The sequence below is a fragment of the Myodes glareolus genome, chromosome 21, assembly GCF_982192425.1.
Source record: "Myodes glareolus chromosome 21, mMyoGla1.1, whole genome shotgun sequence".
NCBI lineage: Eukaryota > Metazoa > Chordata > Mammalia > Rodentia > Cricetidae > Myodes > Myodes glareolus.
In genome coordinates, this window is record NC_142046.1 from 22,865,514 (window position 1) to 22,937,602 (window position 72,089).

General features: G+C 37.3%; 1 long non-coding RNA gene and 1 pseudogene across 1 annotated transcript; one reads left to right on the top strand and one right to left on the bottom strand.

The window, feature by feature from the left end:
- Window positions 1-5,583: 5,583 nt before the first annotated feature.
- LOC146890456 (uncharacterized) lies at window positions 5,584-53,266 on the bottom strand. The gene is made up of 2 exons (XR_014998755.2): window positions 53,129-53,266; window positions 5,584-6,917 (listed from the first exon to the last, which is right to left on the bottom strand). It is a non-coding gene; the product is annotated as an uncharacterized LOC146890456 (long non-coding RNA).
- On the top strand, window positions 34,962-35,386 carry LOC148118699 (5-hydroxymethyl-dUMP N-hydrolase-like; annotated as a pseudogene).
- Window positions 53,267-72,089: the final 18,823 nt, after the last annotated feature.

Below are 72,089 nucleotides of genomic sequence, written 5' to 3' on the forward strand. Positions count from 1 at the left end.
AGGTGTATGCTACCACACCTTGAACTCAGAGATCTGTCTGTCTCTGCCTCCCAGGCATTGGGTTTAAAGATGTGTGCTACCACACTTTAAAGTCACAGAGGTCAATCTACCACTGCCCCTTGAAGTCACAGAGGTCAACATACCTCTGTCTCCCAGGCATTGGGATAAAAGGTGTATACCACCACACCCTATTTCTCCCTTTCTTTCTTTTTTATTTTTAATGACATTAACATTTAGCCTGAATATATTTTTAACACACTGTAAACCATTTAGAGGTTTTCTTCCTCTTTGAATCTCTCTTTACTGTATATCTCTCTTTTTCTGATCACACAAGTCTTCAATGGGTAGGACTAAAGCTGTAGCTTTGACAATTAGATCCAGCCCATTCCTTAGCTTTTCAGCCTCATGACTGAGATACCAGCCAGAGCTGTGTTCACTGCAACAACTCTATGGTGTTTCAAGGTCCTTGCCAACAAGCAAGCTGCAGCATTCTGCTCACAGACCGCACTCAGTCGAACTGCCTGCCTGAAAGAGAGTTTGCCCTGGCAGGACGGCCGGCATTTTAAAACTGCAGCTTTTTTCCTGCTATGGCTGAAAACCGAAAAGCATGCATTCAGCTTTTCACCAACATCGTTTAAGTGTTTCATGGCAGGACCTCTTAAAAGAGCTGCAGGATTTTGCAGCTAAAGCTGAGTCAGGAAGCCTCTCTTAGATGAGAGCGCTTGCTTGCCTCTAGCAAACAGAGCAGACCCGAGAAATTGCTGGTACAAAGAAACCATGTATAATGCTGTTATTTTGTTCTAGAATTACTTTCCAAGCTGTCTCAGGCTTTATGTGGATGCAGTTTTCCACACGTTGGCACCATATGTAGCATGAGGACCGGCTAGTTGGGGTATCTATCCCACCCAGTACCCCACAGCCAGCAAGTCCCCAAGAAAAAAATCAATCATACAGAGATTTCTATAAGTTATAAAGCTGATTGGCCCATTAGGTCAGGTTTCTTATTAGTCCTTGTAACTTATATTAATTCATTATCAATATCTATATGTAACATGAGGGACGGCTTGTTGTAGTATCTGTTCCCGCCCCCGCCTGGTACCCCACAACTGGCAAGTTCCAGAGAAAATCAATCACACAGAGATCTCTATAAGTTACAAAGCTGATTGGCCCATTAGGTCAGGCTACTTATTAGCTCTTATAACTTATGTTACCCCATTATCCTTATCTATGTTAGCCACACGGCTCAGTACCTTTCTCAGCTGGGCAGGTTACATTCTGTCTCTTCGGTGGTCTACACAGGAATGGCGGAGGGAGCTTCTTGCTTTCCAGAATACTCCCAGTCTCTTTGCTCCACCCCTACTTCCTGTCTGGCTTTCCTGCCCATACTGCCTGCCTGGCCAATCAGCATTTTATTAAAATATGATTGACAGAATACAGATAATTCTCCCACACCATATTCCAATAAGGATGTTTGTGCTTAGTTTAAATCAGTATATTTACTATTTATTCTATCCTAAAGAAATGATTGATTTTCACTGAAATCCAAAGATCTTCTATAAGTATTTCAACTATAAGTATATCTTCTATAAGTATAACAACTAGATCTTACATACTGTTGATCGTAGAAGAGGGTATTTAGCATTCTACATCAGTCTTAACATAACTATATCAGTATTTCTCTACAAATTTGTCTTATATTGTAAAGTTTCAAAACCATATAAAGATTCTGAAAATTACCTCAAATCGCATTCCTTAAAATAATTGAGACACATTAACTGCAGTATTTCAAAGAAAATCTTTCTTCTTTTGAAATAAACTTACAAGATAATTAATTGTTAAATTATGATTTCTTTTGAGGGTATTTTAGAACAAGCTTCAAAATACAGCATACTGTTCTGCAATAGAATTAGTAGCTAATGGAATCTTTTTTGCTCAAAATTACTTAATCAATGTAGGATGTGACTACTGCCAGGAAATGAATGAATTCCAGAGTAGTTCTTATGTTTCTCCTTCCAAAAATTTGTGTATAATTCTAAAAACATATTGGAGATCAAAAAAGCTTTTTTTTTTTTGGTCTTAGTCAACAAGTAGCCTGAATCTTAACAAGGGTGCATAATGAAACCACTAGATGTTGAAGCAGAAATTGATTAGGCACCAAAAAATAAAGCTCTTAGAAATGCAGTTAAGTAAATATCCATAGTATATATTAATGGACAAGTAGAAAAATCTGATTTTGGGGTCCACATCATAGTCAGCCACCAGCCTGCTCCTCATTAAATAGATAAGCATGCCTCCAAGCTTAAATGTCAAAGTTTCATCAACATCCAATACTCTCAACTCAGTACCAGAATTCATTTATATTTCTAAGGGCTCATTATTTTTATAGTGATATATCTACTCATTTTCTAAGCTCTGTACGCAAAAACGTAAGCTTTCTTATCTGAAATTCCTCAAAGAAGAGGGAGGGACACTGTGTCATTCTGATGAGAAACAGTGGGTGTCTTCTTGCATTCTTACATGACAAAGAATGTGAACACATTCATCTTCTGTCACTTTATGGCTTTAGAGAATTATTCCTTTGTTTCCTGAGGCATCATTACTTATGTAAAAAGGGATGTAATTTGAGGAATTTAACATAAATATTGGCCAGGCTTTTGCTGCCGGCATTTAGTGTCCTTTTTTGTTCAGACATTCTTTTTGATGCTGTCAATATTTACAATGGAACATCACAAGCATAATTTCAGTTTTGGAAATCATTTTCATGTAAATGTCATTCCCCTGTGTCGCTTGCTGGTGCTTGAAGGCCTGAAAAGCCCCCTCCTTGCCTATTATTCTGAATTCCTCTGAAGTTTAATATCTGTGCTTTCAACCACACACACAGTCACTTGGAAAAGTGAGGAGAAGAATGATCTAGTTTTCCAATTGGTCTCAGAAAATCTCTTCTTTGAGACTGCTTTTAAATGCCAGACATTACCATATTTGTGAGATTACTAACATAGATTGAGTTTTCCACTGCTGACCTTGTAATGTCATACAAAGTTCAAGACTGTTTAAGCTTATGAGACTTTATTCTTTTACTTAATCATTTCATTCCATTCTATATATGTGGCCCAGTCCTAGCTCTTTCTACTTATTCTGAGACATGTGACTTAGGCCACTTTCTCCTCCCTTCTTTGCCTTTTTGGTTCCTCTCTGATTTAAGTTTTCTTTCTTGAAAATCACCTTTAATAATATCCATTCTTAAATAGCTAGCTCTCTGCTTTATTTTCTTCTGTATGAAACTTTTCTATAAGACTAAATAATATTGACCTCTGATACAATACATGTACATAGCTACTTTTCAATAAATATGAAATCCCAGATCCTACTATCTCTAAAGTAAAGGTTGCTTTAGAACATAAAACACTTGAATAGGGTGCCAAGTTTAAAGGAATCCTTCAAAGAATAGATAAAACAAGAAAAACAAGTAGCAAAAGGTTTTATTTAGGAGAGAAAAGAAAGAAAGAAAAAGGAAGAAAGGGAGGAAGTAAGGAAGGAAGAAAGAAAGAAAGAAAGAAAGAAAGAAAGAAAGAAAGAAAGAAAGAAAGAAAGGAAAGAAGGAAGGAAGGAAGAAGAAGAGGCTTATATCTTGCATGTGAACAGGGGTCTCAAGAAACATGACTCTTGATATGTTAGCTCTTTTTTAGTGTTTTTCATCAGTTTATATAGGAGTAGAAGTGCAGGAACTGGATAGATCTTACCCTCATTCTCGATTGCCACTGACTCTTGTTATGTAGGTTAGGATGTTTTACAAGCAGAATTTACAGGTAGGGGTGCTCATTTAGGAAGAAATACAGGACTGTATTTCCTTTCTGGCATTTCTGGCTCAGTAACCAAGACATGCTGGAAGTGCAGCTTTGGGAGTTTCTCACATGAACTGCTCAAGATTTACCTCCTGTTGTCCTCATGGGCAAGTGCTATGGGCCACTTATTAACCGCAGTTGCAATCTTGTAGCATGGGACCTCCTTGTACCTTTGTGTCAAAACTCAAAACTTTCAGATATATACTACTAAATAGAGAATTTGATCCATGTTATTAGTTCTGCATTTTTGGTGGCTCTTGCAGTTCCCCCTCCTCAAATTTGCCAGCCATCCAAATTTCGGCCTAAATGCTCAGATTTTGATCATAACTGGGCACAAACTCAGCTTGTAGAGCACAAATAAATCAGCCATCATCTAAGACCTATAAGATCTCCCTGCTTTAGTTTGGGGGTGCAACTTCATTGTCCTTCATATCTGGCACTGGAGAAACCTTATCTGCAGTATCTGTAACAAAAAAAGCTAAGTTAAACTCATAACATGAGATTGGTATGGTATTGAAATTCTGTACATAATTAATCTTAAAGGAACCATGTGAAGTGACACCACTTTGTAATATAAACAACATGTAGCTTGTCACCACCTTAGTTTTTGTCCTGCTACAGGCCACAGGAGTATACAGCAGGTGACAACTAGTGTTCAACAGGAAGACCTACCAGAGGAGAGATTCTGTGATGACGAACCCCACTTGAAATGTCTGTGAGTTCACTAGCTGGAGATAACTGTTTGTCTCCGTCTGTAATTTCTCTCATGAGTCACTTCATTTTTTCCCTAAGAATAACATTTGATGTTTTCCCACTGCTTGTGTGTTCATCTTGTAAAAATATTCCATGTACTGGGCACACATATATCTGTGGATGGTTAGGGAGATGCCTTCTCATTCATCTATACAATTTTATATAAAGAAAATATACTAGGACCTGCTTCAAAACTATTGTTCCCTGAGGACTGTAAACATTTAAAGCCTGCCTTGTTTCTTTTGCTCAGACTAAAAATAACAATTTCTTCTCAGTCTAAGATTAACTGCACACAATTAGCCCATTGTTACTTCAGGGCAAGTTCAAACCAGACTAAAGACTTTTTAGTAAATGGATCATACAAAGTTTAAAACCTTACAGATACGCACAAGGTCAGAGTAGCAGGTGCCTAACCGAGGCTGCTACACAAAACACCCTAAGAAAAGCATGCCAGTTCTTCACTTGCCATGTCTAGCTGACACAAGACCTATGTCTCAACGTTTGTCACTGGACTCTGTGCCACTGAGCACTGATCACAGTCTTACTACTAAAAACTTGAAACCTTGTGGAGCCATGATCAATGGCCTGGCTCCTTATCATCTACCCTAGGAATGTGCTTTTGACCAATAAAGGATAAGTCTTATAATTTTTTTATTGCTGCAAAGCTCCTGTAAAAGGAGAGCTTCTAGTCTGGGGGAGAAAAAGCTAGGAGGAATTAGAATGAGGACAGGAGAATTAGAATAGAAACAGAACAACAAAAAGGCATGCATTTTCCGTCAGATTAAGAGATATCCTAGGTTCCCTTTGGCTACTCTGTGACTTCTGTCTTGAACCCTGGAAGACAATCTTGTGGAGCTGTCCTCCCAAGCTGTTGATACTGTCTGCCATCAGGATGGAGGCAGCCCACATGGCTAGTAGCCATCTTTGCTAAGCCTGGAGAGGGTGAATTCCATGTGACTTCATTGTAAACCAAAGAGCCAGCAACAGGTTTCCAAAATATTTTTTAATTAGCATGAATTCTTACATAGTAATTCCTGTCCTGAAAACAAAATCATAAATATGAAAGCACAAAGCTTATGAATGATAGTATTTAAAAACAATGCTTGTTTAACATAGGGCATTTTTAAAGCTGCAGCTCCATGTATTCATGTGTGAGAACACACCTTATGCTGACATTGAAACTTGGTAATATCAAAGTTCTCAGGTGGCATTATTCTAAAAGATCATAGAGAACAGCTGAGACTGAGCACTGTCTGGCAGAGCTAGAATTCCTACATGGAGCCCAGTTTCAATGGATGATAGCCACCAGAAACCCCAGATGTAACGAAAGGGGTCTGGCAGTGCCCGAGAAGACAGGCTGTATATCCTTCTGAGGGCAGGGACATAGAGGTGACCTGAGCGACTTGGAGAAATTCAGAGGATTATGAATGAATTCCAGATATTGAGCCTTGAGTTGTTCGCACTGTTGGAATTTGATTTTTGCCTTGTTAATGGTTGTTTTCTGTTTTTTTCCTCTTGAAAAAAGGGGGGGTTACTTTATAGAGGATATTTTATTATTAATATTGCACGAGTCCACAGTTGAGAGACTTTATACTTCTTTTAAATGAAATGTTAGAAATGAGGTCTGCCAAGAATGGTTTGATCACAGATACAATAGTCACAAAAAATGGTTCCTTTTTTTCCTCATTTAGCTCACCAATTGGGGTCACTTTACCAAATGTTTTTGTATTGTTTTTATGATGGGTTGGTAATTCTCCTCTCTTCTCTGCAGTATTTTCAAGTCTTTCAGTTATATCTTTATTGAGAGTGTACTTGTGAATGCAATCGCACCATCATGTCAAGGTGTACATGTGGAGGTGAGAACACAGCACTGTGGAAATGATATACTCCGTCTACTTTTGGATGAGTTCTGCAGATTGAGCTCATATCACTGGACTTTTGCAGCAAGTGACTTTTACACATCAAGCCATCTTTCTGGCCCCTTAATGATTATATTGAAATTAACAGTAGGTTCATGATTTTCATATTTCTCAAACTGGATTTTAGGAACACTTTTACTCTAAAAAAATGTGAAGGGCTTGTACAAATATCCGTTTTCTTCCTTTCTACCTTTCTTTCTCTCATGGTTTGGATTCTGAATGTCCTATCTACTGAATCCATGTGCTTAGGGTTGGCCCAAGTTATTGAGAATTATAGGGCTGTTAAAAGATGTTTCTGTACGCTTGAAGGAATATTAATCCTTTGACACACTCCTCCTTGTCCTGAATTCCTTGACAGCAGGAAGTGAGTAGATCTCTTCTCCCACATTTCTGTGATTATACACTGTAACAATAAACACAAAACAACAACACCACATGAGCATAAACTGAAGTCTCTAAAACCAAGAACTATGCAAACTTCCTCTTAAGTTGATTATATCAAGTACTTGTTACAGATTCATAAATTTGAGCAATACATTTTCTATGAATGTGTGTTGTTTCTCTAGACTGTTACTGTATGAGAAACTAATAATAATGATAAACTAAGCATTACATCACAAAATAACAGGCTTATTTGTTATTAAAATGCCAAGATCTGAGTAACTGTACATGGTTATCTGTCACTTTTTCTTTGAAGTTGAAATGATTTTAGATAAAATAACAGTTCACAAATCAATCACATGAGTACTTTGACTTAAGGCAAACATTGTACTTTGACAGAAGCATAAAGACTGGATATGTATTCATCATATCATCACACAAAATCGTAAAATGTTTCTCTCAGGACAAGGATCTAATAAAATTAGTTGTTACTGGAAATTCTTTATGTATCTAGCATTTTTTTTATTTGCTCTTGTCTGTAGCTGTCTGTCAGTGAAAACTACTGACAATTCTTTCTCAGACTGAAACAGATTCAACCAATTTCACTTTTGTACCATCACTGCATAGTCAAGAGGATGGAGAAAGGTTAACTTCTTAGTGTTATTGAAAAAATAATTTTGAGCCGCCTTGAAAGGCAATCTAGAACCCTTGGAATTCCATGGACCAGATTTAGGTCTCAAGCTTTAAAGCCCACTTGATATCACAAATTCTTTTGTTTAAAAGTAGTGGTCTGTCATGGAACTGCAGAGATGGCTCAATGGTTAAGAGCAATGGCTGCTTCTCCAGATAAACACATTTCCCTGCAGAAGCAGGGTGTCTTACAACTGGCTGTAACTCCAATTTCAGGAGATCTGCTGCCCTCTTCTGGTCTCCAGAGGTACCACATGTACATGATACACAGACTATGATGTAGGTAAAACACACACACATAAAACTATAAGTAAATAAATCTTTAAAAAAGTCAGTGACTGCTTTCAGCTGGATATTCATGTTCTAGTGTAAATTATTTATGATATATAAATTGTTTCACACTAAGTGTTTTGAAAACTAAAAAGACAACTCTAGCTTTAGTAGCTAAGAAAAAATGTCCTTGAATCAGACGTATCCTAGAATAATTTCGATTTAGGTGGTGCCAATGTCTGTGGTCATACTTCTAAGTTTGCCTTCATACACCATGCTCTTTTCAGTTCTTATAGTAGATTCATGTAGAATCCTTGTGCATTACCTTAAGTGACAGGGATTTATTTATGCTGCAGGATGTAGTACATGTCATGGCAACCAGCATTCAAAGTGGGATGGAGAGGAACAGTAACTCTTCTGCTTAACTTGCAGGTTGGCTTCTTCACAGCACTGCATTAACCCATCTGTCATTATACCTTTCTCTAAGGATCAACTGCAAGACTGGTCTTCTTGTTCACTATTGTTTGCACTAGAGACCTATTTGCTGAGAAAATGCCTATGTTTGTATTTTACGTATCTATAGACATGATTACAAATATTCCTATTTCTCAGAGCTGTTGCCTCAGTTCCTACAGATAGGAATAAAGATGACAGGAGCTTAATCAGCTCTTACAGTAATAAAAGAGTGTGTTATGCTATCTTTCAAGCTTTCATTTCTCTGAGATTTTAAATTGGGCTTTGTCTTACTGTTTTACAGATACAAAAGAGCAGGTGGTAGCTACAGGCTGGGCTGTCTTAACTACTCTGCTCTTACAGAAAGCAGAATCCGATGCTTGTCTATACACACACCAATTTTAAGAAATCTACAAAACAACAATATTACTGAGAACCACTATCTTATCTTTCAGAAAAGAAGGAACATGTATCTTTTCCTCTAAACTCAATGATTAGTGCTTTGGTATAACATCAACCTTAGTTACTCTTTCATTATTGATTTATGTGAGACAGGCATTCTCTATTATTTCTAGAGTCCAAATGGACTTTATGCTCATTGTTTCCATTTTATGCCAATCAACAACAATCCAGTCAATCAACAAAACAAACAAACAAAATCCTCCCAAACAGCAATAAATTGTCTGAATCATGTAATGCATAATTAAGCTGATTTGTAAGCTACACATACTTTATTGCTTTCCTGATCTAGGAATTAAAATTTTATGAATTATTCTTAATTTAAGAACTGGAAATTTTTATCTAAGATGATGCCATCTAAAAATACAGTGGATTTTAGCTCAGTTGCAGAGAGCAGAGAATTATAATATATATAGTCTATTACACAATATGCAATAATGCAATATTTAACCCTTAATACACAGGCAACTAATACATTTAGTAAGGTTTTGCTTATTCAAGTCAAAACAAGTAAACCTTGATGTTATAGTGAAACTTCTGCCCCAGACTCTGAAGCAGTGTGTGTGTGTGTGTGTGTGTGTGTGTGTGTGTGTGTGTGTGTGTGTGAGATGGGGAGGGATGGACTTTTTTAGAGTGGACCAAGCAAAAGATAAATCTGCCTCCTAAGAACTCCACAATGCCATATATCTTTGTTTAAAATTAAGATATTTTGAAACAGAGGTTTTCTTTCTGGATATATACAAATTTAATTTTTAACTATTAAAGAGAGGACCTCTCCTGTTCAGTAGATCTCCATTGTCTATTGACACAAATTTTCAACTCCATTCTAAAACAAGACTGTAGACATATTTAACAAGGTGATGTAATTTAGAGTCTAGATGACTAGCCATTATATCTTAAAGACCCTAGCTTTAGACTTGCTTTGTATATATATTCACGAGTGTATCAGGGTGTGTTAAATTTATATGAAGATCTGTTCTTTCTTAGAATTTTCCAGTGCCACCTTAGAAGTTACTCTATATATCATGATTACATTCCAGTTTGCTGTTCCTGAGGTGTAATGCTACTCCCGTTTCAATTGCATGGTTTTATTTAACCTATACAGTATTTATATAAATTCTGATTTTTAAGGCTTTCCATAGATATTTTGAGTTGGTAGTTTAAAGGTATAATGCAAAAGTCTTTATTTTTATGCAAAACTAATCCTAATAAATCCGATGGAAGTGGTTCATGCACTACAATTAAAGAGATGCTCCTATTGATTGCAATTATATGAAGAGATGGCTGATGAAGAGGAGTCATTTCTACATACAAAACTGGGAGCTTTAGTCGTGAGGTGAGTTCTAGGCAAGGAATTCTTGAGCTTGGACTGAAGAAAACCAAATCATTGTTAAGAATGGCTACCATGACAAGATCACTGACATATCTGTTACAGATACTTTCTTGCCTGTTGGTTCAGATTTTATGCTCTCCTGCCCTAGTGAATGAGGTTCTGCATTTCAGAGGAGATTTACACCTTTGATGGCAACATTCAAACTACTCATTTTTTTTTTTTTTCCGAATCCCCTTGGTGGCATTAGAGTGCACCTTACCCTGGCTTTTATTAATTAAGCACACTTAGCAAGAAAGTGAGAGTGGTTCCCAGGTATTGTATCTTGGATTGAAAACATTGACAGCTTTCTTGGCAATGTGAGAAGGCTCAAGATTTGAATTTGTCACCTTCCTTACATGTGCCTCAAATTGCATATCAATTTTTATCTTGCCTTAATCTCCTCCTTTATCTATTTATTCTCTGATCTCAAACTGTAAAAGTACCTTGAGAATGAAGAAGACTTTTCAAAGTGCTTTTACATTTCTTCCAGTTTTTAAAATGAGTTGAAAAAGCTCCTCAGATGTATCTTACAAAGTAAAGAATAATTCCAAAAGTATAAAAGAAGATGTGTTTTCTCCTGTGGTATAAAGCCCAGTTTGTAACTAGTAAGATAGATCACAGAATTTAACTGGGAAATAAGAAATATGTGAAAATGTGCCTTTCTTCCCTGTCGCATAATACGTTTAGACAGAGTTCTGTTGTACAATTATTTATTGGAAGGGTTTTGAGCTTCCATTCACTTTCCATTTATTGTTTACTCTATAACTGGCCTAATTACTCCTGATGGTCATAATCATTCTTAAGGTACAGTAAGAAGTTTTTAGGTAGAAATCATTTTCTATATTGTGATTTAGCTTCTTTCCGTAAGTTGTTGGAATGTCTTTATTGTCAGTGTTGTATCAATGATAGTGATATTTTATTACAGAAATTAGCACATATATTTGTTCACTGAATATCACAGCCTATAACATTAGGAAACAACAACCCACAGTATAATCAACAATATTAGCAAAGAATATCTCCCCAGAGTTCCTTCCCTGAATCTTGGATGTGTTATGCCAAAATCCGTGGGTCCCCACAAAAGCCAACAAAGGAGACCCATATGTAAAAGCAAAGAGCCTTTATTTTAATCAAGTTTGCAAACTCGGTCTCTCTGCATGTCCAACGTATTGGAATATCCAGAGAGCCCTGAGCTCAATTAGAATAGGGTTTTTATAGTAGTAAAGGTGGGGATGAGAGGTCTCTGAGGTTCAGAACCCCTGATTGGGTGAGATTTGTCTAGAGGTATCCTAGTAAAGTGCTGGCAGGTGTTTCTATCTACAGTGTTGGAATTCCAGGAATTTCCTTTGAATGGTCTGCTCTTGGGTGGGGGTAATCTCAGCCTGCCAGGCAATGTCTCAGGGTAAAGTATTGAGACTCTATTTAAATTTATCCATGGCCAGAGTTCCAGTTGATAATGGTTGGAGGAAGTAAAGAACTTCCTTTCTGCCCAGACTTAGATTATCATGGCTGACCCTAACAGATGAATGATTTCAATACAGGCAGAATTGAGTCCCTGGGATTCAAGGAACGAGTTCCATTAGCTCCCCATTATTAACATATAATAACTGAAGATGATTTGAAAAAGGTGGAAGAAAAGAGGCACTTTTATATTTTTTCCTTTGCTAATATGAGACTTTAGTATTAATCAGAATCAAAAAAAATTTCAGTAAAAATCATGTCCTCAATGAGCCTTTCATAACTGCAAGACCTTGAATGTATGTCCTGTCTATTAGTTTGCCTTACATGTAATATTGTCCATTTAGATCTTTCCTTATTTCTATTAATACTAAGAAACGACACATTTTGTGGCTGTAAATTAAAATGTCTTTTTAGGGCGATAAAGTGAAACCACCAGTCTGAGGATGTAGTTTGATCAAATCCATAGTTTTGGCAATATCTCCAACTGCATTTCAGTTCTAGAATATCTATCCAGCATGAAAAACTCTAGAGAATTTGACATCAGTAATTGTTCCTCGAGTTGCTTCTGATAAAATAATAGGATTATGTATTAGCAGTGAAATGAGGTATCATTTACCTGCCAGGCTCACCTTACATTCAACCTAGAGTCTCATCTGAATGTAAATGAGTACACACAGGTTTTTTGATGAGTTTTTTTTCCTTGAGGTTGTTTCCAGAGAATAAAAATCTTGTTAGAATTATTCTGGACCTTGATTCAAAGTGTGAAAGGCTAAAAATATTGCCAGCATACTAATAAGTCATACAATATAAAAGCAGAAAAATAAATTACATGCATCTTATATAGATGCCCTGTGAGCAGAAAGACATTTGAAAAGCCTTTGTATCATCAGTAAAAATCCCAGGATGATAAGAACTAGGCTTATTTTCTGGAAAATAGTTAAAATTCCATTTTGTCATTACTTTTGATATTGAAAAGTAGTAGTAAATGGGAATATGCAGTTCTGGAAAATGATTGAATTGTTTGTTCCATCTCATTCACACCTCAAGACTGCAAAGGTCTTTGTCTGGATACTTCTATTCAAGTACTAAAGCTTCTACATATCCTTCTCATTTTGTCTACAAGGAAACTGAATTCTAGGACCTGGGATTTCTATCTAGGTCATTTCATTTACCTGAGACAAAGTTAAAATAGAATTGGCACCTATCAAATCTCTGTTCTGGGACTGCTAAAGACTGTGAGTTGGAATAGATTTTTCAGAGACAGAGAAATTTAAGATAAAGGTGATTGAAAGTGTGGAGGATTCAGATGTCTGCTGATCTTTTTATTGAAATTGCTGTTCTTTGTAACTTTTTCCTTCCTGACAATACGTAAGTTCCCCTTCTGTTGTGTAATGAGTAGTTTTAATTCAACTTGACACAAACTAGAACAGTCTGAGAGAAGGGAACATCAATGGGGAAATGTCTCCATAAGCTGTAGGCAAGTCTGCAGGAAATTTTCTTAATTAGTGATTCAGTCGATTTGGGTGGTGTCATTTTTTGATGGTTGTCTTGCATGCCATAAGAAAGCAGACTGAGCAATCCATTGAGAACAAGTCTGTAAGCCATCATGGCCTCTGCATTTGGTCCTGCCTCCAAGCCCCTTCCTTGTTTGAGTGCCTGCCTTAATTTTTCTCAATGGTAGATGTGGAAGATGTATGGTGAAATAAACCCTTTCCTCCTGAAGTTTCTTTTGTCATGGTATTTTATCACAGCAATAGAAACCTTCACTAAGACAGAAATTGGTACCAGGTTTAGGAGTATTGCTGTGACAAATTGGATAATGTTTTGTTGACGGACATAATTCTCTGACCTTTGGTCAGGGTGAAGTGGATCTACTCATATGGATCATCTTAATGTCCAAAGTACCAAGTAACCATACCCCAGGTCACTGTGTATAACCACAATTGTTAATAACTTTGAATAAACTAAAACTCTCTGACCTTCAGACAGGTAGGAATAGGCTCACTTTTTTAGGCCTCCAGGGTGTTGTTAATCTTTCCAAAACAATTACTGCAAGCTTTTGGACAGGATTATATTTCTGCCTGTAATTTGTCAATTTCATCATTATTAAAAGGTAATATAATTTCTGGTGGGTGTTGTAAAGGGACTACTAGTGTATTCTTGGCTACCCTCCGCTTGTTCATTTCCCAGTCACCCAGACTCCCAAAATAATCACACAGAAACTCTACTATGTAAATCACTGCTTGACCCTTAAGCTCTAGCTTCTTATTGGCTAACTCTTATATCTTAATTTAACCCATTTCTAGTAATCTGTGTGTTGCCATGAGGCTGTGACTTACTGGATAAAGTTACAGTGTCTGTGTTCGGTGGGGCTTCATGACTTCTCTCCGACTCTGCCTCATTTCTCCCAGCATTCAGCTTAGTTTTCCCCCACCTAACTAAGTTCTCCCTTGCTATAGCTCAAGCCAATTTCTTTATTCATTAACTAATAAAAGCAGCACATAGAGAGAAGAACCTCCCATACCAGGTGGGTCTATTTCTGCTAATTAACAAAGCCTCAATTATCCTTTTAGAATTAACTCAGAGACCTTTTCCACATAGGTTTTTAGTTTTTACTCGATTTATGTGGTAAAAAAAAATCTATTCCAAGATAATATCTTTCCTATGCATTAAAATTCCTATAAGGGAATGTTTGGAGGGTAATATAACCAGAATGTAGTTAAGACTCAGTCCACGCTGGGTGGTGGTGGTACATGCCTTTAGTCTCAGCACTTGGGAGGCAGAGGCAAGCAGATCTCATTGAGTTTAAGGCCAGCTTTGTCTACAAAGTGAGTTCCAGGACAGTGAGGACTGTTGCGCAGAGAAACCCTGTAATTATTATAATTCCTTGGGATTATTTAAGTCCTTGTTACCTTCTAAGGTTTTGTTTAAATTAATCCAGTCATCAGGACCTATGCCAATAGTGAGCAATAGATGGAACATATCTCCTAGCGATCTTTGGAAGTCATTAAAGCCTGCAATTGATCTCTCTTAATTTATACCTATTGTGGTCTAATTTTTCAAAACCTATTTTATAACCTAAATAATTAATAGAATCCCCTCTTTGTACTTTTTCAGGAGCAATTTGTAATCCCCAATGAAGCAAAATTTCCTTACCTCTTTAAACATACTTTTTAAAGTACCTACACTTAAATCAACTAGTAAAATGTCATCCATGTAATTGTAAACTAAACTATAGATTCAGGAAACTGCTTATGTACCTTTCCCAATGGCTGACTACAAAATTTTGGCACAGGGTGCGACTGTTTAGCATTCCCTGTGGGAGAATCTCCATTGACATCTCTTAGCAAACTGAGAATTATTATAAGTAGGCACTGTGTAAACAATTTTTTTCTTTCTTTTTCTTGTAATGGTATAGTGAAGAAACAATCTTTTAAATCAATAACTATAAAAGGCCATCTCTGGAAGTTACCTCTTCTACCCAAACATCATCATGTTCATGACATTCAATATGAATTGTATCTTAAATTCATTCCTCCAAAGGTGCTGACCTTATCTCTCATTGCCTAATTATCCTTTGGCATAGAAAACTGGCATTTTTGATATGGTACATTTGCATAATGGAGTACTACACAGCAGAAAAAAATAATGGCAGATTGAATTTTGCAGGAAAATGGATGGAACTAGAAAACATTATTTTGAGTGAGGTAACCCAGACACAGAAAGACAATTATCACATGTACTCACTCATAGTTGGTTTTTAAACATAAAGCAAAGAAAGCTAGCCTACAAACCACAATCCAAGAAAACTTAGATAACAATAAGGACACTAAGAGAGACTTACATAGATATAATCTACATTGTAAGTAGAAAGTATAAAAAGACAACATCTCCTGAGTAAATTGGGAACATGGGGACCTTGGGGCAGAATTGAAGGCAGGGAGGGAAGCAGAGGAAAATGTAGAAGTCAGTAAATATCAAGAAAGGAAAGAAAGAAAGAAAGAAAGAAAGAAAGAAAGAAAGAAAGGAAGGAAGGAAGGAAGGAAGAAAGCTGGCATTTAAGATCCAGAGTTTCAATTATTATTTGTCTGGCTTCTAAATTTGGTATCATTCTATTTATAGCTTAAGTCAGCCTTAATAAGAAATCGGTAAAGGCTTCCTTTGGGCCATGTATAACTTTAGTAAATGACCCAATTTTCTTTCCTACTTCTCCAATTCTGTCCCAAGCTTTCAAAGCTGCTGTGCAGCATAAATCCAGGGTGTGGTCATTTTGTACAGCTTGACTTTCTTTAGTAGCATAATCTCCTCCAATAATTTTATCTAAGGTGATTTCCCTACCTCTATCTTTTCTCCATTGCCCAATAATCTTAGCCTCTTCTCTGAACCGGGTATTCCATTTTAATGGTGGACCAGGCTCTAAAATATCTTTAACAAATTTTATTCAGTCTTCAGTGACTATTAAATAGTGTATTTCTATTACAAACTGACCACAAGTTTAACATTTGCTTTACTAAAGATTTACGCCATATGAGACTCTTGCTTCCTTTAATCTCCTTAAAGAGATTCAAAGGTGTTCAGTTAGCTGTAACAGAGCTCTACCTTTTGGCAATTTGTGTAAGGTTCCTGGATATATTCAGGTTGATTGTCTGAAAACCATAGACTGTTCCTCTCTGTCCTTATAATGTTGAAATTTGTTCTCCATTAAATTCCACTGTCTGTGATCTCTTTTATTAGGTTTTTTAAGGTATGTATTTTTTTAAGTACTCAGATCAGCCAACCTTTTTAGTGATAAAACAAAAGTGATAAAGCTGATAATGTTTACACTTGGCATTATGTAACCTCATCTAAATTAGATATTATCTCTTTAATCATTCCAGTTTCAAAAATATTTTTCTACAGAGACCCAAATCCCTCCATTGAAATAGATTTTCCCATTTTTTAATGTGGGAAAAAACTCTCTCTTTTAACAAATTCCTAACTTTAAGAATTCCCAATTGTCTTACCAAATCTACTGATGATGTTGATGAACATGCAAAGATTATTGTTGCTGTGAAGAACAGTAGGACCTGAATGGATTTCAAGGCAGCTACCTAGTTTGGGAACAGCCTGCAAAGGGAGTTCAGGAAGAGCTCACAACCCACGGCGGAGAGACATACAGACACACATAGACACAGACACACAGACACAAAGACACACATAGACACACATATAGAGAGAAAGGGGGAGGGAGGGAAAGAGAGAGAGAAAGAGAGAGAGAGAGAGAGAGAGAGAGAGAGAGAGAGAGAGAGAGAGAGAGAGAATTGTCTGAAAACACACGGACTTTTTTGGATAAAGCACTTGTGGCAGGGTGCTGCCTGAAGCCTGAACCAATAAGTCTAGAGTAGGTGATTCTTGTGGTGTATGGAGACTAGGTACTTCTGGAGTTTGGGTGGTACCTGAAGACTGTTTCAAAAAGACTACAACAGGAAAATCCCAAACTCATTCAGAAGCTTGGAGAAAAAAAAAAAAAAGAAAGCCTCGATGAGTGTGGCCGGAGACCCACATGCAGCTCTGGTGAGAGCTCCACAAGCAGCTCTGGTTGGAGCCTCACATGCAGCTCTGGCCTGTAATGGTGGTTAAAAAGCCACAGGCAAATGACTTTTTTATGGATTCATACAACAAATATTAGGCCCCTAAAGTTGCATGAATGAACCCAGAGACACATGTCTGGGTTCAACATGAAGATCAGAACAGTAAAGGAGCCAAGTCACTAGAGAGCTCTTACTTCTATGTAATCTTTATACTGAAAAGAGAGCAAGTTCCAGTCTCATCCTCCTTTATATTCCTCTCTAGTGCTGGGATTAATGGCACGCACCACCACCACCAATACTCTATGGCCAACTAGTGTGGCTGCTGGAATTAAAGGTCTTTGTCACCCCTGCCTGGCCTGTATGGCTGATAATGTGACTGTTTTTTTCCTAGTCTTTGAAGACCTTATTTATTAAAATACAAATGAAACAAAGCTTATTTTGCCCTACAGTCAATAAGTCAGTCCCTAAGGAGATCCGGGGTAGAAACTTAAATAGGGCAGAGCCTAGAGGCAGGAACTGATACAGAGGCCAAGAGAAATGTTTCTTACAGGTTTGCTCTCCACGGGTTGTTCAATTTGCTTTCTTATAGCACCAAAGACTACCAGTCAAAGGATGGAATAACTCATAATGGGCTTGGACCTAACATATCAAATACAAAATAAGAAAATTCCTGTAGGATTGTCTTACAGTTTATGGAGGAATTTTCTTATTTGAACTTCCTTTCTTACTAGCTTTTGTCAGGTTTCTACAAAGCTAGATAAACCAGATTGTTACTTCTTGCTCATTGCTATTTAAAAAGGATATTCCCTATGATCTGTTTCATGAGATCATATATGATTTTACTTAAGACTATAGCTTGGAATGTTTAAGGAATATGATTCCCAATTGAGTAATGTGTAAGAAGGATAGTTGTGTGCTAATTTTTTTATGTAGCAGTTAGAGAACTAATTGAAAAGTCAGGAGACTAAATGGAACAAAGATGCAAGTAAGTATAAATTGTATAGCTGAAAGAGCAGAGAGGATAAAGGGAAGTGTTCACCATAAGTAAGAGGTAGAACTGATGTAGGAGGTTCTTCTGATAATGTGTTGCTTTCATTGGTTAATGAATAAAGAAACTGCTTTGGACCTGATAGGGCAGAACTTAGGTGGAGAAGACAGAACTGGGTGCTGGGAAGAAGGGCAGAGTGATAGATGCCATGGATCTCCTGCCTGAGATGGATGCTGGTTAGAATCTTGCCAGTAAGCCACAGTCATGTGACGATACACAGATTAATAGAAATGGGTTAAATTAAGATGTAAGAGTTAGCCAATAAGAATTTAGAGCTAATGGTCAAGCAGTTTTTATGAATACAGTTTATATGTGGTTATTTCAGGTGTAAGTTAGTCAGGCGGCAGGGACAAACAAGGGGCCCCGCTCCTTGTAACATAGAACTCTTGCATTCTCTTGCTCTGTTGCTGATATTAAGCCTTCATATCTAACATTTATCCCATCATTTCTCTTTCTTCATCTTCTTCCTCTATACTTCATGAAATTTATTATTCACCATCTGCTTCAATTGACAAAGGAGACTTGACCAAAGTGTCAGACAGCATACTCTTCTTCTTCAATATAACTTTCTGCTATAACCTCAAAACTCTACCTAAGTAGTGACCTCTCTCTATCCTAATTCCAATTTCATATGTGGTCACTCTGCAATAATCATTGAAAATAAAGTTCTGATCACTGATAAGAACTTTCAATAATTTTACTTCGCCTCATATCCCCAATTGCATCAACTGATGAAACTCAAGTTTCCACATGACTCTACTGCCTACCAACAAGTTTTGTTTCTATGCCAGACCTCTTCTAGCTTCTTCCAAAGCTTTTATCTGAAATTTTCAGCAAGCTTAAAAATACATTTTTTTTTTGCTGAACATACTTTCAGTTTTCCTGTATTTACATGGCAATTCAGTTTTTGCTTCTGCAGAGAGAAAAAGATCTGCCCATCTTTCTTTGTGACTTTTGTTCTCTGATTTGTCTTTCAAAGTTCTTCTTTACCTGACCCTGCAACTGTCTGTTTCTGTTTTTATTAAAGATGCCTGTATCCCAGATGTTTACCTAACTCAGGTCCCCTGCTGAATTAAAAAGGTACCTGAGTGACACACTGTGTCTTAATGACATTTGTGTTTCCCTTTCTATCTGCTTCTACCCAGAATCTGGTGCAATTCCATAATCATAATAACAAATAAATAAATAAAATAAAGTCAGTGATGTAACAAGTGAATACTATAAATCTCTTCGAGAGAAGAAGGTGAGTATTTGTAGAAGGTGAACACTTCCTTGAGAGTTGACTTTTAAATGAAAATCATAGACAGGCTTTGGAATACACAGAATGACTTCCCATGAAGGATTGTTTCCTCTAATGGCTACATGTGTGAGCACAAGGATCACACTGCACTCCTGCTGAACACCGGCTAAGCCACTGCTCTTCTGCTTTACCTGGCTAATGTTAAGGAAGTGTTTGATCACAAAGATGTCACACTCAGTCCCATTTCCCAATTATTTCTTTTTTGAGGAAATTTTTATTTATACTGATTGTTTTCTAGTATTGTGCTCTCTAATTAGTCAATTATGCATAAGTTTATGATAAAAATATTCACAATAGCTCCAATTTATTGAATTTTGTGGACACTGATATTTTTATATCTCAGTAGATCCAGATCAAGTATTTGGCATGGATTGCCTTAATTTATCATATTGATCCTAGGACACAGGCATTGCTCTGGTTTGTGTATAGTTTGTCTCCTTTGAAACTCAACTTGAAATTTTATCCCTGTTGTGAGGGATGAAGATGTGAAGTCTGATGGAGGAGGCTGGGGCTGATCACTTATCTCCTTAAGAGTAGGTCCTCTGTAAAAGCCAGCTTGATCAGAATCTACATGCAGTTCATGACTGTACTTCAAGCGATTTTCTCATCACCACCATTTCAAAATGTGGCACCATGACACTGGACTACAACCACTAGCTAAAATAAACTTCTCTTATTAATAACTTAGACAGTTGGTGAAACTTTATTCTTAGGGACAGAAATGGACTAGGGCACAGTTATTTCCACTAAGAGGCAATGCTCAGAGATGTAAAGGATCTTGGTAACACATCTTATTGTGAACATAAGCCTATTTGAATCCTAGAGCAGCACTTGGTCCTCTCTGCTGTACAGGCTTCTACATGGCAGCTTTCTCAGTGTTCCTCCCAGCACCACAGGAGCTTGCAGTCTATTGACTTTGCTTGTTTCCCAATATTCCTTAAGTTGTAAAGTATTACTTAGTATTAGGACATCTATCGCCCTTCTTTCTCTTGTAGAAGCATGAATGATAGCAGGTGGGCTACCCACTATGGTGGTTAGTCAATCAGAGTGGATGAACAAGACCTTGAACCAACTGTTTTCTTCACAGGCCATTGCGCCTTTGAAGGCAGTCATCATGTATTAAGCATTTGTCTCACTTTTAAATGCTATATAAATATATGAAAAAATTTATGAAACTTCTTGAACAATCCCTCAACATTATTGAAATAAAAATTTGAGATGTTGTAAGGTAAAATATAAATATTGCTGACCCCACTATTCAAGTTGTCTTTAGAGAAGTAATGTAGAAAAATTTGAGAAGATTTAGATATATAAGGTGCTTTTCTGCTGCAGACCTATCATCATGGGGTTCATAATTTTCTCTCTCTCCCCATTTACTCTCACTTTGATTTAATTAATAGAGATTTTCTAATAATTATGTGCTCTAAAGCTTATGTGCTCAGAATTGTTTGTAGTGAGAATTGTGCTGTATTAGATGAGTCCATCAAAATTGGAAAGCTGAATATATTTATTCATGTTTATACAATGGTGAGTGGCAGAGTCAGAATTTAAATTCAGATCTGTTTGAACATGGAGCCTGCATTTTAAAAGATGAACTTTAGTTTGGGGGTCTCCAGAGAACTGAAGCATAGAAGGGAACATCCATATGCAGGATGGATGTCTTTGGGTACTATCCTTCTTTTAGAGTTAATTTGAGCAAGTTATAAGTACTTCTCAGTTCTCTGTGAGGCAGATACTGGTGGTTTTCATTTTCAAATTGCTCATCTCCAACCTCCTGTAGATTCTATTATAGAACCAAGTGCAAATCTGGGAACCGTCCTGAAGGGTTTTAGAGAGAATCAACCACATTGGATAAGCTGGATAAGTAAATGCTGAGTCTTGGACACAACCTGAGTCTAGGACAACAACAGTCCAAAAGTCTGTCTGTCTGTTGAGCTCTGAAGATGTAAGTGGAAGGTTCTCTCTAGTGTCCCCAAGAAATAAAGAGCACAAAGCTCTGTGTGCAGATGGTTGCTCTGCTCAGAATTAGAGGTTAGACAATATGTAAGAAGTGAGTCATCTTGGAAACAGTATCTTGATGCCTAGAATCTATGGGAACTTAGTTCTTCCATCTTGGAGTTAGCTTGGATTTTACTGTCTCTTACATATTGACACTGCATATACACACTAGTTACGAACTCTTACTGTGCCATATCCCAACTAACTACAGGAGGACACTTTAAAATTATTTGAAATCCTCAGATTGTCAGCCTTGACAGCACCTTCACTCTTAGAAATATTTGGCTAGACTTTGCATTTTAAATCTTTGTCAATCACTTATTGTTTTCACTTCTAACTAGTTATTGTTACTTTATAGATGCAAGGGATGCTTTCTATTGAGCAAAGAGAAGAAAGCTGGGATACAAGAACATAACCTGGAAAAAACAAACAAACAAAAGGTAATTATAGAAGTGTTCTAGAAGAAATAGTCATGAGATAAGGTTATTTGAGATGGAGTAGTCATCCTCATTATGAGGGAGAATTCTATTGGAGCTGTCAGGGTTTGCAGATTAACCAGATGAAAAAGCAAAATGCCAAACCAGAGCTGAAATTTCCAGTAACAAAATATCCTTTGGTTTCCCAGGAAACATACTTATGTTGTGTACAGTTAGCTATCTAACGGTCATATTAAATTTGCCATTTTGTCTTCTTTCTGACAATCTTATCCAGGGCTTATCAAGTGAGAAATAATTCTAAATCCCCAGTTTGTTTCACCTGTAACTAGTTTTCTTCAGCAATGGCCTTTATAGCTATGTAATGGTTCTACTTTGCTGCTCTGAGGTAGACTAGGAAGTGGAAGGGTATGACTGCCCTCCTAAAAGGATTAAGTGTTGCTGCTGAGACAATTTTCAACTGTCTTTGGTTTCAGAACCTTGGCTGTTTCTTAACCAAATTCAGGACAGCTGTGTTGAAGCGTAAATACCTATTCACAAAACAGAACAAAATAAAACAAGAGAAGAAGTTCTTCTTCTCAAGAGTTCTCCTTTCCATGATACAAGTTTCAGTATATTCCATGCTGGCGTTGGGTCTTGAATGTCTTTTCTTCCGTCATATACAAATACTGATTAGAACTCAATTATGAAATGATTACACCTGATAGCTGAGCTCCATCTTGATCCACAATCTGAGCTCAGGATGACTTGCCTGAAGGCACCTGTATCACACTGGCCCCTGAGCTGTCAACACCACTCAGGGAAGTGGAGTCATAGATGGAGAGTGTGGGAATTATAAATATATACTGGCAACAATGCTAAAAGCCAAGCACCCAAAGAATTTCAGTGGTCTGCATAAAAAGTCACTTAGTGTATGCTACCCACCATTTTTTTTTTATTTTGTTGGCTGTACTTGTTCAGCTACCTGTGATCTGTTGTAATTATGTAAGACAGGGCTATTAAGGTTGCCTTAGTCTCTCACAGATTAGCAAGAGAGATGTGTGTCATTACCCACAAAATTTATCTTGTCCTTATCTTTCATACTTTATCATCCTGTGACTGTATGGGCATGGTGTCCTAATGCTACCAGGTGCTGAGTTTGAACAGAAAAGCAGCACGGTACTTTTTTCAAGCTTTCCTATATCACATCTGCTGATGTTCCATTGACCGAAGGAAGTTATGATATGCTTCTAAATCCAAACAAGAGGACAATAAACTCTGCCATTTCATTATGAGGATTTCGCAGAAAGATTCTTCCACAACGGTGATACTGTGGTTGGAAAGTGGGCACTTGGGGAGAGAGAAGGCTGAAATCTTAGGAAGGAACCAGACAGTCTTGCCAGCAACAACAGGAGAAAAGGAATCAGTCACCAAATTCTCTCACTTCTAGTCCTTTTCCTTCAACAGAAGCATGAGGGCAATCTTAAATTAGTCTGTACTAAGACTAATTTAGCAAGAAAATGTGGAATCGTTTGGCCAGAATAGACCACTAATTTGAAATAATTCTATAAAAAGATATCTGTTCTTTAATTTCCCTCAGGTCTATCATTCTAACCTTTAGGGTTGCTTCCTTAATTCTATGGTTTCCCATGTTAATAACCAACTCTTAGCTGCTGTGTTTCTCCTTCACCTCTAGTCTCATCAACAGAGAAGTACAAGCTTGAAGTTCTGTCGGCACTAATTAGAGAGAGAAAATTACATCAGAGTTAAAAGTTCTACTTATGTAATCTCTGAAATTATCCCTGGATTAGGGATTGTTTGACTATGTAACAATGAAACAGCGGAAGCATTCTGTTAAACTAGGAGAGGCAAGATCATTATGTCTAAGACGTAACAGATTCTAGTCTAATTACCTATCTTCGAAGAAAAAAATTACTCACTGAAAATATGTGTGTGAACTGTGCACAAGTTATAACCAACTGGATAAACTGATGACCCCGAGTTAGAGGAAATTCTTTACCTACATAGCTTTTGCTCATTTTAAACTAAGTGTAAGGATCCCTTCCTGTTTCCTATTGCTGTCTCCTTGTGGAATATGACAGTGCATCATTGAAAGAGAAACTAGCTGTATTAACGAATCAATCCCACACCAGTTATGTTTTAAGGGGTTATTTATTTGGCGGGGGGTAAAACTTACATACACCATAAACCGTCAGGAAGGGAGCCTAGTCGCTGGAGCAGGAGCCGGGAGCAGCAGCTGAGACCGAGCACCGGAACCAAGAGCCGGAACCAAGAGGGCCTTATCCGGAACTGCTTCTCTTTTTAAGAGAGAAATATACCACGCCCCAGTGGGCTGGTATTTCAGCAGCTATTGGCTGACGGAGCGGAAGTCGCTCCCCGCTGCACTGTGGGCTCCTGCTTCAGTGATTATTGGTTGAGGCAGCGGAAGTTACTCCCACAACTCCTCCCCCTTTTGTTTAAGTAAGAGAGTTCTAAGCCTACTACGAAATTATATACAGTAAGTACAAACCTACACAATTATATACAATAAATACAAATATCCTATTCTAACTAGCTTAAGTCTTGTATAAGAAATAACTTGGCCACGTCATAAAAGGAAAGTAACTACGTTTATATAATCTTCAATCCCATCAAAGATCTGAGAAGGGAAATAATGTTACCTAAGTAATTAGGAAGTGCAATCAAACTTCCAGAACATGTAACAAATCACAGAGACAACTGGCTACCTGGGCAATCACCCAAAATCACGTTTGCAGCGTTGAAGCAACCAACTTTGGCTAAGGCCTAACGTAACTGACATACCATTTTCAAAGGCAAGGAACTTTTCAAAACTATCTTATCCTGTCTTGGCAGGATATGACAGTCCTGTTTTATCCATTTACGGATACTCTGCAACTCTGTCAGTAGTTGAGGTATGGGCATTTCTTTACCCAAAGGCCAGTTCTACCAAGAAGAAAGGCTCCAGGTGGAGTGTCTTTGGTGCTCAACATTCTCTCAGGAATAGATCAGTGTTGCCAGGAGCAATTGTGTCTCCCTACCACAGAACTCTGAGTTAGATTAAAGGCCATTTTCTACAGCTCTTTGAAGAGGTTGAAGATTATCTATCTATACTGAATATAATGTCTATGTATCTAAAGAACCTGATTAGTCTAATTATAAATGACAAACTTAGATGACTATTGATCTATATTATTCTCAATATCTATCTAACTTAAAGACTGAAATAGTAAACAACTGTGCAATAAATGGGGACAATATAACCTCCAAGTATAAACAATGTGCAAGTATACATTGCAATATGGTAAATATATATATCAATACATAAACAATATATAAGTATCTTAATCAGAGGTAGAAGTGTACAATGCAATATGGTAAAATATACATATATCAATACAATATATATGTGTCAATACATAAAAATGTTTTAAACGGAGGTAGAAGCATGCATGCCTAAAATAGTCAACATAATTTAAGTTTGTATCAATATATAAGAATCAATACCAATATATTTGTCTAAAAACAATAACTCACAAGTACAAAGCTATTATCCCATAATCCAATTATCCCTCTTTTTTTTTTTTTGATTCCTGCGCTTATAAAATTCCTCCCCCAACCCTCAACCCTATACTAATTATAACCAACCCCTAAATGATGTCCCTAAACCCAAGGACAAACTTTACTGGGAGAGGGGACGTCGTTCTCTAGAATTACTTCCAGCTGTCATGGGGGCGACGTTCTTTCTGGGGGATCCTGTGAAAGTAAAATGATGGTTAAATTTCAAGATCAATGTCTTTTAAAATTGCAAATAGTCTCTGAGTATTTTGTGGAGGTCTGGCCAGAATGTTGTACAAGATGTGCATCATTTCAGCTAACCACGTTGGCATCGTCTTGTGCAGCTGGTACTCAAAACAGGTCTTGTAGTAGCGCTATCAGTATCATGATGTCATATCAACCAGGTGGAGTTGTTGTTATGGGGCCCCATCTTCTTCCTGGAAACTTCAAATGTCACTGCAGGAAAAACTTATTGTTCATTGTGGAAAAATTAAACATTAATCATATATATTAATCATATATTAATATCATATATTATATGATTATAATAATATATAATCGTATATTAATCATATAGACATATACAGACATACATATATTCAATGAAAGACATGATAGATATATTCACTGAAAGGTATGATAGATATGAAGAAAAGTAAAAATGTTTTCTAAACTCATATTTCTTTCTGTCCCATATCATGGCTCTTGACATGAGACAGAAACTCCAGAAATTCTGGGTTTTTCTTTTAACAACAGGCTTGGAATTAGAGAGGGACTGAGCCAGAGTCCAACTCTAAAACCAGCTCTATAAATTTAGAAATATGATTTAGTATATTTTACTTACAGAACCTATTCAGTCTTCTTGATAGTCCTTATTGTGCCATTATTTTCCATCTGTCAGTATTCAGATATCCAGGGTCCCTTGAACTTTTCAAAAATCAGTGTTTTCCTGTGGAGATAAGAACAGAACCCTGCCCCCATTCTATATGTTTTTCTTACCAACTGTATGAATATCATCATTGTGGATGAGCTGTCATTTCTCCTTTCCAAGAGGTTTCTCCTCTTCAAATCGAACCTTTATTAATTTTGATGGTATCCACAATTTTTCTTCTCCTGTGGAAACAAGAGCAAAACCCCTTCCCCAACGTAGCACATCTCCTGGCCTCCATTGAGAGGTCAGCACGTCTTTGAAATAAACAGGTTGGTTTAGTTCAGAAGTTTTTTCCATTATCCAATGCCTCTCTGCTGCTGTTGTTCCTTTCTCATTAGCATTAAGAAAATTCAAGGTTAATAAAGCATTATGCAATCTATTTCTGGGGGTATCTTTCGTCCCTTTCTGTTTGTTTAGCATATCCTTTATAGTACGATTTGATCTTTCTATAACTGCTTGACCTGTAGGATTGTATGGTATACCTGTAACATGCTTAATATTATAATAAGCAAAAAATCGTTTCATTTTCCTAGATACATAAGCTGGACCATTATCTGTTTTTATTTGTGAAGGTATACCCATAATGGCCATAACTTCTAATAAATGTGTGATTACTGAGTCAGCTTTTTCTGAGCTTAAAGCGGTTGCCCACTGAAAGCCTGAATAAGTGTCAATGGTGTGATGTACATATTTTAACTTGCCAAATTCTGGAAAGTGAAACACATCCATCTGCCAAATTTCATTCCTTTTAATACCCTTTGGATTAGTCCCTGCAGGCAATGGTGTTTGGTTATAAAAAGAGCAAGTAGGGCATTTCTTTACAATCTCCTTAGCTTGTTGCCATGTAATAGAAAACTCTTTTTTCAAGCCTTTGCTATTGACATGATGTTTTTTATGAAATTCAGATGCCTCCAGCACACTACCAATCAATAATTGATCAATATCTGCATTACCTTGTGCTAGAGGACCTGGCAGACCTGTATGGGATCGGATATGCGTTATATACATAGGGCAGAGCCTGTTTCTGATCATGTCTTGTACCTGGATAAACAATGAGGTCAGTTCTGTATCATCAGGTATAAATTCAGCAGTTTCAATATGCAAAATAACTCTTTCTGCATATTGTGAGTCAGTAATTATATTAAGAGGTTCTTTAAAATCCCTAAGCACCATAAGGATGGCATATAATTCTGCTTTCTGGACAGAATCATAAGGACTTTGTTCCACTTTACTCAATTCTTCTGATTTGTAACCTGCTTTCCCTGATTTATTAGCATCGGTATAAAATGTATGGGCTCCGGTTATTGGAGCATCACGGACAATTCGAGGGAGGATCCAAGAAGTTCTCTTTATAAAGTTAAGTCTCTTGCTTTTTGGGTAATTGTTATTGATTTCTCCCAAAAAATTAGCACAAGCTCTTTGCCATGGTTCATTGTCTTCCCACAACTTTTTTATCTCATCAGCAGTGAAAGGCACTATAATTTCTGATGGGTCTATACCTGCTAATTGACGAAGTCTCAATTTTCCTTTTATAATCAATTCAGAGACTTTTTCCACATAAGTTTTTAATTTTTTACTTGGTTTGTGTGGTAAAAAAAATCCATTCTAAAATAGTATCTTCCCTCTGCATTAAAATTCCTGTAGGAGAAATTCTGGAAGGCAATATAACTAGAACGCAACTAAAATTTGGATCCACCCTATCTACATGTGCCTCCTGTAATTTTTCCTCAACCATCATCAGTTCCTTTTCTGCTTCAGCTGTTAACTCTCTGGGACTATTCAAATCTTTGTCACCATCTAAGGTTTTGTTTAAATGAATTATTAGATCAGGTGTTATCCCAACAGCTGGTCGTAGACTGGAAATGTCTCCTAATAATCTTTGAAAGTCGTTAAGCGTTCGTAACCGGTCTCTCCTGATTTGTGCCTTTTGAGTCTTAATTCTTTGTAAGCCTATTTTATAACCTAAATAATTAACAGAATCTCCTCTCTGAATTTTTTCAGGAGCAATTTGCAATCCCCATTTAGGTAATACTAGTTTTACTTCTTCAAACAGCCTTTCTAAGGTATCTTTGTTTTGATCAGATATCAGGATATCATCCATATAGTGGTATATTATGGACTTAGGAAATTGTTTGTGTATAATTTTCAATGGTTGGCTTACAAAATATTGGCACAGGGTGGGAGAGTTCAACATTCCCTGTGGGAGGACGGTCCACTGGTACCTCCTTGCAGGCTGAGAGTTATTATAGGTAGGCACTGTGAAGGCAAACTTTTCTCTATCTTTTTCTTGTAATGGTATAGTGAAGAAACAATCTTTCAGATCAATAACTATAAGAGGCCATCCCTTTGGTAACAGGGAGGGCAGAGGAATTCCAGATTGCAGAGGGCCCATAGGTTGAATAACCTTGTTGATAGCTCTAAGATCTGTCACCATTCTCCATTTACCAGATTTTTTCTTAACAACAAACACAGGAGAGTTCCAAGGGCTGGTAGATTCTTCTATATGTCCAGCATCTAATTGCTCTTGTACCAGCTGTTCTAAAGCCTGTAACTTTTCCTCAGCTAAAGGCCACTGTTTAGTCCATATTGGTTTCTCAGTCAACCATTGTAGAGGCATGGCTGTTGGTACCTCTGAAGAGCCATCAATTGTGTTGTGTTCTTGTATAGCTCTAATGGCTGGTTTCCGCCATCTGTAATATCTTGTAATATTGTCCTCAGAAATATGGGCTCTGGAAGCAGCAGGAATGTTAATTTGGGTATTCCATTGCTGCAATAGGTCACGGCCCCAGAAATTCACTGCAATATTTGCTACATATGGCCTTAGTTTTCCTATTTGTCCATCTGGACCTACACAATTGACCCATCTCGTGCTTTGTCTTACTCGAGATAGGGTTCCAATTCCTAAGAACTGAATATCTACCTCCTGAAGAGGCCAATGCGGATGCCAAGACTCTGGTGTAATGATACTTACATCCGCACCTGTGTCCAGTAAGCCAGTAATAAGTTTGCCATTTACACACACTCTTAGCTGTGGCCTTTGTTCATTTATAGAAGTCTGCCAGAATATTCGTTTACTTTGTCCTCTTAGATTTCTTGATTCATTCACCACATTTAACTCATCCTTCAGGCCGTTATTGCTTTTAACAGCAGGCATGGGGCATTCTAATTTCCCTGAAGAGGCATGTTCTCTGCAGTGATCGGAAATGACTGGACCACATTTGCCATGGGGGCCTTCGAGAGGCCCCCTATTGAGTTTCCCGATGGCAACGGGTTGCCCTGTTTATCTCTTGTTGACCTACACTCATTCGTCCAATGCCTGCCCTTTCCACATCTCCTACATAAACCTGAAGGCTGAGTCCTCCTATTCCTGTTATTCCTAGAAGAGGCATTATTCCTGGACTTCCATTGTCTGCAGTCCCTTTTCATGTGTCCCATTTTGCCACAATGAAAGCATTTTGTAATCTGATGTCTCCTTTTACCTTTGGAAATTGCTTCTTGTACCCATGTTTCATTGCCATAATCAAATGTATCAACATTCATTGTATGTAAAATCCATTCGTCCAAAGGCGCTGATCTGAGCTTTAAAGGCCCCAGGATCCTTTTGCATTCTACATTGGCATTCTCATAAGCCAAAGACTCAATTACTATATTTCTTGCTTCTGGATCAGGTATCCCTATTTGTACAGCCTTAGTTAGTCGTTGCAAAAAATCACTAAAGGGTTCTCTCTGACCCTGTTTGACCCTGACATACGATTCTACTCTCTGACCTGAGTCTTGAACCCTGTCCCAGGCCCTTAGAGCTGCTGTAGCACATATGGATAAAATGTTTTCATCATAAAGAGCTTGTTCCTGAGGATCAGAGTAAGGTCCTTCCCCTAGAATTTGATCTAGAGAAACCTCAATTCCTTTCACTGATTCTTGTTGTTGTAAAAGTCTGGCCTCTTGTTTGAATAGGCATTTGAAATGCCATAAAGGTCCGTTCTCAAGGACAGCTGATGTGAGCTGGTTCCAATCTTTAGGGGTGGCCCTGTTGCTCAGAGCCCAGGATTTTAACATCTCCCTAACAAAGGATGAATGTAGTCCATAATTCACAATTGCTTGTTTAAATTCTTTCAAATCATTCATACGTATAGGCTCCCATGTATGTTCTTTAACGACCTTAGGGTTTTTGGAGCCAGTTATCTTTTCTGATGTTATTACTGGAAAGGCAGGTATAACTCTATGTAGACTGAGAGTTTTTTGAGGTGAAGGTTGCCTTTCTACCTTTTGCTCCTGTTCATCAGAGTCTATGATTTCCTCAATCTTATTAAATCTGCTCACCATTGCCTTCTGTAAGTCCTGAATCTCCTGTCCAGTATTATGCTCCAAAGCCTTCATTAACGATTCTAAGGCATGGAGCTTGTCCGTCAGAGACACGATATCCTCCTTGGACATAATCCTCATGGCATGTACTGTGCCTTCTTGTATGGAAATCCTGTCAATTAATCTATCATACCCTTTTGATAAAGTTCGATTTTCACATTCAATGGTTATAATCCTCTCAGCTAATGTTTCAGCACTTACAGTCATGGACTGGAGGTTATGCGTCATTTTGGTTGTCCCCTCCTCCAGGGCAGTGACACTCCCTTCTAAAGAAGCAATATCAGACTGTACCTTCTTGATATTTTGGCCAGTTGACCGAGTCATATCAAACAAAGATCTATTCTCCTCCTTGAGAACTCCAAACTCTGATCTAGTCTCCTGCTTGAAAACTCCAAACTCTGATCTAGTTTCCTCCTTGAAATCTCCAAACTCTTTTTTGAGGAGGTTGGTATCAGTCTGAATTGTTCTTAAAGTTTTAATCTCTGCCCTCAGCATTGTAGATTCAGTCTGTAAGGACTGTATCTTTCTTATAAAATAGCCAAACACCAGAAAAGCAACAGATCCCAGGAATAACAAAGTAAGAGGAATATCTGAGACATCCTTCAGAATATCCTCCATAGCACAACTGAAAAAACCATTGAACTTTTGGATAGTAATATTTTCCGACATTTTCAATCAAAGGAAATTGTACTTGTATGTATGTATGTATGTATTTATTTTCAACCGAAAAGAAAAATCTTACCTGTAATGACCGTTGCCTGCCAGTAGGAGGTGGGGCGCACCTGAATCCACGTGGCAGTGGTATTGATTGAGGAAGTAAACTCTAGAATATATACACTCAAATCCAGAGGTTAAATCCACAGATCACAAAAGGTCAGAGAGCTTCTAGTGGCCAATAAACAAGGCAATAAACAAGGCCCTGCTGCTCTGTTCAACCGGATGCAGAGGGTCGTGACACAGCCACTGCGCTGTTGCTAAAGAGGCCTAGTGCTTTGGGCCCCGTGTCCCTGTGCTGGGATTAAGGGTCAAGCTGCTTTCAGCACTCCTAATCAGTTATGGGTTTCAAACAGCTTGCTGGAACTTCAAAGGGAGCTTGCGCTGTGAGCTCTTTGACTCACGTTGCAAGGAGAAATTTAAAAATCCGTGCCGAACAGGGCAAAGTAAGCCGGCAGAGACTGTCCGGACCTGTGTATCCTGGGAGGCCGAGCTGGGGGTGGGGGGGTGGGGCGGTTCTTAAACCAAACGCTGGGCGCCAATTATTAACGAATCAATCCCACACCAGTTATGTTTTAAGGGGTTATTTATTTGGCGGGGGGTAAAACTTACATACACCATAAACCGTCAGGAAGGGAGCCTAGTCGCTGGAGCAGGAGCCGGGAGCAGCAGCTGAGACCGAGCACCGGAACCAAGAGCCGGAACCAAGAGGGCCTTATCCGGAACTGCTTCTCTTTTTAAGAGAGAAATATACCACGCCCCAGTGGGCTGGTATTTCAGCAGCTATTGGCTGACGGAGCGGAAGTCGCTCCCCGCTGCACTGTGGGCTCCTGCTTCAGTGATTATTGGTTGAGGCAGCGGAAGTTACTCCCACAACACTAGCTGTACAAAGAAATAAAGGAATTCTAGTAGATATTACATATTTTAAGTAAGAATTTTCTCAGGCAGGTATGCTTGAGGCAGAAGGATTAAAATTCTTCAAAGATGAAAATTTCTGCCTCTGTTTTTTTGCTACACAAGGAAATTTCTCCCCACCTTGGGAATCAAAAACAATCAAAATGTTTCAACATTATTATGAGGAACCATGAAAAACAAAAGCACAAATAGGATTAAGTGCTTCAGTGCAGAGCAGTTTAGATTTTAGTTGAGTCAGAATTGTATAATGTAAAACACAGGTAGAAACATTTATTTTTTGGACAATGTTCTATTGACAAGAGGGAAATGACGTGTGGATGTGGGATGCACAGTTTTGAATGTGTCATACTTTGAGTAAAAAAAAAATTGCACCTTTTCTTTCCACATAAAAGGACATTTCATTTATAGGGTTTATGTGATAATTCCAAATTAGAGCAAAGAAACAGATCCTACCAGGGATAAAGAGACAAGTCAGGACAAGGAGAGAGCAGGCAGATGCCGAAGAAATAATGCAGTGAGCAGTGGGATATCTTATGGTCTGTGTTTTATGACCAAAGTGGCATAATTGAGGAGGGCTATTTTTATTTTTTACTTTTGTAAAGCTGCATTTTTATTAAAAATTAAATTGAAATATAATTTCCTCAGTTTTCTCTTTTTGTCTCCTCCCTCTAACCTTTCTCATTTACCCCATCTTTGGCATTTTTTCCTCTCAAGGCCGCATGAAAGTCCCTGCTTCCATGTTAGCATGTTGCAGTTCTGTCCTTGTTCAGGTCTAGATTAGGCAGCCATATTGTTGGGTTATCATGTAGGAATCTTCTAGGAATGATAATCTATCTAGTGATAGAGCTCCTGGTACTTCAGGTCTTATAAGCTTTCCGCTCCTTCCAAAATGTTCCCTGAGCCTTAGGCTCAGGACTTTTGTTGTGCCAATTGGGGCTGAGCACCAATGAGTTGAACTATTCTTTAATGTGCTCAGTTCATTTAATTGATTCATTTTAACATGGTCAAACTAATTATGAGCTTAATGACTTTGTGACTACAAAGAATAGGCAGGTAGTAAATTTTTGAATTGAAACATAAAACACTAATTTCACAAATTACAGAGAAGCTAAATGAAAAACATCAGAAGACCACCCACTTCTACTTTTGTTTTAAGGTAAGTCATACAATATACAATGCTTTACTTTTTCCCACAAATCTGTTTTCAACTATTAAAAGCAATTTTAATCCACTGAATAAATAGATATTATTTTCTAAACAGAAATTTATAGATTGCCTGTAAAATCCCTGTCATTGAAGTATTTATTTTCTATTCATTATAATTTATTTGATTTAGGAACTTAATTTATTCTATTTATGCAAAGAATATGTGCTAATTGAAAGCACTCAGACATGCATAATGAAACGTAACTTCTTAACTGATAGAAATTGAAAATCACGGTAATATTAATGACACTTTTTAGGGGCAAAGATTTTATTACATATACCTACTGATTATTGGACACAATCTGATGTGCTTTAATTCTGCTTGCTTTTTATTAGTTATTTGATAATTTCAGATGAGCTTTGCCTTTATTCACTTCTTCCTCCATCTCCTCCCAGAATATTCCCGTCCTTCCCCACCTACCTACCTACCTACCTACCTACCTACCTACCTACCTTTGTGTCCTCATTCTTTTTTATGTTTTACTACCCATCAGGTTTAATGTGTGCTACCCATATTTTCCTGCACGTGTGGCCATCCTCTGGAGCATGATCTACCAACAGGAGCAACATTTTAAAGAAAACTAACTCACCCTTTACCAACAGCTATCAATTGCTAGTAGCTTCTCCAATGATGGTCGAGCATGACGGCCACCTCCCTTCACCATGCTGAAGTTTGGACTATCGTAGGCTTGCACGGGACTTCTTTATGCTGTCAGAATTCCTGTTAGTTCATCTGTACAGTTTCTCTTTTGGGTATGGAGGACACTCTTTCCTTGTCATTATCTACTACCCCTATCTCTTAATGTTTTTCTGTCTTTACTTCTTCAATGATCCCTGAGGCTTGGATGGAGGAGGTGCAGCATACTTGTTCCATTTAGGTTTGAACATTCCAAAGTCTCTTATTGTCTGCATACTGATCAGTCTTGAGTCTGTCTGCTAATCACAATCTATTGCAAATAGAAGCTTCTTTGATGAGGCTTGAGAGATGCATAATTTGTATGTAGAATAATAAGTCACTAGGAGTCAGTTTAATACTATGCCCATTTAACAGAAACTTTTTTATGTACAAATGAGAAACACTGAGAAATAAATCAGGAAGACAGAACTCTTAGCAATGTTGCCCTCAAACAAGGAAAGAAAGGCTCACAAGTGTGCACGCATGTGCATGCGCGTGCGCACTCACACACACTGCTGCTATCATGAAATAAATCTAACCAAGGAAGTGAAAGACTTCTACAGTGGCAACTTTAAGACATAGAAGAAATTTCTACCTTTGGTAGAAAGCCTGATCGTGTGCATGACTTGGTAGTAGGAGAAATATTACAAAAATGATCACCCTGGTGCTCACTGAACACGTGGCTGCTGCAGAGCCCAACCTGCGAGGAGAAGAGGCTGCTGGGGGCGACCAGCTCATTCATGAGCAAGACCTGGCCTGGCTGCGGCAGGCAGATGTGGTTGTGGCCGAAGTGACACAGCCATCCTTGGGTGTTGGCTATGAACTAGGCTGGGCAGTAGCTCTTGGTAAGCAAATTCTGTGCCTGTTCTGACCACAGTCTGGCCGAGTGCTCTCTGCCATGATTCGGGGTGCAGCAGATGGCTCGAGGATCCAGGTGTGGGACTACACAGAAGGAGAGGTGGATGCCATGCTCGATCGATACTTTGAGGCTTATCCTCCTGGGGGGAAAGCTCCCTCCAGTAACCCAAGCACCTGACCTAGCTCATCTTTATTAAAATTTAAGATTTAAAAAAAAAATGATCACCCTACAAAAAGCAATCTACTCTTTCAAGTTAATCCTTCTCAAAGTTACAATATAATTATTCACAGAAATTATTATTAATCAGCTTAAATTTAGTATACAAACACATTCAAGGCAACCCAAGGATCCTGAACACCATCACCACCAATAAAATTGCTGCTGGAATTGACAGCTTCTCTGAGAGAGAAAAATCAGCTTTTTTTTCAATGGAATGAAACTGGATATATCAAACAAACTTCATGATAGGCCAAAACAATTTGTTTTCCATGCCTTTTGTGTTCTCTTTCTCTCTCCCTTCTTCCCCCCTCCCACTCCCCATTTGTATATGTGGCAGTTTCTATTCTACGAGACAGAAAGAACATGAAATTGAAAGGTAGAGAGGATTTTGCAAGAACTGGGGAAAGGGAAAAATATCAGCAAAATACATTGTATACAATTCTCAACAAAGTAAATAAAAACAAAAGAAAATATTGGTGATATCAACATCTCAATGTGATTTAAAATGAATAAAAAGCATAAACTTTTAAGTAAGTAGGGTGAAGTGATGATCCATGGAGATCATATGTGCATAGTGAATGAGGCACAGACCTCCCATTATTAACAGGAGGTGTTACTATGTAGCATCCACACTTTATGGCTTAAGAATTCCTGACCACTTTCCCTAGAATGGAGTTGTGCAGGAGAAGTCTGTAGAAGCTAGATTCTTTGGAGGCCCAGTTTGAGTCACACAGAATTACAACAACCAAAGCCAGACAGAAAACACTTAGCTTTGCAACCTTTCCTGATTCACTACAAAGAATCTGTCATCTTCACCAGCAGTCAATTAGCTTTGGACCGATATAATTATTTTACTGTTTTCTTTTTCACCAAAGTGAAAAAAAATATATATGCCACCCTTCCCCCCACCACCACCTTCAATACTCTCTCACTATCTCGGCTTTTCCTTACCCTATCCCTAGTTCCATGGCCTCCAACTTGCTATGTACCAGCCTCCAACAGGGGCAGAGACTCCCCTGCTCTACTGGTCCATTTGGTGGACCAGCTCATCCACCAAATGCCCAGCCCCCAACTCCAGTGGTGGCTCTCTTCTCTACCAGAGATCAAGCCGACTGGGAAAAGTCCAGATAGGCTACTCACACACCAAACTATCTCTGTTTCAACACTTCCCTTATCTCCTAGTCCTGCACCCTCCTTGTTGCTTTGCCCTAGCCACCAACTGGAGTAGAGACTACCCACTCTACTGGAGATCAAGCAGACTCAGAAAACTCTAGGTAGGCTTCCTGTCTGCCAAACATCCCCACTCTTCCAATATCTCTGCATTCTCTGACTTAGACCCTTCTATTTGCCTTTCCCCAATCTCCAAGTGGGGTGGAGACTCCAGTGCTATCAGAGACCAAAAAAACCCTGTCTACACTGACCAGAAGACCAGAGAAGAAACTGAAGCCAAGAAAATAGAAGCAAAAAACTGGAGAAAATGAATGTGTCCCTGAAAGAAAGTCAAGAAAAAGCAAACACAAAGTAAGCCAAACTGTTGAAGACCTGTGCATCAAAACAGAAGAAGTAAAGAAAGCACAAACTTGGGGGAATTCTGGAAATGAAAACTAGTAACAGGAACTGAAACTACAGGGCTGAAATTAATAAAATAGAAACAAAGAGAACAGTACAAAGAATCAATGAAACAAAGAGTTGTTTCTTTAAGAATGTAAACAAGATCGAAACATCCTAATCCAAAGTAAATAAAAGACTGAGAGAGAATATCCAAATTAACAAAATCAGAAAATGAGTAGGTAAGGATCTAGAAAAGCCTACTTGACCTCACAAACTACCTTTTGAAAAAGGTCCTCCATCTTAAGACATCTGGTGATTGGGGATTGAACTCATTTCCAGAAAAACAAAAACAAAAATAAAAACAAAAACAAAACATGGAATGTGCTGTGGCAGCAAAATTTAAACAAACTCTCTAGACACAGCCAACCATATGACGGGGCAACAAACTTTATAAGGTCCAGATGTTCTTGCAGACATCCTGTTGACAGTATGTGGTTTTGCATCAATAGCCTGGCCAAGGATTTTAAAAATTACGTTGTCCCATACTCCCTGACCCAAGCCTGAGCCAGAATTGCGCTGTGGGCCAAGCTTGAACTTGTCAATAAAGAATATGTGTGTTTGCCTTGGAAAATGGCTCCTTGGTGGTCTCATTGTGGGGTCTCATGACATGGGCATAACATTTGGTGCATTGACTTAGAATCCTCACAATCCCATGGATTTCAGCCCAAAGGGTCTCTGACCTGCCAGTAAGTGTCTTTGTTCTTTGTCTGTCTGCACTCACTTTCCTTACTTTTGCTTCTTGTGACACGCCCAAATTGTGATCTATGGTTAGAGTGGACACGCTGAACAATCATGATCACAAGGGGCTAGAAGACATTCTAGACCCCCGTGGTGTAGATGGAGAGCCCTATATCTGTTAAATTAAGGATGAAAAGCCTCAGGTTTGGACAGCGTTTGGGTACACAAGTGGATCCGTCCCACAGCATGACAATTCCTCTTTCTATTTGTAACTTTGATCTCAGTCTCATTGGGGCAATCTTTTTTCTTGTGCCCTCTGTCTCCTATTGTGTATGAGTTTGTTTATATTTCTGTTTCTGCCTGTGACAGATGCTATTTGTTGAAGTTTATTCTTTTGCCATTGAATAATTTGCATGGTTGTTGATAAATCAATTAGTCATATATTTAAGCTTTCTTTTTCTGTAGTTTAATTTCTCTTCATTCTTATGCTAGTACCACACTCTGATAATTGTAGCTTCACAGGCATGTTTGAGACGAGGAAGTATGAGTCTTCCAACTTTGTTGATCTTATAACTATAAATCAAATTTCCATTTGTATTAGGTGTGGTAAGTTTGTTTTCTACATTGGAATTTTTTACATATAGGATCATTCCACCTTTGAATAAAGAAAAGTATGGGTGCAGATATATTTTAAGCAAATAGTTCATTTATCAAGAAAATAAATTTCAACGCTAATTTTAGTAGAGTAGATAATAATTGATAAATTGCCAGGCAGCACTCTGCATGTTATTTACCTACCTATGCATCATTAATTTATGTAAAAATAACAAATTCAAACATATAAGGGCATATAGTATGCTACAAATAATTACAAATATTTTGGATATCAATTTCAAAGATTTTTCTTAGAAATATATTTGTCTTTCAAGATTGCAGTTATTTAAATTTGGCAGAATTATGTAAGTATCTTTAATAACAGATCTTCAAGGCAGTTTTTAAATTAATAAAATCTAATTAAAAGATTTTAATAAAAATAAATTTTATTTAACTCTATATAACTACATCATTTTTCTCCTACCCTTTCTGTGATCCAACTTACTGCTCTCTCTCTCTCTTTCTCTCTCAAATTCTTTTAACTTAATGATTATTGTTTCATTATATGTATATTTGCAAATAAATCTACAAGTACACACTGCTGAATCTGTTTGGTGCTGCATAAATGCATATAATAAACATGTGTTTTGTATGACTGAAAACAGTATAGGATAACCACTTAGGTAGTCATCTCTAAAGAGACATTATCAACGTTTCATTAGATTTTAATTGTCATTAGTTCTTTGTCCAGGGATGGAGCCTTATGAGCTTTCCACAATTCACGTGACACGCCAATAATGTTACTATTGTTCAGGTCTTTAGGCAATTATACTATTGCGATTTCATGATTGTAGTTTTACGTCATATACAGAGGATTTCATCTTCATTCAGACTTCATGGTTCTTTCATTTTGATAATTTTCTTCCCCATCTTCCACAGTTTTCCCTGTGCCTTATGTGTAGTGGTTGTGTTGTAGATTTATCCAATCATATTGGACACAGCACAGTCAGTTGTCTGTATGGGGACCAGCTATGGCTTTCGATAACGATCCCTATCTGCTCCAAAAAGAAATTATTTGATGAAGAAGTGAGAGTTACGCTTATCTGTGGATATAAGAATAAACATTTAGAATACAGTTAGGAATTATATTGCCTTAGGAAATTGACAGTAGTAGATCTCCTCTATGATCCATGAACTTACTAGGTAGGGTAGTTGACTAGATTTCCAGCATCAGAAATGTTTGCCTCTTGTTGAGAAAGCCTTAAGTCCAATAAGTTCCTGCCTAAATATAAATACCACTATTAAGTCATTAAGAATCTCTTTCCTTGCTACTTTTGTTGTGGTTCACAGGCATCATAGATGTATAGGACTGTTGACTACTTTTCATCCTTGGTAGATTTTATAGCATTTTTGGTGATATATATATCACCATATATATATATATATATATATATATATATATATGTATGTATATATGTCAATTCTCAATAAGGATACTACTCTGCTAGATCCAGCTTGAAACCTCTGAGTTTGTTGCCCAAAATGTGTGTTGATTTTGGCAATAGGGACTTAATTTCAACTTTTGGGAGCTAACTGGAGACAGTTGCAATAGCCTATATTGTTTGAGACCTCTTTTGGAATCCTGACTCTAAACAACTTGAAAGGAACTTTCTCATTTTGGCTCTGAGATTTTTAGTTAATAGTCCATAGCTCTTGTAGAGAGTATTATCATTCCCAGGCACCCTCTTCCTCACCTTCTCTCCGCCCCTCTTGCTCTCTCCATCTACTTTATCTCTATATAATTAACATGATTCCCTATTGCTTGTTAATATATCTTCAATCTTATTTATCTCTCCCCACTCCCTCTTCAGTACTGTCCTCCCAAACCACTCCCCAATTAAAGCTACTATATTTTCCCCATGTTGATCTTAATATTACTCATTTCCTGTGATTCTTCTGTAAAAAGTCTCTTTTTAGTTGTCTGGATGTGAAATGGGCATTAAAGAAACTTTGAGATTCAATTTAATCCTAATAAGAATGGCTACGATAAATAAAACAACTCTGTTGATAAGAATTGGAGAAAGGGAAACCCTTATTTATTATTAGGGGAATTGCAAACTGGTGAAATCAATCTAGAAATCAATGTTAAGAATTCTTTAGCTGCAAAAAATAACAACATCATGAAATTTGCAGGTGAATGTATGGGATTAGAAAAAAAATCATCCTGTGTGAGGTAACCCAACTCCCCAAAACCAAACATGGCATGTACTCACTCATAAGTGGATACTAGATGTAAAATGAAAAATAACTACACCACAATCCACAGCTCCAGAGAAGCTAGATAACAAAGAAAACCCTAAGAAGGACGCATAGATTGCCTTGGGAAGGGGAAGTGAAGAGTTCTCCTGGGTAAACTGAGGGCAGAGGGCAGTAGAGGGAGGGGTTGGGGGATGAGAACATGAAGGAATGGGATGGTTGAGTTGGGGGAGAGATGGACTCGGAGAGCAGTGGAAGAGATATCTTGATAGAGGGAGCCAATTATGGGTTAGGGAAAAACCTGGTGCTAGGGAAATTCCCAAGGATACACAAGGATGATGGCTCCTAGCAAAAGTGGAGAGGGTGCCTAAACTGGCGCTTTTATGTAATCAGTTTGGTAAATACCCTAATTGTCATCATAGAACCTTCATCCAGTAACTGATGGAAGCAGATACAGATATCCACAGCCAAGTACCAGGCCCAGCTTTTGGAGTCTACTCAAAGAGAGGAAGGAGAGATTTTTTTTTAAAGTAAATTTTATTAAATTATAAAAGTTTACATTTCCGCCCCTCTTCCCAACACCCTCCCACTCCCCCCACTCCCTCTCCTCCTCCCTCTTCGTCCCTTAGGGCAGTCAGGGTTTCCTGCCCTGTGGGAAGTTCAAGTTCCTCCCCCCTCCCTCCAGGTCCAGGAAGGCGAGTATCCAAACAGACTAGATCCCCAAAATCCAGTATATGCAGAGGAAACAAGTCCCAGTATCATAGACAATGGCTTTTCAGAAAGACTTCGGGCCAGGCACATTCAGAGAATCCGGCCAAATTCACAGAATCTGGTTAGATCACGTCCTCGTTCAGTCCCAGTCCAACTGGCCTTGGTAAACTCTCATTAGATCCTTTCCCTTGTATCAGTGGGTGATAGCATCCGTCGCAGTCCTGATTTCCTTTTTCATGTTCTTTCTCCTTCTGCTCCTCATTTGGACCTTGGGGGGCTCAGTCTGGTGCTCCAATGTGAGTCTCCGTCTGTATCGCCATCCTTCGCCAGATGAAGGATCTATGGTGATAAGCAAAATATACATCAGTATGGTTATGGGCCAAGGCCGGTTCAGGCACCCTCTCCTCTGTCCAGAGAACAATCTGGGGGATCTCTCCTTGGACCTGGGATCCCATATATAATCAAGTCTCCTGTAAACCCTAAAATGACTCCCTTAGTTGAAATATATTCTTCCCTGATCCCATATTCATCCTTCCTCCCTCCCCCCGCATCCCAGGCCACCGAGCTTTCCCCATTCCTCCTCTACTCCCTTCTCTCTAACCCTGTCCCCTTCCATCAACCCTCCCACACCCCCCCATGCACCCGAGGTTACCTGGGACTCTTGTCTATTTCCTACCTACTGGCGGATAACTAAATAATCTTCATCAGGTTCATCTTCTTATTTAGCTTCTCTAGGATCACAAATAATAGGCTCAAAGACCTTTAATTATGGTTAGAATCCACTTATGAGTGAATACATACCGTGTTCCTCTTTTTGGGTCTGGCTTACCTCACTCAGTAAAGCGTTTTCTATTTCCATCCATTTGCATGCAAAATTCAAGATGTCATTGTTTTTTACCGCTGAGTAAAACTCTAATGTGTATATGTTCAACACCTTTTTTAACCATTCTTCTATTGAGGGGCACCTAGGCTGTTTCCAGGTTCTGGCTATTACAAATAGTGCTGCTATGAACATAGTTGAACAAATGCTTTTGTAGTATGTTAGGGAATCTCTAGGGTATATTCCCAAGAGTGGAATTGCTGGGTCCTGAGGGAGGTTGACACCCAGTTTCCTGAGAAACCGCCACACTGATTTCCACAGTGGCTGCACGAGTTTGCATTCCCACCAACAATGGATGAGTGTTCCCGTCACTCCACATCCTCTCCAGCATAGGCTATCGTTGGTGTTTTTGACTTTAGCTATTCTGACAGGTGTAAGATGGTATCTCAAAGTGGTTTTGATTTGCATTTCCCTGATCGCTAAGGAGGTTGAGCATGACCTTAAGTGTCTTCTGGCCATTCGAAGTTCATCTGTTGTGAATTCTCTGTTAAGTTCAGTACCCCATTTTTTAATTGAGTTAATTAGAGTTTTAGTGTCTAGTTTCTTGAGTTCTTTGTATATTTTGGAGATCAGACCTTTGTCTGATGAGGGGTTGGTGAAGATCTTCTCCCAATCAGAAGGCAGCCTTTTTGTCCTACTGACAGTGTCCTTTGCTTTACAGAAGCTTCTCAGTTTCAGTAGATCCCATTTTTTCATTGTTTCTCTTATTGTCTGTGCTACTGGGGTCCTACTTAGGAAGAGGCCTCCTGTGCCAATATCTTGTAGACTACTTCCGACTTTCTCTTCTATCAGGTTCAAAGTGGACGGATTAATGTTGATGTCTTTAATCCATTTGGACTTGATTTTTGTGCATGGTGATACATATGGATCTACTTTCATTTTTTTACAGGTTGACATCCAGTTATGCCAGCACCATTTGTTAAAGATGCTTTCCTTCTTCCATTGTATACCTTTAGCTCCCTTGTCGAAAATTAGGTGTTCATAAGTTTGTGGGTTAATATCTGGGTCTTCTATTCAATTCCATAGGTCGACTTCTCTGTTCTTATGCCAATACCAAGCTGTTTTCAATACTGTAGCTCTATAACAGAGTTTGAAGTCAGGGATGGTAATGTCTCCAGAAGTTCTTTTATTGTATAAGATTGTTTTGACTATCCTGGGTTTTTTGTTTTGCCATATAAACTTGATTATTGTTCTCTCAAGGTCTGTGAAGAAGTTTGATGGGATTTTGATGGGGATTGCATTGAATCTATAGATTGCTTTTGGTAGAATTGCCATTTTAACTATGTTGATTCTCCCAATCCAAGAGCAGGGGAGGTCTTTCCATTTTCTGGTATCCTTCTCAATTTCTTTCTTCAAAGACTTAAAGTTCTTGTCAAATAGGTCTTTCATTTCCTTGGTTAGAGTAACCCCAAGATATTTTATGCTATTTGTGGCTATCATGAAAGGTGATGTTTCTCTGATTTCCCTCTCTGCTTCTTTATCCTTTGTGTATAGGAGGGCCACTGATTTTTTGGAGTTGATCTTGTATCCTGCCACGTTACTAAAGGTGTTTATCAGCTATAGGATTTCTTTGGTAGAGTTTTTGGGGTCACTTATGTAAACTATCATATCGTCAGCAAATAACGAAAGTTTAACTTCATCCTTTCCAATACGAATCCCCTTGATCTCCTTATGTTGTCTTATTGCTATTCCTAGAACTTCAAGCACTATATTGAAGAGGTATGGAGAGAGTGGACAGCCTTGTCGGGTTCCTGATTTTAGTGGAAAGGCTTTGAGTTTCTCTCCATTCAGTTTGATGTTAGCTGTCGGCTTGCTGTATATTACTTTTATTATATTCCGGTATGATCTTTGTATCCCCAGTCTCTCCAACACCTTTATCATAAATGGGTGTTGAATTTTGTCAAATGCTTTTTCAGCATCTAGTGAGATGATCATATGGTTTTTTTTCTTTCAGTTTATTTATATGATGGATTACATTGATAGATTTGCATATGTTGAACCAGCCCTGCATCTCTGGAATGAAGCCGACTTGATCATAATGGATAATTTTTCTAATGTGTTCTTGGATTTGGTTTGCCAGTATTTTATTGAGAATTTTCGCGTCGATGTTCATGAGTGAGATTGGCCTGTAATTCTCTTTCTTGGTTGTGTCTTTGTGTGGTTTTGGTATTAGGGTAACTGTAGCTTCATAAAAGGAGTTAGGCAATGACTCTTCTGTTTCTATATTGTGGAATACGTTAAGGAGTATAGGTATTAGCTCTTCCTGGAAGTTCTGGTAGAATTCTGCATTGAAACCATCTGGTCCTGGGCTTTTTTTGGTAGGGAGATTTTTGATAACAGCTTCTAATTCTTCGCGCCTAATAAGTCCATTTAGATTGTTCACCTGTTCTTGGTTCAACTTTGGTATATGGTACTTATCTAAAAAAATGTCCATTTCTTTTACATTTTCCAACTTTGTGGCATATACACTTTCATAGTAAGATCTAATGATTCTCTGAATTTCCTCTGTGTCTGTGGTTATGTCCCCCTTTTCATTTCTGATCTTATTAATTTGCATGTTCTCTCTCTGCCGTTTGATTAACTTGGATAGGGGTTTGTCAATCTTGTTGATTTTCTCCAAGAACCAGCTTTTTGATTCATTGATTCTTTGGATTGTTTTCTGTTTCTATTTTGTTGATTTCAGCCCTCAGTTTGATTATTTCCAGTCTTCTAGACCTTCTGGGTGAATCAGCTTCTTTTTTTTTCTAGATCTTTCAAGTGTGCTGTTAAGTCTCCAATGTGTGCTTTCTCTGCTTTCTTTAATTGGGCACTTAGTGCTATGAACTTTCCTCTTAGCACTGCTTTCATTGTGTCCCATAGGTTTGAGTATGTTGTGTCTTTGTTTTCATTAAATTCACGGAAGAATTTAATTTCTTTCTTTATTTCTTCCTTGACCCAGGGGTGATTTAGTAGTTGACTGTTCAGCTTCCATGAGTTTGTTGGCTTCCTGGGGGAAGCATTGTTGTTGAATTCTAATTTTAGTCCATGGTGATCTGACAAGACACAGGTAGTTACTAATATTTTTTTGTATCTGTGGAAGTTTGCTTTGTTACCGAGTATGTGGTCAATTTTCGAGAAGGTTCCATGAGCTGCAGAGAAAAAGGTATATTCTTTCCTATTTGGGTGGAGTGTTCTATAGATGTCTGTTAAGTCCATTTGATTCAATACCTCCAATAAATCTCTCAATTCTCTGTTAGGTTTCTGTCTGATTGACCTGTCCATTGGTGAGAGAGGAGTGTTGAAGTCTCCTACTATTAGTGTGTGTGGTTTGATGACTGCCTTGAGTTCTAGAAGAGTTTCTTTTACATATGTGGGTGCCTTTATATTAGGAGCATAGATATTCAGGATTGAGACTTCCTCCTGTTGAATTGTTCCAGTTATGAGTATGAAATGTCCATCTCCATTTCTTCTGATTGATTTTAGTTTGAAGTCGATTTTGTTAGATATTAGAATGGCCATGCCCGCTTGTTTCTTAGGTCCATTTGCTTGGAAAACCTTTTCCCAACCCTTTACTCTGAGTAGGTGTCTGTCTTTGTGGTTGAGGTGTGTTTCTTGTAAACAGCAGAATGTTGGATCCTGTTTTCGTATCCAATCTCTAAGTCTGTGCCTCTTTTATAGGTGAATTGTGTCCATTGATATTAAGTGATATTAATGACCAGTGGTTGTTGACTCCGGTCATTTTTTTTTTTTTAGGTAGTAGAGTGTATGTGTTTTTCTTCTTTGATTTGTGCTTGTGAATGGTTGCTAGATGTTCGAGTTATTGTAGGCCGTGTTGGGAATGTTGGATTCCTTCGGTAGTGATTTTCCTTCTAATATTCTCTGTAAGGCTGGATTAGTAGCTACGTATTGTTTAAATTTGTTTTTATCCTGGAATATTTTGTTTTCTCCGTTGATAGTGAACAATAGCTTGGCTGGGTATAGTAGTCTGGGTTTGCATCCATGGTCTCTTAGTTTCTGCAGTACCTCTATCCAGGATCTTCTGGCTTTCATGGTTTCCATAGAGAAATCCGGTGTAAGCCTGATAGGTTTACCTTTATAAGTTACTTGACTTTTTTCCTTTGCAGCTCTTAATATTTTTTCTTTAATATGTATGTTTTGTGTTTTGATTATTATATGGCGAGGGGATGTTTTTTTCTGATCCAGTCTATTCGGTGTTCTGTATGCTTCTTGAACCTTCATAGGAATATCGTTCTTTAGGTTGGGAAAGTTTTCTTCTATAATTTTGTTGAATATATTTTCTGGGCCTTTGATCTGCAGTTCTTCTCCTTCTTCAATCCCTATTATTCTTAGAATTGGTTTTTTTATTGTGTCCCAGATTTCCTGAATGTTTTGTGTAGAGAATTTGTTGGATTTGCCGTTTTCTTTGACCAGAGCATTTATTTTCTCTATGGTATCTTCAGAATCTGAGATTCATTCTTCTATCTCTTGTATTCTATTGGTTATGCTTGATTCTGTAGTCTCCATTCGTTTACCTAGGTTTTCCATATCCAGCCAGTTCTCGTTTTGTGTTTTCTTCATTGCCTCCATTTCAGTTTTCAATTCTTGGACTGTTTCCTTTACTTGTTTGATTGTTTTTTCTTGGTTTCTCAGGGTCTCATTCACGGATTTACTTATTTCTTCAAACTTTTTGTTATATTTCTCATCTAATTCTATACTCATTTCTTCAAACTTTTTGTTATATTTCTCATCCAATTCTTTAAGGGAGTTATTCATATCCTGTTTAAGGGACTCTATTGCTTTCATAATGACACTTTTTTCCACTTCTTCTGGGTTAAGGTGTTCAAGTCCTTCTATTGTAGGGTCCTTGGGATCTGGTGTTTTCATGTTGTTTTTCAGATTGTTGGATGAGGTCCTGCCTTGGCGTCTGCCCATCTCTTACTTCAAATTTTCTCTATTGGAATTTCTGTTACCGGGTCAGGTTCCCTTCTTGGGCAGGGACTTCACTGACAGAATGCCCACCTTTCCTCAGGCAGGCTATTGAAGCACAGGCACTCCCTCTTTCCGGGATGTGCTTACAATGCAGGCCCAGTGTGCAAGGCAGCTGAGCTGGGGAAATTTTATGGCCCCAGGGGGAAGGGAGAAATATAGGAATTCGTACCTGGTTGGGAGCTGGGAAGGCAGGTGGGAGGGGGTAGCCAGCACTGCAGGGCAACCTGGGCGTCTATGGGGTCGGGGAACGCCCAAGCTCCTCCTCACCGGGATCCTGCCTGGCCCGAAGGAAACTTACCCCTCTGATGGCCCTCTGATAGAAGTCAGGGCCCCTGCTGGTCAGGAATGTGGCTGAGCTGGCCCCTGGTCCACCTGTCCTCAGGGAGGCCTTTAAGACCCAGCAACTGCCTCCAGCCGGGATGCGCCTGCAGCCCAGGCCCAGCTTGCAAGGCAGCTGAGCTGGGGAAATTTTATGGCCCCAGGGGGAAGGGAGAAATATAGGAATTCGTACCTGGATGGGAGCTGGGATGGCAGGCGGGAGGGGGTAGCCAGCACTGCAGGGCGACCTGGGCGTCTATGGGGTCGGGGAACGCCCAAGCTCCTCCTCACCGGGACCCTGCCCTGGTCCGAAGGAAACTCAGGAAGGAGAGATTTTATGAGCAAAGTTATCAAGATCATGATGAGGAAATCCACTGACACAGGAGATCCGAGCTAATGGGACCTCACAGACTCTAGACTGACAGATGGGTAATAGTTGTGTGGCTTGGTCTGTTTGTGGGGCTCCTGGAAGTGGAACCAGAGTCTACCCCTGGTACATGAGCTGGCGTTTTGGAGCCCATTCCCTATGGTGGGATGCCTTGCTCAGCATTAATACAGGAGGGATGGGCTTGGTCCTGCCTCAGCTTGATGTGTCAGGCTCTGTCAACTCTCCATGGGAGGCCTTATCCTCTCTGAAGAGTGATCAGTATGTAAAATGAAGAAAAAATTTAAAATAAACATAATTAAATTTTACTGAATCTCAAAAAAAGAGAATTATCAGAGTGCTAAAAGTAGATTTGCCGTATGAACAAGCTACACCACTGTTTGACATATATCTGAAAGAATCCATATAGGATTTTTACAGACACTTGCTTAGTGATGTTCATTGCTGTCCCATTCACAATTGCTAGAAAATGAAACCATTCACCTGATGAATAGTTAGTGAAAAATGTGTGCATTATATATAGAAGGATACTATTCAGCTGCTGAGAAAAAGAAAATCATGAAATTTAAACTTAAATGGATAGAACTAGAAAATTTTATATTGCCTGAGGTAACTCAGAAGCAAAAAGACAAGCATCACATCTGTGGTTCCTAGCACCAACTAACTCTTCAGATGTTAAACAAAAGTTTTTTTTTATTCTATTCTTTTAACTTTTCCTAATTATTTTTGTTAATTAAAAACTATTTTGAAAATTCTGCTTCTCCAATTCTAGTTTCAATGAATTTTTGTAAGCTATTTAACCATTGAATTTATTTTTACCTATATTTATAATTGTGTACCTCTTTTGACTCACTAACAAACAGCTCATGGTATTTACCTTGTTGAACCTTGTTTATATCAGTTGTGATTGTGGATAAGGCCTACTATTTGAGGTAAGTTTGCATATATGCCCTTTCATTCCATGTATATGTAATGAAATAGCACGCTTACAAACGTCCCTGCCGTATCTCACAAGTTAAGCCATTCTAGCATGCCTTTGTTGTTTTGAGGTACTATTTTCTTCTTAACATAAATTTATGCTTGTAATTAATAATTTTCATCATGCTTTGTTTTTCCTTCTTTGCCTCCACTTAAAATACAGGGTTTTACTGTCTTTATTATATTCCATCTTTTCTGTGTATAACAAATCAGCTTGGTTTTCCTTCTTGGTAGACCTTATGAGGTTTTAAATCTTCTAACATGGCTACTAATGCAGCTGTTAGATTTGGGAGGAAGAGTGGGGCACCTGGGTCTCATATTGCTTTAACTAAGGCCTGTAGAAATGATTCCCAAGTAATTCCTCTTGTGAGCCTAACCATGAGTCACCGAATTAGGGAACATATCATTATGGAAGGAAACAAAGACCTTTACTTTATGGAAACTCCTCAATTTCGAAATAGAAACCATAGGTTCATGTATTACTGTATCCCAAGTCTGACATAAGAGCATTTCTGTGAATCTTACAGTTCTATGAGTCTTTTGTGGAGCTATAGCAGCCTTGAATAGGAAAGCAAATTTCTATCATCTTAAATGTTCTTTGAGGTATTCTATGGGCATATTGAAGAGACTATAAATAGGATCTATTGGCCAGATGATACGTTGAATATTAAAATGTTCCAGCGAGCTCTCTAAATGAACATTTAAGACTCCAACAGTCAACAGTGTCCATATGGTTGGAGCATTTAGGAAAATTCCCATGTCACAAAGTAACAGAAGCATGTTTAATATTGCTTTTTACACTCAGTGCCAACAGCAGTAAAATTAAAATCAACTTTATCACTGAGAAAAACATAGATTAGATAATATAATTAATGTATAACTAAAATCAGGATGTTGAAATAAATACTAACTTCTAAGCAATATGATATATAAATAAGAGGCAAAACAATTCAAAATAAAACATTTGATTTGTTGCTTTATCCTTTCCATCTTCTCCACCAGGACAAATCTCATGTGTCTCTTTCAAGACTCTCACATGGCGCATCTGCTGACCCTCTCCTCCATGTACCCTTCCGAAAACACAGTCCAGGTGATATATACAGTGTCCTTGTTTAGTCTGGCCACACTTGTCTGCCTGCAGTCAAATTTTTGACTTCTAGGATCTGCCCAGACCACTCCACAATGCCCAGGTCTCTCCCATGGAACACTCACTCTCTGCATCCAAAGAGATCTTACCCAACACTCCAAACTTGGGCTAGAACATGCATCTTATACACCAGCTGAATTTCCTCTGTTTACCTGACTTTATTCTATTTACACCATTTCTAATCTTTGGCTCAGCTTGGCCACATATCTCTTCTTCCTCAGCCTGCTCTCTCAAACAAAAGAGTGGCCGGTGAGGTGGCTCAGAGGTTGAGAGCATTGGTTGCTTTTCCACAGGTCCTAACTTAAGTTCCCAGCAACCACATGTTGGTTCATGGCCATCTGTGGTGAGACCTGGTGCCCTCTTCTGCCCTTCAGGAATATATACAGGCAGAACAATGTACATAATAAATAAATAGACAAATAAGTAAATAAATCTTTAAAAAAGGAAGAAAAACAAACAAACAAATGAAGTCCAAATGCCTAGATTTCTTCTCAAATATACAAACAACATGAAAGATCAAGCCAATATTTTTCTCTCCATAACCTACCTCTCTGGTAGAAATGTTTGCTAATGATAATTACTTTGATTGATCCCAGTACACAGAATTTAAGAGAATAATCATAAACTTCATTAAAGAATTCAAGGAGTTTACAGAAGACACAAAAAATAACTAAATGAAATTAAGGAGAAAGAATTTAAGCAAGTAAATGCTCCAGTGATGCTCAAGAAAATACAAACATATGCCTGATGGAAATGATAAAGGTAATCCAGGGTATGAGAACATAATTTAGTGCAGTGGTTTGTGAGCATCAGTTAATTATTGCCTGTTGATCACTGTAGATCTGTTGTGTCCAGGTGTTTCAAGATTTTACTTCTTTGACTTCCTTGTAATGACTGACTCCGTATTAAGATTGTGAACCAAATAAACTCCTTTTCCTTAAAAACATTTTTATTTTATTAAGGCACCACAAACAAAAGTAAGGCACTGGTGGATTATATTGCAAAATTTAGGGAGTTTGGTTGTAATGCAGCAATGCATAAATGGAATATGACATGCTGTGTAATGAGCATTATAATCATATTATGTCTTTATGTGTTATTGGTTATGTTTTACTCTTTTGGCTCTTTGGGGGCCTAACATTCAGTTTCCAAACAAATCACAAATGGAGTCTTATTCTTATGAAATCCCTTGGCTTATTTCTGGCCAGTTTTTCTCAACCTCAATTGACCCCCCTCCTCATACACCTTTTGCCTCTGGGATTTTTTCTTTTCTTACTTTTGTAGTCTGACTTTCACTCTTACAATGTGGCTGGTTGTGTGACTGGCCACTTCTTTTTTCTCTCTTTGATCCTTCTCCTCTCACTTTTTTTCCTTCTAGTTATTCTCTCTGCCTGCCAGCCCTGCTTATACTTTCTCCTGACTTCTTGCTGGCTGTTCACTTTATTAGACCAAACAGGTGTTTCACGCAGGCAAAGTAACACAGCTTTACAATGTTAAACAAATGCAATATTATAGAATGCAACACACCTTTGCATCATTAAACAAATGTTCCACAGCATAAACAAATGTAACACATCTTAAAATAACATTCCACAGCATTTGTGGACATATATAATTTGTATGTCAAGAACAGAAAATATATTTGAAAGTAACACAACTAATTCAATATGAAATAATAAAACTCAGGGCTTACAATGATAAAATAGAAATTTAAAAAAAACATAAAATCAAAGAAACAAAGTTCATTCTTTCAAAACTTAACAAGGTTAACATAACTTTAGTCAAATAATAAGAGAATTCCAATTAATAATATAGATATTAAAATGGAGACAATAAAATAGATATTAAGCAAGTTTGAGTATTATTCTTTAAAACTCTATTTTCCATGAAACTAGAAAAGTTAAAAAAGAAATGAATGAATTTCTTGATATGTATGACCAACCAAAGTTAAGTCATGGTGAACTACATAGTTTAAATAGACTCATAAGATTCAATGAAATAAAACAAATAATTTAAAGTCTCCTATCTAAAATAATACCTATGGCAAGATGAATTCTGTGAAAAATTCTATGAGACCCCACAGAACTAACACCAATAATTCTCAGATTACTCTGTAAAATAGGAACTGAAGGGACATTTTCTTTTTGTTGTTTTTTTAAGCTTTATTTATTATATATACAGTGCTCTGCCTGCACAAAAGAAGAGGGCACCAGATATCATTATAGATGGTTGTGAGTCATCATGTGGTTGCTGGGAATTGAACTCAGAACATCTGGAATAGTGGTCAGTGCTCTTAACCTCTGAGTTATCTCTCCAGCCCCTAAAAGAGCATTTTCAAATAATTTTAATAAAACCAGTATTACTAACACCAGATACCTGAGAGAAAAGAAAATATACCAAAATCTGTTATGGATATACATGAAAACATTTCTGTAGGAGATACATGCAAACAGAATTCGAAAGCACATCAAAGAGACTCTCCACTAACATTAAATTGGCTTCACTGCAGAGGTGATATAACATGTAAACCTTGTGATGTCTCCTTTGATGCAGAAAAGGCCTTTGGCAAAACATAACATCCCTTCATGATAAAAGTCCTAGCATAACTAAAGATGAAGGGGTGCTATCTCTACATAATAAAAGGAATATAAAGTAACTCATAGCTGACATTATTCTAAAATGGAGAGAAACTCAAAGTATTTCCAATAAAATAACCGTGTCTACTCTCTCCGTTTCTTTTCAATGTAGTTTTAAAAGTCTTAGGTAAATAAGACAGATGAAGATTAAGGTTGAACAGCGAAATCAAAACCACTTTATTTGCAGATGATAAAAACTGATTCATAAAAGACGCAACTAGGGAAGTTCTACAGTTGATAAGTAGATGCAGCAAAGTAATAAGATACAAACTTAACCCACACAAATAATTCTGTGTAAGTGACAAGCACATCAAGAAATTAGCCAGGAAAATTGTACAGTTGACTGACAATAACCCCAAATCGATCTGTTGTGTACCAGTTTCCTCTGAGATTGAAATATTCTATTCTTCCCAGAAGCTTTAAGACAGAAGGAAAAACTCAATACAGCTTCAGGACGTGTCTGAAACTAAGATTTGTTAGGCCCCTCCCTCCCAAGAGTAAACAATAAAAACTGCTGAAAGTCATGTTTAAATAAGCCAAGCTACAAAGAAGACCCTCAGACCAGTAAGCTGTACATACCAGTTGTCTGGAAGAAGCAGAAATGAAACAAGCTTCCTAGAAGAGGTTTAAAACAACTGAGAAACTTGGAAAGATTTGCCTGTATGTTCAATGCATCTGTGTAGTGCCATGTGTTCTTGATCTCCATGGTTTGTTAACTGTCACCCGTGCTGGGGTGAGCTTTGGTGATGCAACTGTCTTTGAGTCATTTTTGCTTGTATAAGTAATCCTGATAAAACTCATTGGTTCACCTAATTAGACAGTGCTATCTGTACTTTGGTCTGTTATGGGCTTCCTATCTAGAGTGAGTATATGTGTATGCTGCATCTCCCCAAAAAAAGTTTTGTCACATAATACTATCATAGAATAACTCTAAAGAAGTGAAAGACTTGTATAACTAAAACTTTAATATGTGAAAGTGAGCTGTTTAGCCTTTATTATGTTATTTGTGTATAACAACAATTAATAAAAAGGAGAGTATAAATGTATAAAAAGAGGAGGATGGGGTACATAAGGGTGTGAAGGGAAAAAAGAGAATGTTAATTATAATTAAATATATAAAAGATGTGTATATAAAATCAGATGTATGTATAAAAAGATGCAGCTATAGTATAACCTGAAAAGATAACAGAAATAATTTTTGAAAAATCTCTTTAAGATATCAAAGAAGAAACTGAAGATGTTACAAAAAGTGGAAAAATCTCCACGCTCATGCATTGTTAGAATTAATATTGTGAATATTTCTATCCTACCAAAAGCCATTGGCTGATTCAGTGCTGTTTTGTTTTGTGTTTTTTCCCTTTTCATTTCCTTCCTTCCTTCTGCCCTCTTTAAGTCTTTTCTCCTTTCCCTCCCTCCCTCCCTTCCTCCCTTCCTCCTTCCCTCCCTTTCTCTCTCTCTCTCCTTCCTTCCTTTCTTCCTTCCTTCCTTCCTTCCTTCCTTCCTTCCTTCCTTCCTTCCTTCCTTCCTTCTTTCTTTCTTTCTTTTGAAGGATTTTCTTTGCTGTTGATTGATATAAACAAACCTGGCCTGCTATTGTTTGTGGCATCTAAGCCAGGAGGTCTCTAAGTGTATAAGACAGCAACCTGAGCAATCCAGCCTATAAGCAGAATGGTTCTATACAACTCTGCTCTGTAGTTCTACTTCACTTCCTGCCTTAACTTCCCTTCCTGATGGACTGTGAGCTGTGAGCCTTTCTTCCCCAAGAAGCTCTGGGTCATTATCTTCATCAGAGCAACAGAAAGCAATGTTTTTTCTCTATCGATGAAATGAAGACATGCTCTTCTAAATCTTCCATTCTCTTAATGTAGCATATCACATTTATTGAGCAAGTCACACTTCATCCTAGTGTAAAATCTTTGTACTACCCAGCTGAATCTGCTTTGTAGAATTTTGCTGAGGGAACATAATCAGATGTTATGTGTGTAATCAACTGTTCTCACGGTGTCTTGATCTTTTTTTGGTATCAGTGTGATCCCATCCAGCCTTGAAAATTTGATGTGGCAGTGCCTCACGTTATTTTAATGCCACACTATCATTCAAATCTACCTGTATTTTCTTTTCACATTTATTTGTTCTGATACCTTTTTATTTAAATCTTCCAATTCAATTGGCCAATGATTATATATGTCCTATATTGCTTCTTGCATCTGCACTTGCCTTAAAGTTTACCTTTTTCTGACATGATATGTTTATCCATTGTCTCTTTGGCTGTCATTTGCGTGCACTATTACCCTGTGTTTTCCCACTTCCATTTCACACGTATTCTTTAAAACTAAGGTACTTTGCGGAAGAAAGATTCTGTTTTTCTTTGTTAGACTCCTATGTGTTTTAGTGGGATAATTTAGTCGATTCCTACTAAAATGACCACCTTTTAGTGGTTAGTATTTGCTAGCACTTTCTGCTTTGGAGTCTGTTGATTCTGCTCTTTTCTTGATGGCATTATTATTGTCTTCATGTTGATAGAATATGATTCTTTTTACTTTTTTTTCAAAATAATTTCTCTGTAGCTACTATGAAGTTTAGGTGTTTAAACAAAACACTTAGCAGTTGTAGAAGTCTGTTTTAAGCTCAAAAGGGCTTCGATTGTTTATGAAAACAACATTTTGGGACTGGAGAGACAACTCAGCAACTAAGACCACTGAGTGCAGACAGAGGGCAGGTTCTAGTCCTGGCATCCACAGTGTGGCTCAGGCTCACAACCATTTATAACTCCAGTCTTGGGGGACACTAATGCCCTCATTAACTTCTTGAGCACTTAATGCTTATGAGGAACATGTAGGCAAAATACCCATAAATGTAAAAAAACAAAAAAAGAAAACAGAAAAAAGTTAAAACACATTTTGTGGGGGCTGGAGAGATGGCTCAGAGATTGGGAGCATTGCCTGCTCTTCCAAAGGTCCTGAGTTCAATTCCCAGCAACCACATGGTGGCTCACAACCATCTGTAATGAGGTCTGGTGCCCTCTTCTGGCCTGCAGGCATACACACAGACAGAATATTGTATACATAATAAATAAATAAATATATATTAAAAAAAACACATTTTGCTTGCATCCCAAACTTCGTTTCTGAGGCTTCAATTGATATCTTTGTTTTGTGCATGCATTAGCCAACTTCAGTATTCATAGTTGCTTTTGATTTTTAAAAGAATTTTGTTTGATGACTACAAATGATCTGTGTACTGCCTTTATGGTATTGTTTCTCTGTGTTCAATTATGTGTTTATCTTTATCCATGAATGTCCTCTTATTTCTTCTAACATGTCACTCCAGCTTCCTGTTGTGCAGTCTAAACAACTCCCTTTAAATATATTTTTGAGATGGGTGGACTGGTTTGAGCGCTGAGTTGTAATTTTGAAAATTATATACTTTACCATTAGTAATAGTTCTATAAAATGAGATTGTTTTGAAAGTTCTTAACGTCACCATGAACTGTTTTCCTAGTTTCATTTACTTTTCTGTCTTTTTTTTTTCTGAAGGAGAAGGTTTGAACTAGGAAACGTCTATTCAACCTAAGTTGTACAAGTCTTGGTGAAAGTGAGATGGACAAGCTGAACCTGTTTTCTCTACTCCTTTCTATGTTGCTACTCTCTATTTTGTGTTCTCCAGAGTGCTGGGCATTATAGTTGGGCTGTGGCCATTTGAAAAAAGTTAAAAGTTGGTTGTCAGTTTTGCTTTTCATTGTTTATGTGGTTAGAGGCTGATAATGGTGTGGTCTACTGTGCTACTGTCACGTTCTGGATTTCTGATATTTCCTAAAAATGAACGGAGATCAAGGCAGGATCTTATGAAACACCTGTTACAAGCACTTTAGTAACTGGCATTCAATTTCAAACTTGCCATGTCAGAATTTGCCAAGTTAAGGGAATCTTTCACCCAGAAGTGTGAGAAAAGAAAAAACAAACAAACAAACCTACAATTGTGGTCCGTTTTAAGTTTCACTGCAAAATGGGGTTCAGATAAGATACAAATAAAGCACACTTTATATTATATTTGTAATACAGACATACAATAAGTATAAATAGTATTAAAGTATTGGTAATACTGTAAAATAAGGAAGTTTGAATATTGTTTCCTGAGAAATATATAAGCTTATGTGTAATTTTTATAAATAATTATATTTTAAAATAGGATTATAAGATTCCATGAATTTGAAAACTGTTCCTCAGGAGTTGGCATAAGTTCTTCCTAGGACTCTACTCCTTATGTATATAAAATATAATTTGAGGATTATTGACAGGTATCTCTTGGTAGAACTTGTATTTTATGTTCTTGGTGTTACAGCTTCATATAGCCAGTAATAACATACAAATATATTACATTGGTTGACATAGACAATAATTATTGCATATGTGTCTGTGTAAACAGAATACTCAGATTGTTGAGGAGAAAAATAATTTGAGGTACTTTCTTGTGCTATGAAAGAACAAACTGTTTGAAATTCAGGAGGTAGGCAATGTGCATGCTGGGTACTAAGTTAATACTTGCTCAGAATTCTGACTTTCTAAGTATTTTTCTGTAAGCATTCTGAGATAGTTGTATGCTTGGATTTGATTTGAACAAATCAGGTTTTCAATTAAAATTTTAGTAGATAACAACAAAAACAACAACAACAAAAATAGACCAAACATCTTCTTTTCACACACTGTTAATGCATTATTCATTCTGTATAATCCTTTTTTATTGTTGTTGTTCACAAATCAAGTGGTGGAACCTTATAATGACTGCAAAATTGGGTAAAAAAATACATTATCCCGGTAAAGATCAAAAGTTTTTATTTTTTAACTTTTAATTGCTTTTATTTTTTTTAGATTATAGTAGTTACACCATATTCCTCTTCTCTTTCTTCCCTACAAACCCTCCCATATACCTCCCATTTCTCTTTTTCAAATTCATGGACATTTTCCTTCAATATTTGTTCTTACAAACTTACAAGTGTATAGGTCTAAACACATTGTCTTAAACACCTAATTATTACATGCTCAGTCCATACAATGTTACTTGTATGTATTTTTTGAGGACTGACCATTTAGTATTGAATAGATAAAGGTTTTTGAGAAAGTAAATTCTTATGGATTCCTAGAAGGTATTAGAGCCTAGTTCTTGTTAGCTACTCTACTTGTGATATCTCTGATTAGAAGACAAAACCACATGTAGAATCAAATAATTGCACATCACAGAATCTCTGAACATACAATCATATCAAAAAGATCTCCTGTAGGATCTAATCTGTTGTTGTTGTTTCTAGATAGGATCTTATGATGTATCCCAGTCTGACCTGGAATATGGAATACTCTTGTGTCAGCCCCTCTAATTGCTAGGACTGCTAAAATAGGAGTAGGAAATAAAGCATGTCATAGATTCTAATTCCGAAATGATATCAAACTGAACTGTCTGCAGTCGATCTGCCTAGTGTCTGCTACAGTTTCACCAAGCTCTCTGTACAGTGTATAGAAGACATTCTATTACATGTTATGTCAATGCATGTTTATGTAGGATACCTTTGACATCATAGAATTGCATGAATTTGATTTCCTAATTTTGCACCTTTGTGACTATTGGCAGGCTATTTAACAAATGTTTATTTGAGTTAATTTACCTATAAAATACAGAAAATGACTTTATGTACTTGATTCATTTATGTTGAAAATTAAAAAAATAATGAAGTCTTCACCACAGTATTTGATTCACAAGCACACTGTGATTAATAATTGTGGCCTTGTTTTTTCATGAATGGACATTGATCATCTGCCTTGAGTCCCATGTATGCTATCACTATGACATCTACATGATATTTATTATGCTAATGCTCATATTTGTTAGACAAGAAGTCTGTCAATACTGACATGAACACACTGTTGTGAAAAAACCACGGTTATTTCTAAAAATTTACAACCATGAGCTTCAAGGATCACTGAGAATATTAAATCAGAAATTATTTTTTCATGTCTTCTAATAGTATAGTAGCTTCAGTGTTTGACAAAAGTGAGATAAAAACATTTTGTATTAAGTTCCATTAGGGAATAAGTTTATAAGTGAATGTCTAAGCTAATTTGGCTTATTAACTGAAATGTTTTTAAACGGGAGAAATTGGATTCTCTCATGACAATTTTCCCAGTTATTGCTGAAGTCAGTTTTATAAATTCAGTCTGTCACCATTTTAGTATTTGGCATAATACATTTGCTCGACTTTTATCGATGGAAATAATTATGGCTGAAAATGTCACTTCTATTACTCAAAAAAGTGTGTGTTCTTACGTTCTGCCCTCAGGCATCCAGTCTGCTAAGTAGAAGAAAAACCCTGAGACTTTGTCATCTTCTATCAGCTTAGTATTTGTAAGTTTTTAATTGTTAAAGCAATTATAGAACCTTCTGTTTAAGCAGATTTTGTTATGTGAACAAATCTAAAGCTATCAGTCAGTGACTTCATTGTAAATTGTGTGTGTGTGTGTGTGTGTGTGTGTGTGTGTGCACGTGTATGTGTTATTTGTAGGTGTCTTCTATTTTTACATTTTTACATGGCTGAAACTTTTATAGTTTTTGTTGTTTGATACGTAAGCTGTGCTTTGCTCTCTTCAATTATTCAGTAGTTGGATATGTCTTTGCTAGCATTCTCTGCAGGCTAATAATCAAGTTGTCTTCCAGGACTGGCTTCAAGAAAAGGCTTCAAGAAAAATTGTATCAAATGACTTCAAGAAGTTTATATCATCTATGCTAAGCAGAGTCTCATAGTATGATGACTAAGGTTTTATTAGATGGAACCCTTAGTACAATGTTCACTGTTATCTGATAGAAGTATGGCTATACTATTGAATCAGTCAAAAAAAATTTTTAGTAGCACAACAGCTAGACCATTCAATAGAAGGTATACAGGAAAAATGTTCATCAATACTGTCATCTCATCCACACTTCAGATCACGGGAGAGCCTAGTCTTCATTTTTAGTGGTGGATTGCTTCCTTCTTCCCCATGGATTTTATTAAAGGGTAGATAATATCCAGTTTTTCTATCTCACGTGAAAAGTTTGGTTAACTGAACTTTTAGGGTATATCCCAATTCTTACTTACTTGGATACTTCTTTTTTGAGCTCTATGATCGTTTTGATTTCTTTATTTTAATGTTGAATATATGTTTATTTCTTAGTGATTGTGTATTTCTGAGATAACAGCTGAGCACATATGACTGAAATACATGGCATAATTATAAGTACTCCTCATTCACAGTCACTAATAAGTCTAAAACTTCCAGCTGTAGTGCTTTTGTTTTCTACATATTGATGTCATTGACTGTAAAGGACTCATCTATCCTGGATTTAATATGTGACTCAGTTTCTTTTTCTACTCTTAGCTACAAGAAACACATTTTGTTTTACCTTTCCTGAATGCAGCTGATATTTAAAAATCTCTATGTCTAATATTTAAAAAAAAAACTTATGTCTTTGCTGACATAGGTTTCCTATACATTTTTCGTAAGCAGACTTCCATAAATCAAAATGCAACCCTCAAAAACTACATTGGTTCATTTTAGCTTAATCTATGGAAACTCATTAGTAACCAGGAAGTCTAGAGCATAGAATTATTTTTCTTTATTTTCTTCATTGAAAATAGATTTTCCTCACTTATCCTGATTACTATTTCCCTTTTCTCTACTCCTTCCTCTTCCTCCCTACATCCTCTCCCATAGGGATCCAGTCCCTTTCTTTCTCTCATTATAGAAAGAAAAGCAGGTTTCTGCGGGAGAATAGTAAAATATAGTATAATAAGATAAAGCAAAAACTATCACATTGTAGTTGGATGAGACAAACAGAAGGAAAAGAGCCCAAGAAAAGGCGCAAGAGTCAGCGATTCAGTCATTCAGGCCCTCAGGAATCCTAGAAAAACACTAACCTGCAAGCCATAATATACACACAGAGAAACTGGGGCAGAACCATGAAGGCCCTGTGCTAGCCACTTCAGTCTCTGTGATTCATATGGGCTTTGCTCTTGTTGATGTATAGGGCAGCATTTGCTTGGTGTCCTCCATTACTTCTGAGTCTAATACCTTTTTTTTGCCTCCACTTCCTCTGGATTCTCTGAGCCCTGAAGAGAGGGATTTCTTGGAGATATCTATTAAAGGATGAGTGCTCCAAGGTCTCATACTCTGCATGATGTCTGACTGTGGGTCTCTGTGTTTTTTTTTTCCATCTGCTAGAGGAAAAAGCTTTTTCTGGTGATGACTGATCTATGATTATAGCCGAGTGGGGTATTGAAGTTTCTCAGTATTATTGTGTGGGGGTCAATATGCAAGATAAACTGTAGTATTGTTTCTTTTACAAACTTGGGTGCCCTTGTGTTTGGTGCATAAATGTTAAGAACTGCAATGTCCTCTTGGTGAATTTTTCCACTGATGAGTATGCAGTGTCCTTCGCTATCTCTCTTATTAGTTTTGGTTTAAAATCTACTTTGTCAGATAGTAAAATTTCTACACTAGCTTGCTTCTTATGTCTCTTTAATTGGAATATATTTTTCCATCTTTTTACCTTGAGATGATGTCCATCCTTGATGTTAAGATGTTTCATGGATGCAGCAGATGGTTGTATTTTTGCATCCATTCTGTTAGCTTGTGTCTTTTTCTTATGTTTCATCCATATTTGGATACTCTGAGCCTGCTGTGGCTCTGGTGAAGAGCCTGTCCTTTTGTCCTATGGTTTTGATTGTGTCTTACTCTGATGACCAGGGTTCCAGGATTAGGAAGATAGTTATTCTGCATGCTGATATCTGGTCTTGTCTTTGTTGGGTGAGTTTTTTGCTTCTTGGTTTCCATTTCTTTTTTTACTCTTAGGCAAGAGTGGTGGCTGTGTGCTGCCTGGTAGGAAATATTTCTGTGTTATTGATTGGTGTGGACCCTGGAGGTTCCAGGTAAAATTGTGTTTTGGGTGTTGGAAGCTGACATTAAGAATGGGTGTGAGTTGGGGATTCTGAGTGTTTCCACAGGAGTGAGGGAAGCAGGGAATTCTATAAGAATTTGATTTAGTCCTCCTGGGAAATGGGTGAGAAAATTAAGGGAGGCCACAGCAGATATGCCACAGAACTGGGGATGATACTGCTGGATTGAATTACAAGAAGCATAGGGAGAGGTGAAGACCTGAAGTCAGTTTATCTGCTATCCTGGCAGGAATCTAGAGTTTTTTCATTATCCAATAAGTATAAGGTAGATAAATAAATAATGTGAATTGAATCCAGAGTTATAGTATATTTCCAACTCTTTAATAAAATTGTGTAGTGATTATTCACGCTTATCAGACTTGTCCTCTATTTTTTAAAAGTATATGTAAAGAATGATGGCTATTTATTTCAAAAGATAAGTAGGTTCTTTGATTAGGAGAACTCTGCTTTTGTAAAATGACTTGTTATTAATTTATGTGTCATTGCCTTCCCTACATGTACATTTATGTACCACATGTGTGCAGCCCTTGTGGAGGTCAGAAGAGGATATTGGATTGCCTAGAACAAGAGCTCCAGAGAGTTGTGAGCTGCCATGGGAGTTCTGGGAACTAATCACAGGTTTTCTACAACAGAAGGCATTGCTCTTGATCACTGAAGCATCTCTCCAGCCCCTTGAAAGAATTTTTTATATTGTAACAAGATTGGCTGCCATCCTAAAAATGATGTATTGACAGATTTGGATGTAGCAAGTAACACGACCCAGTGTAAACAATGGCACTATGAAGAGAAATGGAAAGAAGCAATGATCCAAGGGAATAGCCATCAATATAAAAGTGGGTGACAGGAGACAGACTCATATAAAACACCTACATTTGCATCTCAGCGGAGTGTGGTGATAGGCCCTCCACCACGCTTAAAGCTTTAAAAAGGAGAAAGGAAGTTTAGGCTGGAATGGCAGCGTTTTTGAAAGATGTTTCATGGTGCTCCAGTGGAAGTTACTTGAGTTTGAAATGTAGTTAAATTCCAGGAAGGACTTGGTTGAGTCAGGAAGCATGGGATTATGTGCGACTCAGAAAAGCACGTAAAGTAAAAGGAGATTAGTATTAAACCTCAAGAAATAGCTGCACATAAGGGACAATCTGATGAAGGAAATGCCAAAAAAAAAAAAAAATAGAAGGAATGCCACAATATAGTTATTTCAAGTTTGTTAAGATAATCAGTGTCTGGGAGAGAAGATGACTCAGTAAATAAAGTGTTGTCAAACCCAACAGCTGGAGGACTCATACATGAGAAGGAGTGAAAGTATTCCAGCAAACTGGCCTCTGTCCTCCACATACAGGACACAAGTGTGTCCCTTCCCCCAAATAACTAGTAGAAATTTTAAAAAAAGAAAAGAAAAGGAAGAACAATGTCAAATGCAACTAGGACCTTAAAAGATGTGCAATCATGGTTGGACAAGGTTGTAGCCTAGTGTTGATGTGCAGAGGGAGCAGAGTTCTGGCCTGGTGGGAGCAGATGCCAGCCAGTCAGGTAAAGGAGACACGAGGCTGAAGAGGTACTCACTCCTCTCTCACAAACGCTGTTTATGAAGGAAGAGACAGAGTGGCAGAAAAGAAAGTGACAGGATTATAAAAGAAAATTATTTGACAGTAATTATATATTCTGATGTTGAAGCTCTGCATGCAGAAAAGAAAAATAACAGGTGAAGAGAATTTTGAGAGGCACAGAGACGACCTGGGATGCAGAGGCAGGATGACACATTTGACTCCCTTCTGATTTCATGTGAGCATCACATATGATATACCACATTTTGGTAAACCGCTAGTGGAGACATTCTGGAATACAGCATTCACCATCCGACAGTGTCAGTACTGCTTGACAGCTCATTTTGAGGATCTGGAGAAAGTTTCTGATGAGGGTGTTGCATAAGGAGAATTTTCATTCTTAATGCTTACAATCTTTTACAAACTGTCTGGCCTGACAATTCCCAGATGTTGTTTCCTGTTTTTATAATTAAAGCCAGATGCATATTTCTGCTAAAAATTAGGTATGCCAATTATTTTTGTATAAATTGTGAAGAAAATTATTTTCTTCTGTGTTCGAAATTTACTAAGAAAAAAAGGTATTTATTTTTTTTTCCTGGGTTGCTTCTTTGTTTCAGACACTGTAGATGTATGAGATTAAAATTAAAAAAAGTCATGTGTGATTTTTATCAAGCTAGAAATGTGTGTTTTAAAGGATGTTTTATTTGTAAAATTATTTCTTGTAAAGCTGGTGTAATTGGGATTCCTCGTCCTTCCATGAGTCTCTCCTCTTGATGGTATTTACTCATGACTGTGGATGTCTAGTTTTCTTGTTGGAATGAAAAAGCACGTAGGAAAAGTAAATAAACCCGTGAGGATTTTTCTCAGCGTTTAAAGTTGAATAACTTGATTTCTCTATGATTGCTTTCCATTGCCAGTGATTTTCAGTGACTTTGTTTATTACTAAAATACCATTTGCTCATTTCTCCTTTGTAAATTTTATTTTTTCCTTCTGTGTGTATATATTTACTTGCATCTGTGTTCATGTCTTTATGTGTGTACACACATGTGTGAGGTCAGTGAGTGCAGAAATGGATGTCAGTTGGTTTCTTCTTTGTCTTCATTTAGTCTGTTTAACCCCGGGAATGCAGAGATGCTCTGTTACTCACGACTTTTTATACAGGTACTGGGAATTGGAACCCAGGTCATCATGTCTGGGCAACAGGAACTTTACCAGTTGAGGCATCTCCCTCTCCTATACTTCTGTTTTAAAATTTCTGTGCTTCTCTTTCTCAGTTGTCATCATTTATATTTTCAGATTCTTATACTGGTTCTTTTTAGGGCACAGCTCTTAGCTACCTGTCATCTGGTTTTGCAGTTATTTAGTGTTTCTCTCTTGAAAGTTTTATCCAAGCTTTCCTTTGGGACACTCCAGCACTCATACCACAGTCTTCTTGGACTTTCTCTACCAACATTGGGGATGAGGAGGCTGGTGGGGAAACATTTAGTTTTAGAGCCAGGATATTCTTGCTCAAATGTGAAAGACATGGGATCTGTAACCAGTAGAAAGAGCTGGAATTATGAGAGGTCTCTAAGGTGGAGGCTCTCTATGCTGTGCCTTTTTCTTTCTGTGGCCAGTGAAGCCATGAGTACCGCAAGGATCTGGAAAAGAAAATAATGGAAGAGAGAGAAACAAGACTCTGGAATCACTTCAAGAATGAACCATTACTCATTTATTTTTTCACTGCTGATTGATTAGCTGGTTACTAGAGATAGCACTGCAAACTGGTCTTGAACAAACAGTATTTTTTGTCTCTTTTATCTGAGTTATTTCTGCACCTCTCTGTTCATGTGACCTTTATGTGACCTTTCCATCCATTACAACATTTCTCCTATGCCTTATAAAAGACCGGCTGTTTTTCACAGTCATGGGGCCACATCTGGGTCAAGGTTTGTGCTTGAGAAAGGGAATTTAGATCATTTGTACCCCAACATCTCTCCTGTTTGGATTTTGCAACATCATGGTGATACAAACAGTCTTATCTTGGAAAATCAATCTTCTCTGCTTTGGATGCAGACACAGTCCATTAGAGACAATAAAAGTATAATAGCAATTAATATTAAATTTATTCAGATTTTAGTACTTGCTCTTATAAAATTGTAAAAGGATTGAGACATTGGAGTGCACTTTTACATTAAAAACCTGTTGACCAGAGACTATTGACAAATAAAAATATTCTAATGGATATGTGTCTTAATGCCGTTTTCCATAATCAATAATATTGATGTGATGAAAACAAATTCTGCCTAGATATTTCTAAATCAATGTCCATATTTGAATTTATATTAAGGACAAAGATACAAATATAAGTATGATTATAATGATAATTAACTTTCAATTGATATCTAATTAACATTTGTTTTTTTAATCCAATCAATGCTATCCTTAAGGGCTTATAGGGTATTTAGTATTTCTGAAAATTCTGTGTATGTTTTTTTTTTCTTGAGCTATTTCTATCCTTGAAACCTTTTTAACCAGCTCATTGAAAATCTGAATTGTTTGTACTCCGTGTTTGAGAGTCAATGTGAAGAGTCCAAGACTAAGAACATTGAAATGTAGATTCCAGAAATAGAAATAAAGAAAGTTGTAAGCCTAAGAGAATCAGAGCAGACTGTCAGCAGTTTTCTCAGCAGCTAAAGGATTAACTATTAACAGTGGGTTTGTTTTACAACAAATAGTTCTATCTGCAAGACTGAAGTAGCCCTCTGCATATTGAGGTCAACACTGCAAACTAAGAGTTAGCCCTAAGATAGCACACCAGCCACCAGTGATAAACCATAGAAATGAGCTGAGTTCCTTTTGAGAGTGGGATGCGTGTAACTTTCCGGTTATGCATTGTCCCTGCTATGTAAAACTGACTGCATTAGGGGGAATGCAGAGCTTCGGAAAACACCATCAGGGAGTGCTAGGGAAAAACAAAAACCTAAAATACAAACATTAGTTTAATTAAAAAACTCTGTTAATGAAAATTGTAAAAAAAAAAAAAAGCAATTTGTATCTGAATTTTACCTCAAGGTTGCAAAAATTCTTTTTTTTCCTTGCCTAATGTTTGATGTTTTTTTCCATAAAAAGTGAGAATCAAAAACCATCCTTTACCACAATCTTACAAGTCCCCCTCTGGCTGTGGTCTCACCTAACTAATAAGCTTTTTGTGCCCCATGGAAATTTATTTGTTTTATTTTGTTTCCTGGAATAAAGTTTGCTTTTGGTTTCCCTGACTTTGGTGGTCTGTACCCATTTTTGCATGATCTCTGTGAACCCAACAAATGTTCCTACCACAGTAGCAGTTATGATTCTGAAAACTTTAGGTTGCCCACTATCAATGATTCTATAAACCTTAGTTCTAGCTTTCATTAATATCCATAATTTACCCAATATAGCATTTATATTTTTAAAGACCATTTTTTGTTTTTATAGGAATGCATATGAAGGAGGGTTGTTTTATTATCATAAAAATAGAGTTGAAGGTATTAATAAACTGAGTTCTCTGACAGAAAGTACACAAAATAAAGTACAGGGTGTCAATGTATTGAAAAATAGTTTGGTAAGTTGGATAAGAATTAAAAGAGTCGTGCAGTCTAAACATGGTTAAAATGCAGGAAAGTGTCCCTAATTGGTTACTAGGTTGTTGGTGCCAGTGTATTGTATGGAGTTACAAATACTCTTGTTGGAATCCAGAGAAAGCCTACAGGAATATGAGCTCGAGTTATGAGGAGAACAGGACCCAGATGTTGGTTAGGGCTTTGAGAGGGTTTACATAAAATTAGGAGTTTAGACAAAACCTTTTGTGTCTTATGATATTTTTCTTTTATAGATATCAGGGAGAAATTCAGAGAAACAAATTTTAAAATGTAAAGTATAAGTCGCAAGCTGCTTTTGAGCACTGAATTCCTATTCCTCTTTTCGTTTATGTATTTGAATTGTAAGAAAATTTAATTATGACTTGTCCTTGGAATTTATAGGAAATTCCATGAGAGACATAAATTTCCTGACTTTGCAAAGAGAGATATAAATTTTAGATGAACAGGACTATTGCTTGTTTTAATTTCCTTTGAGAAACTCATGATTGGGAAAGCAATTAATAAATGTCTGAAAACAGCTAGAGGACACTTATGTATTTGAGCCAAAGCTGAAAAAGAACCTTAAATGTTACCAATAGAAATATTAACAAATTTTAAATGGCCAAAGGAGGTTTAATTGTTTGAGCCTGAATTTATTATAATTTTAATTGTTTTTGTAAAACTTTAGTAGCTCAACTGTTACTTATTTCTATTGAAGTTTAACATCAATGTGGTGAACTTTAACTTTTTCAGATTTAATAGTGTATGCATCACTGTAAGGTTCATGTATCACCTGTTTTAAATCACTTACTAAGACCCTAAGAACTTGTATAAATCTTTTGTTTTTCCTTTCCATTTTGGAAACATCTTGTAGTAGCAGACTGCTTGTTTGTCCCAGCTGCCTAGAACCAAAATAATCACACAGAAACTATATTAATTAAATCACTGCTTGGTACATTAGTTCTAGTTCTTATTGGTTAACTCTTACATATTAATTTAGCCCATCTCCAGTAATCTGTATATGGCCACGTGGTTGTGGCTTGCCCAGTAAAGTTCCCTGCATCTGTCACCAGTGGGCTACATGGCTTCTCTCCGACTCTGCCTCCTTTCTCCCAGCATTCATTTCATCTTCCCTGTCTACCTAAGTTCTGCTCTGCTTAGGTAGTTTTTATTCATTAATGATAATCACAACATAAAGAGAGAAATGCCACATCAACATCCAAATGTCTAAATCTTGTATAAACTTTTTACCTTTTGGAAAGACCCAACCATTTTAACTTTCATAACAATCTGCATAAACCTTTCGTCTTTCTTTTCCATCTGGACATATTTTAAACATAGTAGACAAATGTCATTTTATTAAAAATGTTTCCATTTGTATATTCATTTAACATTTTTATTTACTGTTTTATTTCTTAGTGCCATAAAAATAGGTGCTGGATTATTTATAGTAGTCACTGAAAAAGCAACTCTTTCATTAATCATCATTGGAATATAAACAAAGAGTAAAAAGCGATTTTCAAATCATTGACAAAAGCATGATAGCTTTTGAGTTTGCTTCTTTATTGAATGCTGTTTATGAGTTTACCTATATTACTAGAAAGTCTATTATCTCTCAGAAAGCTCTAAAATTTCCATTTGAGACATGTAGATGCTTAGTCAGAATTTGTATTTTCATAACTCAATGAAAGAAGTGAGTTGTGGCAATCCCTTGATTATCTGTGTTTTATGGCATGTTGGAAAAGATTAACAAAATCCATAAAGATTTTTTTTAAAAAAAACTTAGAGTATGTTTTAAGATCAGGGACCTTTATTATTTGCTTACTTTTTAAACCCTGGTGAAAGTGTCTGTTAAGCTTCTGTCCATTTGTTCAATTGGGGGCTGGGTAATTTGGCTTTAGTTTTGACATTTGCTTAAGAGCCTTGGGCAATTCAACTTTCTTTAAAGCTCTCAAATTTGTATCAGTGGCAAGTCTTATACCCTAAATTAACCTGTAAGCCCCACCTACCCAAGACCAGGTAACTTCCTGTGGTGCTGGGAGTTGTAGTTTGAGTTCTTAAAAAACAGCAACAAAACCTCATGGGAACTTATGGTGGCTTATGACTTTTATTCAAAAAAAAAAAAAAAAAAAAAAAACCCTGACTGCCCATGTCTGGGGCCACTTAGTTGGGATATTTTCAGGTAGTTATCCTAACCAGTGTCCATCTTGGTTAGTATTTAATAGTTTAATAAAGCTTGCTTCAAATTTGACTCAAACTGGTGGAACTGGTTTTTCTCAGATAAATCTCAAGATTAACACAAGCAGCATGCTCATTCTTTTCATCTATACCTATTGCAAAGCCAGCCTGTTTTTAAAGTGAGAGCAGACATTTTAGTTATGCACAGACTGGTCAGGCTGCCTGAAGGAGGAGGTGGTGGAGGCCTGTTTGCTGCTATAGCAGCAGGTGATAAGGCCTGGGGCAAGGAAGTGCACATACTTGGTGAGCTGAGATATGAGCATGCTTACAAGCCTGTTATAAGGAAGACAGTTTGAAATCTCTAGGCACTCCGGTGAAGTCTGCTTTACTCTCCTTAGAACAATCTCATTTTAGTCTCTTTTTCTTTGTACTTTGAAAATAATAAAATACTTCCCCTCTTCCACCTTCTCCTTCTCATCTTGGTTGCTTTCATCTGGACTAAGGGCTTTATAGAGGATTTCTGAGGGAGGACAAAAAAATTTTTCTACCAGTTTGCTGATCCCTGGGGTGACTGCAATTTGTCTCCCTGGGACTCCAAAGCTGTAGGGACAGCACTCCAGATACTAAAGACCTTTACAGGAATTGGTTCGCCTTGTTTGTATCTTAATTTTATACATTTTCCCCCTATATTCTACTAATTATCACATTCTAATGTTTCCTAATTTGGAAGACATAGACTGAGGTCAACCATAGTGTCTGTATATTGATCCAAATCACCTTTATAAATTTCACTTCCCTTTATCTCTGCATATGATTAAGTAAAGGGCATGTTTCCAAACACTTTCAGAATTTACTAGGCAGTATGTGTCCCCAAACTTACATGCTCTGCCTAAACCTAAACTGCTTTTCCCCACTCTTCTTTTATATATTGCTCAGGAAGCCACTAGAGATAGCACTGGAAGCAGAGCTTCAACAAACAATAATTTTGTCTCCCTTATCTGAGTTCTTCCTTCTGCACGTCCCTGACCTTGTGGCTTCATTTTGCCATGAAAGACATTATTTTAGAATTTATGTGTATCTGTGTATCTTCAGTTTTTTTGTTTGTTTTTTTTCTTTTTTTCTTTCTTTCTTTCTTTTTTTTTTTTTTAGTTTCGGACCACATCTAGGTCAGGGTATGTGTTTGGAGAAAGAACTGAAACCCATCTGAACCTGTCAAACCCATCACTTTGTCTAGAAGTCCATTATGTGACAGAGCCTATCTAAAACCCACCATTCTCTAGTAGGTCATGAAACTCCCTTTGCACGCTACTTCCAGAGGATAGACTGTGTTCCTTTCTCCCTAGTTCTTTCTTGCCACAGTTACCAAAGGAAAGGTTTCAAAGTTCAAATATGTGACCAGTAATCTAGGCGACCTCCAGGGGTTACTTTAGAACACTTACTGTTTTTTTTTCCAAAGATACAAAATGAATAAGTAGAAGATTTCACATAAAGGATGCACTTCCTGTTCTTTATTTACATTGGAATGTTTGAAAATATGACACAGGACTTTGACCATGATCGGTCAGGTCGATAGAGAATCTGCTTCTTTTAGACAGATTGTATTGTATTGCCCCTTGTATTTTTGTGTTGCTTGCTTGGATCCTGCATCCTGCATGTGACTTCCTTTTCAAACCATGGGATGCAATTAGGTAATATGAAGGGTGCCAGTGTCTGTCAGGAGAAGCATCTAGGACTTAGGCTTTGTAAACTGTCTTTTGTACAGATCCTCAAAATATTCAAATTTTGACATCAAAAGAAATGCTCCAAATGAGCCCCTCACATATCCATGGAATGTTTGCTTACTACATTTGTGCCATTGGAGCTTTCTAAGAAGTATTTCAAATCACCAGGACTTGGTCATTCTGCCTTTTGTTTCTTTTTTTTCATGTGAGGCAACTAATGGTGTTAAAACTATGGAAGATACATTTGTAAGCACAATTCAGAAGTGTGATACTGATCTGCTTAATGCTTGACTGTGTGTGTTTAAGTCTAGGATTCCAGATCATTCTGTGACTGCTTCCCTGAATAGGATGGAATAAAGGCATTTGAGCTTCTTCAATAAGAATATATAATGGTTAACTATTTATGGTTGGTAAATCCAGGGACCCTAGAAGAAAACCCACTACTACTTCAGTAAGTCAGTACAACTCATAACTGCATCTTAAATATTTATCTTTATTTCCACAGATAATGTAGGTTTTATTCCTCCCCAGAGAAAGTTCTTTTTGCAGCTGAAGAAGACCATTATACAAAGCCCCAACTTACGAAAATGCAGATAACAATCGACTCTGTGATGCCTATGTCAGATTGACACATCTACAGCACAATTCCTACATATAAGGCTTAGGGGAATTATGAAGGAAGGAAGAGAAAGATTATTATTAGAGCCAGACAGTTAGGACAGGAGGTATATTGGCAGATATTGCTTTTTATATATGACAGGGAAGCAGCATCCAGGAAATTTCAGTAATATAGTTGCCCGAACAAGATCTAAACAGTGGCAACATCAGTTGACACGCCAAAGTGAATAGGAAGTTTATCACAAGGCTTCATCTCTAAAAGATGAGCTAATGGCAATTCATGGTTTCTGACAGAAAGAGACTCAGTCTTTTTCATGGATGAATCTCCTGATAGGTTAGGTTATCTTATCCCCAGAGGTCAACTCTAAACATACATGAGCAACACTAAATGAACTCAGCAGGTTATATTTTTAAAATAGATATACATATGTCTATATCTATGTAATAATTATAATTAAAAGTAAGAGCCATGGATTTAAGAAAGAGTGGGAGTAACATGGGAGGAATTGGAGGAGAGGGAACGAGAGAAGGATGCAAATATAGTACTATTAAATGAAAGTCTCAAAAAATTAATAAAAGTTTAAAAAGACTGCTGAGAACAGGCTTTAACTCCTCCCACTTCATAGATAGATAAATGATCATCCTGAAATCCCGGCTATCTTGGATTCTTTTGATCCATTTATTTTTATTGTAATGGGAAGACCTGAGCAATAAAGGATCGGTCACATTTAATATTATCTGAAAATGAATCCATTGTGCTGGTTGATTTTTGTCACCTTAACTCAAACATGAACATGATTGGGAAGAGGAAATCTTTCTTGAGATAGTCCCTCCATATGACTGGTCTATAGGCAAGTCTGTTGAACATTTTCTTGATAAATGATTACCCATTGTGAGTG